At 38.0% G+C, this 72,089-nt stretch overlaps 2 protein-coding genes across 5 annotated transcripts; both read left to right on the top strand.

Annotated features, from left to right (window-relative positions):
* Positions 1 to 4,145: 4,145 nt before the first annotated feature.
* On the top strand, positions 4,146 to 21,749 carry rb1cc1 (RB1-inducible coiled-coil 1). 3 transcript variants are annotated; one of them, XM_005721461.1, is made up of 23 exons: positions 4,146 to 4,530; positions 5,678 to 5,810; positions 5,900 to 6,026; positions 6,113 to 6,283; positions 6,454 to 6,656; positions 7,094 to 7,508; positions 7,608 to 7,778; positions 7,861 to 8,045; positions 8,875 to 9,061; positions 10,112 to 10,193; positions 10,286 to 10,350; positions 10,455 to 10,558; positions 11,634 to 11,760; positions 12,007 to 13,937; positions 14,384 to 14,570; positions 17,226 to 17,334; positions 17,531 to 17,825; positions 19,210 to 19,258; positions 19,355 to 19,402; positions 19,827 to 19,885; positions 20,100 to 20,227; positions 20,538 to 20,608; positions 20,849 to 21,749. In XM_005721461.1, the coding sequence occupies exons 2-23, from the start codon at positions 5,740 to 5,742 to the stop codon at positions 20,924 to 20,926; spliced, it is 4,863 nt and encodes a 1,620-aa protein (XP_005721518.1). In that variant the 5' UTR covers positions 4,146 to 4,530; positions 5,678 to 5,739; the 3' UTR covers positions 20,927 to 21,749. The 3 variants fall into 3 exon arrangements, with proteins under 3 accessions (XP_005721518.1, XP_005721520.1, XP_005721519.1); XM_005721463.1 differs by lacking the exon at positions 4,146 to 4,530 and adding an exon at positions 4,731 to 4,794; XM_005721462.1 differs by lacking the exon at positions 4,146 to 4,530 and adding an exon at positions 5,014 to 5,090.
* A 7,360-nt stretch (positions 21,750 to 29,109) lies between these two features.
* On the top strand, positions 29,110 to 70,214 carry st18 (ST18 C2H2C-type zinc finger transcription factor). 2 transcript variants are annotated; one of them, XM_005721460.1, is made up of 23 exons: positions 29,110 to 29,195; positions 30,214 to 30,388; positions 48,302 to 48,417; positions 51,360 to 51,411; positions 52,268 to 52,298; positions 52,477 to 52,664; positions 56,489 to 57,199; positions 57,887 to 58,021; positions 58,927 to 59,017; positions 59,113 to 59,205; positions 59,738 to 59,946; positions 60,232 to 60,431; positions 62,303 to 62,548; positions 63,595 to 63,704; positions 64,298 to 64,360; positions 64,673 to 64,741; positions 65,009 to 65,071; positions 65,410 to 65,490; positions 66,938 to 67,159; positions 67,313 to 67,401; positions 67,554 to 67,657; positions 67,759 to 67,902; positions 68,041 to 70,214. In XM_005721460.1, exons 1-23 carry the CDS (start codon positions 29,142 to 29,144, stop codon positions 68,179 to 68,181), a joined length of 3,387 nt encoding a protein of 1,128 aa, XP_005721517.1. In that variant the 5' UTR covers positions 29,110 to 29,141; the 3' UTR covers positions 68,182 to 70,214. The 2 variants fall into 2 exon arrangements, with proteins under 2 accessions (XP_005721517.1, XP_005721516.1); XM_005721459.1 differs by having other exon boundaries at positions 63,592 to 63,704; positions 67,756 to 67,902.
* The last annotated feature ends 1,875 nt before the right edge of the window (positions 70,215 to 72,089 follow it).

Genomic DNA, 72,089 nt, shown 5'->3' with positions numbered 1-72,089 from the left:
CATAGTGTTAGGGATGGCTGTGTGGCAGGCAGGGTTGGACCCAAATGTAGGACTCAAAACACATGAATGACCTTTATTGCTAAGCCTCAGGGGAAAAACTTGGAATACGAATACAAACTAAGAAACAATGGAACTTCGCATTGAAATACTAAACTACACTATGGGCAAAGAGAGACCGAGACAGTCTACAGGGAGTGCAGAATTATTAGGCAAGTTGTATTTTTGAGGAATAATTTTATTATTGAACAACAACCATGTTCTCAATGAACCCAAAAAACTCATTAATATCAAAGCTGAATGTTTTTGGAAGTAGTTTTTAGTTTGTTTTTAGTTTTAGCTATTTGGCTATTTTGGAGTAAGACAATGTTAGGAGTTTTCCTACAATGCAACTCAGGTCAGAATAAATGACACTCAGACAGGTTTGCAGGTTTAACGTGCGTGCGTGAGAGCTCAAACGGAGACTCACACTCCGCAGCAGTTGCCACCCTTTATTTATACTCAAGCATGTTTGCGTCACAGACACATGAGTGGAAGAGATAACATACAACAGTAGAGACTTTTTGCTGAGCTTTGCACAGTGTAACTTCTCTAGTATAAAGAGCAAACACATCTAGAGAACCTCAAATGAAATGTACTTCTATACATATACACAATAAAATCTTTCAACAGACAACATGCATGAAGAGGATGCTGTGGACAAAATACTCATTTGCCTAATAATTCTGCACTCCCTGTATACACAGATTGATGAGGGATCATAGACTAAAGAGACAGAGGAAGCAAAACTGAACAAAATGCACAGGACAAGGGACCACCAAAATAAAACAGGAAGGAACAAACACCGAGACCAAGATAAAGACACACAAGCTTCACATAGAGAGAGAAAACAAAACACAGAGAGAAGAAGACCAAGGGAACAGAAAGGGAACACAAACGGAGATAAACAACCTCAAATCAATTGAAGGCACAGAACATAATCATAATTCTATAACACAAAGCCAGGATGTCAACAACACTAAATAGAGAAGTGTAATACAAAAATAATCAAAACTACAAAACCCTTAAACCTCGCCAAAACTCAAAACGACCATGACACATAGAGATGGTTTGACATCACACTGAAATGAATACAAATAACATCACAGACATCATGAATCGTTCACGTGAATTTCTAAGAGAAGAGAGGGAATTTGAATGCACAGCTTAATGAGTTATTAGTATGCACATGAGTTGACATCATTTCATGAGCTAATTGAAGTAATTGCTGGAGAAAGACGTGACTCTCATTTAAGTTTGGACCTTCTTGGGTGCCATCCAAACACATCAGTTTTAACTACCATCTAAGGATGTAACCAGTGGAGCGAAGACATCGTCTGGCCTTGCTGAGCACGTGCCTCGCAGAGATTTAAGATAGTTCAGCTTGGACCAGCACAATGACCTTGCTGGATATTTTGGAGGATTTTTTTTTATTCCAGTGCAAGTTTCTAGTTATAAAAACCATTTCAAACACAGTAATTAACACCAATGAATGAAGGTCATAATTTTAATAGAGTTTATTTACAACAACAAACAAATCCTAACTTGGTATTGAATTGTTATGCCAGTCAGCACATTTGGGCTACAAGAAGAAGCTTTCTAATGAGTATTTCTATAAAAAATATAAATGTATTTAAAATCCTGGTTTCATGTTGCAGCACATAAATCTGTCTGTTTTCTTATAGCATGTGGTGACACCTAATGTAACACACTTTAATTTGAGAAAACGTCAAGATGATTCTGTAATATGTAGGAGCAATAATCTATAAAAGCATGCGGTAGGCACAATGGCAGAATGGTTAGCACTGTTGCCTCGCAGGACGAAGGTCCTGGGTTTGAATCAATCATCTGGCCTGGGCGTTTCTGTGTGGAGTTTTCATGTTCTCCCTATTTTTGTGTGGAATCTCTGTATACTCCCTCTTCCTCTTACAGTACAAAAATGCAGTTAGGTAACTGGTTATTCTAAATGGCCAACAGTTGTGAATAGTTGTCTGTCTCTCTATGCTAGCCCTACAACAGCAACCTGTCCCGGGTGTGCCCTCTCTCTTGCCCTATGGCAGCTGGGATAGGCTCCTGCCACTCTGAACTGGAAGCAGAACAAAATGGATTGATGATTTTATGGTTGTTGTAATGCTTTTAAAAAGTGTTTACTAACAAAATTAATTTCTGTAAATCTGAGAAACTTGTGTGTTTGTACATTACTGTAACCCAAACTTCTGTTTGGCGTTTTATTTAACATCTCAAAAGGCCTGAGATCATGTGCTTTTATCTGTTTTATTTGGACATTGATATTTACCTTAGAATAATAATATAAAACAATGTAAAAATGATGTCTATGCTCATTTTTAATGTTTTTCAATTTTAGCAAATAACCAGACTTGGTTTACATGGGTTAAGTCATTCCCATATAAAAAAAAATTCTCTATTGTCAAAACTTGTAATGTTAAACAGTACAAATAACTGTGTCTCATTTACACTGGAGAAATTCTGCTCACCATTAAAGTGTATAGTCATTATCTGAGGTTATGATGGTCTGCAGGGAGAAAACCTGATTTAAACTGAAGCACTATATGGCAGTGTGAAAGGTGATAACATGTTTTCAACATATTGTTTGGTTGAAAAAAAAGTCCTGTGATATGGCGACCCCTAGTGGGCGTTTGTCTTAAAAACGTCACAGTTTACTCTTCAAAATGAGAATTTATACATTTAAAAAAAATGTAACAGAAATGATGCAGCGCAGTTTGGTTGGAGGTGCCTGTATCAGCTTTTTTTAATGCATACTGTCAACTAATTTCAATAAACCTTTGCTTATATTGTGGATCACTGACTGTTAGCATGAAACAAGGACTACTGTTAGCTGACTAACTCAAATATCTTTGTGAAATGAACAGAAATTGTGTACTTATATAAGGCTTTCATCTCATCATCATTGGAGAGTAAAAATGTTAAACATTGCATAACTAATATGTCTTCTTTTTATTATGGTTGTTTTAAAAATAAAGAAATTGGGTAAAGATAGAAAATGCGATGAATCATCACAGACTGCTGTCCACAGAGTGCGATCAGCAGATACGCAATCAAGGAAAAAACGATTTGACTAAATGTTGGACAAAGTCCGTTCCTTTGCTTTTTCTTTTCCCGCTTCTTAAAGGCGCATAAAAACAAGCTGTGTTTACTGTATTATTTATTGATTTTCTGATTATGTTCAGATGTTATGTAAGACGGTGTTCTATAAAGTCTTATCTTCCATCAGAGTTGGTGATAAACTTAATCCCCAAACTACCTTTTCTTTGCAGCAGTATCATGCACACACTGCAGCCTTAACCACACCCCTTCTCATGTTGCAGCAGATTGGGGTTTTTTTTCTCGTTTTTTCCCAGAATACACCTGGAAAAGTGCAGTGACGAATGCATGCTGATGGAAAATTTAGCAGTAGGTTGAGAGCATACTTTTTAAAACTATTCAGTAAAAATGCACATTTTGGTTTATTCATTCGTTCATTTTATTAATTCCATATAAATATAGAAATATATACCTAACTTGAAATTTTGAGACAATAAATTACATTTTTGACTCGCCTCTGCCTGACAATTATTTATTTATTGAATTATTTATTTATTTAAGTGGTGGAAACAAGTAAAATGTTGCATTAAAAACAGCACAATAAAGTAATTAAATAGTAAAACTGTATTTATAAAACTTATTAAAAAAGTTATAAAACTTTTTTCTTTAAAACTTTTGATAGCATGATTTTACAACAAAAAAGACAGCATGGTAAGCCAAACATAAGTAAATACACAAAAGAAATGAAGCAAAAGTTCCTCATCATTTCAAATTTAAATATAAAAAAATTAAACTTTGAAAATTATAGAAAAAATACACAAGAAGTACTGTGATAAGGCCAGTGAATAAGTTACTTTAAGAAAAAGTTTATCTTTGTGCTGAAAATACTACTGTGGTGATAATAAAATGTTCAGTTTTAGTATAAATTTGTCAAAGGTAATAGTAATAATAATTATTATTATTAATTTATTATTTAAAAAGAGCCAGTCCTCAGTCTGAAACAGGAGTTACTCGGCTTGTGACTGAACTCTGAATGCTTTGAGTCGTAAAGGATGAACGAGTCGTTCGCGGACTTCCCATCCGCAGATGACAACAACAAAACAAGCACAGCTACTAGAGAGGGTGTTAGCGTAGGTAGCCACCTGAGATAAACAACTAGTGGTTTAGTCCGTGTGCTACACCATTACGGCTGGAGTTTGCCAAATTAGAACGTTATTATACTGAAGCATGCTTACTTTGTGGAACTAATTATGACTGTCAGTTATTCTACTCTGGTTTAGTATACCCAACATTAGCTGAGGGGCTTGCTAAGCTAGCTCTATGTATGCCAATCCAAAACGGGTTAGCTAGCTAGCTAGAGTGCTAGCTTTTTAGCTAGCCAGCTCGCCAAGGCGAAGCCAAGAGCGAGAAGAGGGAGATGAGCAAAGTGAGGTAAGACTAAAGACATCGTTTATTTTAAAAATCCGACATGATATCTCATTCTCATAAATTAGAAATCCAAACTAATGATTGTAATTCCTCTGGTTTATGGTTCTAAATTTGTCAAATTTGTCGACGTTAGTGTTGACTATCCTGCGCTAGCTCGTTTTAGCTAATAGCCAGTTAGTCAACGGGTTATTATTGACTAGCTAGCCTGCTAGCAGCTGTTGGTGACCACTTCTTCGGTGTTTATGATGACGGACTGGAGGCCTGGAGGTTATTAACAGCGGTTGAGTGTTTTCAGTAGACATAAAAATGGCAAACATGACCCCGGTACCGGAGTATGCCTAAAGGATTGGAGGCCCCGCAGATATACAAACCGTTAACGTTGTTAAAGACAATTAACAGACAAGCAATTCAGAAAGCAGTGTGGCTTTTAAGTTGTTTATCGTTGTAACGGCTAACATAGCGCTAACTGTTTTGTTCTATCTTTAACTTTAATTAGCGCAGCCCATTTTGCATTATTAATTTCAGAATAAACGCAAACCCGTGTGAAGAATCTACTACTTCAGGTAGTTTCAAAAGACAGATTGTGTCTTTGATTAGAATAATATGTTGGGTCACTATCTGGTTACCAAACAACTAGCTAATAGCCCAGCCTACCGTGTAGTGACTCAGCTACCAGGCTAATTATTCGGTAGGAAACAATGCACGGGCTGTCTTTGGAAAAGTAAAATGTAGTTATATTGCCTTTTTGTTGTTGAGTTAATTTAAATGACTGTAACTGCATAAGCACACTCTATAGACTCTGTAAAGTATATTGTTATAACTACTTATAACATGCGGTGTAACAGTATAATATCAGTATAATATAAATATTACTCAAGTAGTTTTGTGCTCTGAATAAATGGCACCATTACTTGTCTTCAGAATAGAATAGAATAGCCCTTTGTTGTCATTGTACATGCACAACAAAATTATGGGTGCTCCACACCAACTTTGCAGGGATAAAATATTAATGGTAAGACAGCAGGAATAAATAATAAACAGGAGAAATAAATACAATCAAGAGGAATATATAATTCAATTTAATGATTTCAGGGATGTTTTTATTGTCTGTTCTCAACTACATTTTTTGCGTTATTGTGTAATTTTGCAGGGTTGTGGTGAGTGACTAAATGAACAAGACAGGCAAGAGGGAAGAACTCTGGGAGATCAAACATGAAGTTGTATGTGTTCCAGGTCAACAATGGCAGCACACTGACATTTGATACTGACCTTGCTGTCCAAACGTAAGAAGCTGGCATTGTAATATTAATCTGAAACAGTGGTCAGTACGCCTTGCTTAGTGTGACCTAAAAAGTGTTTTCCCTCTTCTCAGTGTACAGGAGCTCAAACATGCCATCCAAGCCAAATATAAAATTGCAATTCCACATCAAGTCCTCGTTGTTAATGGAGGAGAATGTATGGCTGCAGAGAGACGGGTCTGCAGCTACAGTGCTGGCACTGTGAGTTTTTCAGTTTGTTAGGTGTTGATTTTATTTCCTTGAATATATATATATAATGCTCTAAACACTGTTATTTTTATCTATAGGAAACCAACCCTATATTCCTGTTCAACAAAGAGATGATCTTGTCTGACCGGGATCCAACGATCCCCAAAACCACCTTCTCAATTGAGAGTGAGATTCAGGTCAAGGTGGAGGAGTCTCTTTTGATGCCAGCTGTCTTTCACACTGTTGCCTCTCGAACACAACTTGCTCTGGTAGTTAACAACATTTTTTTAAACCTTGGCCTGAAAAAAGTTTTTGAATGTATTTGCCATGAAATGTCTTTCAACTGAATTTCTTTACAAGAAATAATAACTAATCAATCATCTGTAGAATACTTTGAAAATGTTCTAATGTTGAGTTAAATATTTGTTAATCCCTCCAGGAAATGTTTGAAGTTGCCAACAAACTTTGCTCTTTCTGTGAACGTTTGGTTCATGATGAACACCTTCAACACCAAGGCTGGGCTGCTATAATGGCGAATCTGGATGACTGCACCCTATCTTATCAGAAGTTGCTTATAAAATTCAACACAGCTTATACAAATTATCAGCATGATCTGGAGGAAATCAAAGTGAAACTTACAAAGTAAGTGTTACTGTGTAACTGTGTAATGTAAGTAAGTGTTGCTTTGCTGATCTTTTTCAATAAGTTTAAACCTAAAATGCAAAATATTGTGTTTTTATTGGTAAATAAGTCTACAGAGAATATGCTAGAGGAACCATTTTAAATAATGTAGTTATAATGTTATTTTTTTAAAACAAATAAAATAGTAAAGAAATTGAACAAGTCTCAACTCACAAGAAGGTTGATTCTGATCATCTGGATGTAGTGTTTTCAGTCGGAGAAATGTTTCGTCACTCATACAAGTGCCTTCTTCAGTCTCAGCTGACTGCAGGTTTCTCCAACCTTATAAACAGTAAATTTGCACAAAGACTGAAACTAGAATCAACCTTTTGGGATTTACTTACCTGGATGAGCATGCATCAAGACAAGTCTCAACTCACCTTTTGTTATAATTGCAGGTTAGGGACAGCAGTTTCAGTAATGGCCAAGATACCTCTGCTGGAATGTTTAACACGTCAGAGTTACAGAGAGAGCATGGAGAAGTCCAGCTCAACCCCTGCAAAGGATTCAGATGAGACGGAAGAAGAAAAATCGACTGACTCTGTGCTCTGCACAACTGAAACACAGATGCCCTCTAAGTCATCAGCATCCTTCTCCGCTTCAGGGACAGCCACTTGTGAGCCAGCTGAGGACCAGGAATCAAATGAAATGACTGACAGTGGTGGCCTGAGAGCTGCACTATTAGATGATGACACACCAGAGCTCACCAACCCGTCCGTGTTCAATGTTACATTATTAGATTGGATCAACGTCCAGGACAGGCCCAATGATGTGGAATCGGTTGTAAGGAAATGTTTTGACTCCATCAATAGGGTAAGTCATTGATCTATTTTTAAAAAGGTCTTGGTGGATTTTTAAATGTGCTGTGTTAAATTGGAATAAGAGGTTTGACTTTGATTTTGTGTCTTTCAGCTTGACCCGCGGACCATTCAGCCTTTCCTAACAGAATGTCATGACACAATTTCCAAGCTAGATAATCAAAACATGAAATCCATCAAAGGGCTTGAAGACAGGTTGTATGCTCTAGACCAAATGCTTGCAAGCTGCAAGAAGTTGGTGAATGAACAGAAAGAACTTGCTCAGGTATGCAAAGAAAAGCAGTATTAAATAGTTTTCTCTGCTTTTTGTTGTGTTATGAATTGTGCTCACATGTTTTTGCTTCCAGGGATTTTTGGCCAATCAGAAGCGGGCTGAAAACCTGAAGGATACATCTGTTCTGCCTGATTTGTGTATGAGTCACACCAACCAGCTGATGATCATGCTGAACAACCACAGAAAGCTGCTGGAAATTAAAAAGAAGTGCACCACTGCCAAACAAGAGCTAGCAAACAACCTTCAAGTCAGACTTAAGTAAAACCGGAAACCATTTCTTCTTCCATATTAATTGCTGATCCTGACTAGGGCTGTGCGATATGACCAAAATCTCATATAAGACATCTATCGTCTGATAACAACATAAATTACAAAAATTTTACATTTTCTGTAAATTCTGTGAATCTCGGGCAGCTCGACTTCCGTGAAGTGTTTCCAGCTGGGTGTCGCGTACCTGGAGTCAAGTGTTTTAATTTTAGACATAAGTTGTAGCGGCTGCCGTTTTCTTTGTGAGTGTTTATTACACAGCATGCTGCGGGAAAAAGCCTGCTCTAACGTTTGAGTCTAAGGTTTATTTTTTTAGCACCTGATGGCTCTTTTTTTACTTCTCATCTGTGAATACTCTGCATACTCTTTCACGTGATTCAGTTTATTTTGAAAAGTCTCAACAGGAGCTTGAGCTTTATTGTGAAAGGTTGTGGAAAATAAACAAGCGGACACGCGATGGTTTTACTGTTGTTGTTGCTAATGACAGCGCATAAAAACAGGCACTTGTCCGTCTGTAGTGTGGTTATATTAAATATAAGAGAAAGAGAGAACTTTAAGAAATTAATATAGCCACTACAGTGACCATCAAAATAATGAAAAAATATTGCAGTAAACAGTTTATTTTGTGACACCATGAAACAAACGATAGCATAAAATGAAATGATAGACGTTTTAATATCGTCATCCGATATATATTGTTATATCGTACAGCCCTAATCCTATGTTTAATAAATTGTACCTTGCTGTATTTAATATATGTTTAAAAAAATGTGATTATGAGAATTATGTTTTCAAATTCTAATGATTGGAATAATTTTAGATGGTGCTGCTACGTGATGCTTCATGCAGACCAGGATGCAGAGAAGCTTCAGGCTCTACTCAGACTTCTAACCGAGCTAATGGAAAGAGTGAGGGTGGTGGAGGCCCTCAGTACCGTGCCCCAGATGTACTGCTTGGCAGTCGTAGAGGTAGTCAGGAGAAAAATGTTCATGCGCCACTACAGAGAGGTCAGTACTGTTATTAGAAACTAATCATGCATTCAGATGTAGCAATTTAACAAAAACAGTCATCTCAATAAGATTTACAGAAATGACAATGTACAGTATGAAATCATATAATGAAAAATAGTATAAAGTACATAAAACCACATATATAGCCTAAAGAAAGGGTTTCTTTTAAGAAGATTCTGTGTGGGTTCCATCTGGGTATTTACACTTCCTAAAAAGTTATCTCTTTATATTAATTGGTTATTCAAAATTATAAAGATGTGAATGGTGGTCTGTCACTGTGTGTTAGCCCTGCAATGGACTGATGACCCAATCCTGAATTAAATAAGATGAGGGAAATGAATGGATGGATGGTCTTTGGGGGTTTTGTTGTGCGAATTCAGCTCTGTTTCAAGTGTGTAAGAAATAACATTATCAACACAAAGCTGCAACCATTGGGAAGCCTGTGCTAACAGGGGGAATTAAGTTACTGTAATCAGCTATGAAGTGTCTAGATGTGTCCAATTTTCAAACATCTGGCCATTTGTGGTGTGCTGTGTTGGCAGCAGCAGAAAAGAAAATAATGCCTAATTTGTGATATGTTATGACAGCTAAAGATGTGTGACTTGTGTCTAAGCAATGTACGGTCTATGGTAAAGGTGCAAAAAGGGTGCTTAGCTCTGAGAAGGTTTGACTAATAAGACAGATTTTTGATGATTTTGATGAAACTTTCCTTTATTTGAGCTTAATTTTTTGGTCTTTATTATTTCACAGTCACAAGAAAGAATAGAAGTTAACACTTTGTGTTTTGGGAATTGCTTGAAAGATGGCTCCTCTGATTGATGTAGTTTTTGGCAAAAAATGTAACTGCTCGTTTTGACGGACGCTGCATACATATTGGCTTTTTTTGAAGAGTGCCTGCAAGCCTTCCATTAAGTTATGTCTAAATGCTCAAATCTAAATAACATTAAAACAATGTTAAGGAATGTAATCTTCTTGTGAAAATGTTTTTGAAACATAATTATTAATGTATTGCATAATCTTAATTAAATTTTTCTTAAATCTTTTCAGTGGGCCAATGCACTTGTCAAGGATGGAAAACAACTGTATGAGGCAGAGAAATTTAAACGGGAATCCTTTGGGAAACTCTTTCGTAAGTGTTTTTGAGAAACTCTGATTAAATAACACACCAATTCCACGTAAGAACAGAATTTTGACCCAGTTACTGTTTTATTTATTATTTAGGAAAGTCTTTTCTCCGAAATCGATTGTTTAGAGGACTTGATTCATGGCCTCCAACATCATTTTGTGTAAGTTTGATTGAATTATCGTGTGTATCACTTTTTCTTTGTTAGCACTATTGTTTCACACTGTTTGACAGTCTATTGTTTTCATGGTTCTTAATTGGCTATAGACACGAAGGCCAAGAAGGTTTGATGATGAACTTCCAGACATCTCACTTGAGGACCTGCAGTACTTGAAATCTTGTTGTCCTGTTGAGGTGCAGCCTTTCCTCATGTAAGTCACTGTCTTGAATCATTAGTGGTTTTAAATATCATTAAATGGGGTTTTTTTGAGAAAAAATGGAAAAACTATTCATTAACTACCAACAGTTAACATAACTGAATTTATGGTTTGTTATCAAAATAAGCTGTTTAGTGTTCAACCAGTTCCCTGGCATTGTTTGTTGGTTTATTTAAATACATTTATCTTTGGTTTATTTAAATAAATAAAACAATAAAGATATAAAAAGCTTTAGATATGTAAGAAACTGAATAATGAATAAATCATGGGACATGTTGTGGTTGGTCTTACTTTGGGACCAAGTATATCATAGTTGGAGTTGTTTATAGTTCTTTATGATGGAGATTATGTGAATAATCTGAATATAGTCTGAATGTGGTCTTACAACATTTTATGCGGATTGCACTTTGAAATGCAGGCTCTCTAACGCTGTAGAGCAAAATATTTCAGTTTAAACTAGATATTAAAAAGTTAATTTAAAACGTCAGACTATAATTAAGTGCTAATAACCAGAATCATTATAACTTGGTAAGACTAAAGTAAAGGTCCGATATGATCATCTATAAGTAAACGATCTAAAGTATTGTTTGAGCTTTATTTTTATTTTCAGTTGCCGTCAGTTGCATTTGTCACTGCAGTGATGCATAGTTTCATGTATCACATAGTTCACAGTTTTAATTCTACTGAATTAAGGCTTTGCTCTTTATTTACCCATTACTGTGGTGATCATGGTCTCAGAACTCTGTTAATTATGCCTTTTCTTTTTCATTCGCCATGTACTCTCTTAACTAAAAGGGAACATACTTGGAGTTGATCAGCCAAACTTTGTTAACAACTGTTTAATCCTTGATTAAGTTAATCAATTCAAGAAATAAGTTTCAGCTTTAGACTCAGTTTGCTTTCTTGAACAGATTCTTGGTGTGAAAAGTGGCCTAAATTTATTCTGTTATCTCTTAATTGCATCAAATTGAAGACCTTCTAAGCAATCTTTTTAAACTGAAGAAATTCACAACATAGTTTTTACCAATATGTCCGTGTTTGTTTAGTTTAAAAAAATCTTTTTCTGCAGGCTTCCCACAGTGTGCAACTTTGAGCCCTTAAATCACCACATAGAGACACTTCACCAGCTGGTCCAAGCTGCGCAGAGCGTGGACGAGATGTCACAGACGATTACTGACCTGCTAAGTGAACAAAGGGTAATGATTTACCTTGGTTATATTATACATATATGTATTTGCAGTCCTAGTCTGAAATGAACACATAACTTAGAATAACTATCAAAAAGCAAACAATACTGAGGTGTAACTTTAGGTCAAGCATTTTCTAATTTTTTTCTTTCTTTTTTTGTAATACTGTTTAATTTCTCTTTTCGTATTAAGATTAAACTCCAACTTGAAGAATATATTTATTTAGTCTTGGGTGTTTTGTTTTTTTCTCCCTAGGCATCTTGTAGTCAGAGTGCCCACAGATCAACTACATTGTCTCCTCAGTCTGAAATGCCTGCTACCACAACAGCGGTGTCGCCCAAAACTCCTTCCTCTCTCAGCCTTCAGGGCCCCAGCTGCCAACCCCTTCATGTTCCTGTCCCAGCTCCTCTAGAGGACTTATCGCCAGACAGCATTGATGCACAAACATTTGACTTTGAAACCATTGGCCATCCAAACATGGATCCAGTCCTACAGCAGGGATCCCTTGATTTAGATTCTCTGGCAGAAAGCCCTGAATCAGACTTCATGTCTGCTGTAAACGAGTTTGTGATTGAAGAGAACTTGACCTCTCCAAACCCTATCAGTGATCCTACTAGCCCTGAAATGATGGTGGAATCTTTGTATTCTTCAGTCATTAACGCTATTGATAACAAGCGAATGCAAGATACCACAATACTAGAGAGAGAGAACTCAAAGATCGCTGTTCTTCAGCAAGTTATTGAGAGGTATCGAAGTGCTGCAGAGGAGTCCCATTCCAGCTTAAGAAATGTAAAGGATGACCTGTGTCATTTACGAGGTCTAGTATTAAAAGAACAACATGACTTTGGCTTTGTTCTGCGTAGTATGAGCACAGAGGTGCACAATATTGTGGACAGCATCTGTCAGACCCATGAACAAGCGTTGAAGGAGCAGCATCAAAGTGAGCTTCTGGCCATACGGCAGGACTTTGAGAAGGAGGTAAAGACACTAACCAAGGAAAACCAAGTAAACCAGAATATTGTTAGAGATGTTCAGCGTGCAATGCTGGAGCTCGAAGGGCTTATGGAGCGCAAGGAGAAGGAACTGACTCAGCTTGAGAATGAGAGAGAGCGATGGATTCAAATGGATGGTATTCAGACCGATAAGATCACCAACCTGGAGCAGATTATCAGTGATCAAGCTGAAGAAAATAAGAAGCTTGCATCCTCAAGAGACTCTTTGGCCACTCAGCTTGAGAATCTGCACTTTGAGATTGAACGCAGTCAGCAGAAGATCCGACAGGAGCTGGAAGTTGTTGCACAGACCAATTTAAAAGAGTTGGAGGACAGAATGAAGCATGAACACAAGGCAGAAATGGAGACACTGACCAAGGGTAACCACGAGGCTCTGGAAAATCTTGCTGTTGAAAATAGTGTTAAGTTAAGCGAGGCAGCTGATCACCATGCCACTGCTATAAAAGAGAAGGACAGTCAGGTCAAGGACTTGGAGGCTCGGATAGCTGAGCTTGCAGAACTCCGCTGCAAGTTAGAGGTGGAGTTAGCCCTCAAAGAATCAGAGACAGAAGAGTTAAAGCGCTTGTTTGAAGACTCCAGGATACAGCAGGAAGAGGCTGTCAAATCCCAAATAGAGGCTGAGACCAAAGTTCTTGGTGAAGAACTGGCAGTTGTCAAAAAAGAGCTTCAGCTGAAGAATGAAGAGTATGAAGTGGACCTAGCAGAGCTCAGGACTCTCATGAGGATTGAGAAGGACCACTGCATCTCAGAGCTTGTTGACAGACACGAAGAGGAGACTATTTTGTTGAGCAACAAGCTCTCTTTCCTGCAGCAGCAAGCCCAGGAGACTGAGAGGAACCACGCTGAGCAGCATCGGAAACTTAAAGAGGAATTAGATCAGCAACTGGCTGCTGTCTGTGAAGAAAAAGAAAAGCAACTGAATAGTTTCCAAGAACAGGAGCAGGAGTTGAGGACTGTTATCAGCAGTTTGCAGCAAGAAAATGACCTGCTTTTGCAAAAAGTAGAGCAGGACAGACTTGCATTTGAGAAACATTTAGAGAAAGAAAAGGCCACTGAGGCTGCAGCACCAAATGTCTTTAAAGACTTAGAGCAGAAAGAGGAGATGGAGAAGAGACTCTTAGGCAAGATTAGACAACTTGAAAATGAGCTTCATGAGGTCCGGTCCTCAAAAAGGTAAATGTTTAATCCAAAACAAGTTTGCTCTTCATGTTTCTTCACATTATTTTCACAGTTACAGGTTCATCACTTGGCTGATTAATGTTTTTGTTAGAGGTATTATGATTTTGCATTTTCTGTAAGTTGTTTTTAGTTTTAAATTTGGGTTTTCAGTTTAGTTTCCACAGTTTCCTGTGCTTAGGTTAGTTTAACATTCCTTTTAGTATTAACTTTAATATTATTATTATTATTATTATTATTATTATTATTATTACTACATGGGTCGTTTTTTCAGAATTTAAGATGTAATAAGTTAGGAAAAGTACAGAAATAAAGTGTAAAATTGAGGCCAGACATCGTAGCCTCTGAATTTCTATTATCTATTTTTATTTCAGTTAAAGTGTTTTTCATGGTTAGTTTTAAGTAGTTTAAGTTGATAACTTTGTTTGCTATGTGCCTTTCAGTGATGAAGGGTTGTCCCTGCATGCTGACGGACGTGCAGATGCTGGAGCACCTCTGTCTCTAGACTCAGCACTACATGAGCGTCTGCAACAGGAAAGGGCCTCTCTGCAGGCACAGATGGAGCTCATGGAGAAAAAGAAGAATGAGGAGATACAGAACATCAAAACATCACTTATTGCAGAGCAACAGGTTTGTATTTGCTCTTCTTAGCTTATTTTAGGGTTCTGCTTTTGTTGATATTTGTCTACACGGGGGGGGAGTGCAGACCTATGCTAACATACTTGTGTGCAGTCTTCCAAAAACCCAACCGCATGTGACTGAACGTGGATGATGCTGTGCATAGGTTGAATGCCTGCTGGTTGAAAACAAGCTGGAACAGAAAAGAGAGCAACAGCGGAGTTCATAATAAACGGGGGAACTGTGGGGGGAAAAAACCATCAAAGATCATCACGCACCGACAGTCACTGCATTGGACACAGCAGAATTTATGTAACACAATTCAGCTCTCTTGTATTTTCTAACTTTGCTTCTCTCTATGTGGTCTTTAAGTCTGACGTTATTAGGCGTTTCTGGGTCCAAACTCGTCAGTGATTAAAGTCAAACAAACACTGCGGCATCACTAAGAGTTAAAAAACTGTCTAAATTATTTCATCTGTAATAAAATGATTAGTGTGGCTGCTCTACCAGGTATGACAATTAAGTTTAACATCCAGGCATCCATCAAAACAGAATTTCTGAAATTTAATGGAGTTAGAAGTTAGCAGGGAGTTAGCTCGCTAGTTTCCATCTAAATATAATATACCAGGTTCTGACTGAGAGATTTCTGAAACAAATTAAGATGTACAGCTCTGCTATCACTTCTGACATAAATGAAGACAGAAAACTAAACAGCAGTGATGTTTGTAGTGTTACTGAAGTTGAACTAGCTTGTATATAATGATGTGCTACGTGAATGCTAGCAACACAGCTATGTTAGCATAATATAAACACAGTGAATCCAGAAGATGAATGCTAACTTTTTTCCAGTCGATAAAAATTAACGCAATGGTTAGGGACAAATGTGATTGCATGGCAGAATGCTGTCAGGAGAACAACTGAGATAATCCATCCACAATATGAGGTTAGTTAATAATATACTGCTGCATGAGCTGGGCAGTAGTTACATTGTATGATTTTAAAGACTGAGCGTTAAAATGAATAGTGGTAAGAAAACCTGAGAGAGAGGCCGACAGTGATTACTGCCCTTTTTTTAGGGGCTTGTCCAGATTAAATAGAAAAAGATACAAGGAATTAAAACATGTTAAAAACGCAACAGCCTTAATAAACGCAGAGTAGTTTGGACCTAGAAGCAGGGTTCATAGTCGTCACTTAAAGACCAGATAGTTGGCTGAAGACCAACAAGAGCATTACCAAGAGTAGCCCACAGACCGCTTGTTTGTGACACTGCCCCCAGGTGACAGCAAACAGCTATAACATGTAGCAAACGATCTGCAAAACTGTTCATAGACTCTGTGTATGTCGATGAATGGGAATAGTAGTAGTAGCACTAACGTGTTTCCTTGGCCATAGGAGAGTGAATGCAATTAGCAGTGGCCATCTTCATTTAGTCAGTCATAAAGTGTGTTGTAAATGGAAAAAGCTGTTTGTGAAGGGGATAAGACCTAAACTAACTCAGCTGGAAGCAGCATACACACAGGAAGAAACTAGCGGCAATTTGATTACCAGAGACTTGCAGCACTGACAGGCTAAATAACCTTTAGCTGTGCAAAGAGGGGTGGATGCCTATTTAAACTACTGTCAGTTTTGAGGAGGGCAATTATTGCTGCAAACAGTGGGAGCAAAGAGATACTATTGACTGACATGACAGTGCGGGGGATGTATAAGAGGGTTACCAGTGAACCTTAGCCTAAAATGTCCACTATAGTGTCCAGCTGTCAGCTACAAGCGATGCACGGTGACCCAATTTCTTTATATATGCACAACGCTTCTTGTTTGGCAGCAAAGATTTTAGCATGGCAGGCTGCCATGGAGAAATATTAGCAGTAGAAAAAGTGCTTGTCAGTATAGCGTTATGGTAGTGTGAAATATTTTAAATACAGTTCATCCTCCCTATAGACAAAAGCCTTCAACGTGCCATCAAAAGTTTCAGTGTTGACCTTACAACCCTTGAGTACTGAGTATTCAGTACTTAAGGGTCAGATCTCATCCATTTTATAAAACCTACCTTTAGTTTTCTGTCTTTTTTCCCACCTTCCTAAGTAAAAGTAGGGATGGCTAATACATTGGCAACTGGATGAATGACACTGTTTACATATTACAGGTCATAAAATATTTTTCAGGATCACCTAGGGAACCAGAGTCTGGATTTTCCTCTAGGGACCAACTAGCTACAATGCTATGGACGATGAGCAGATCGCTTCATATGTGGACAGACATTTATTTTACTGTGCTATAGATTTTGTATTATTTCATTTACTGTTTACGAAAAAAAAAATTGAGGACATCTCACCTTACTTTGCTACACCTCCCTTTATAGTTGAACCTGATGAGACTTGCAACAAACAGAATTGTTAGGAGCACATACAGTTTGATTTCTTTTGTTATTTATTGTCTGGTGTAATACATGGATGTACGATACAAAAATATCAAAATACTAGGAGTAAAAGCTAACAAAACAACTGTAACTCCCATGGCTGCATGCTGATCTGTGTCCTCAGAAATTGGCAATTAAAAATGAAATAATTAATGCTTTGATATAAATGCTCTGTTCTCACTAAAATGGTTGTTAAGCTTGTTAAAAATTTTAAAATATTAATAATAATAATTATTAATCTTTTTATCCAGACAAATTTCAACACAGTTCTAACACGAGAGAAAATGAAAAAGGAGCAGATCATCAGTGATCTCACGGAGAAGTTGCATAAAGTTACCCAGCAGCAGGAGAAAGATAAAGGTGAGTGTGTACTGTCCACATTGAACGCTGTTTTTCTTACAGTTTTGGAAATGAGACATCATGGTAGCACCTCATGAATATTCATTACTTGTCCTGTTCGCTTGTTCTCACTGCCATAATATTCATTTATAGGCTTTTGTCAAAAATAATGTTATTTTGTGTTTGTCAGTGGTTTTTATTTATACTTTTATTCCAGCTCTGATAGAGAAACTGTCTGAGGACCGGGCTAGTGTGATGCAGGAAAAGAAACATTTGGAAGAGGAGCTCAACCGTTTGCGCAGCACTGCACTGGTGTCCTCTGCCTTCTTCAACCCTAACCCCTCAGCTCAAGATGCCTCAGAAGCCGGAGCAGCAGCAGCTAGAGCTCTGCCCGTTGCTGGGGCTTTTTCTTACGAGCCCCTCACTGAAACTGACAGATTGGCCTCTGTGGCAGCCATTCGAGATGACGAACATGTTGATTCAGCAGTGGAAGCCAGCATGGTGACCGTCCAGTAAGCATCTACTCTAAAATAAACATTGTGTTTAGAGTCTGAAATACGTCCACGTGATTATGTGCCTGACACTATTACTGTTCATGGGGAAAGAAAAATCAGAGCAGCACACATTAGCAGCACGGTTAGGACAGGTATCCTAACCAGTTATCCTATCCTAACCTCACCTGGTTAACAACTATGTGGGCTGCATTTGGACAATGTGTTTATCCTTACTCCACACTTTATATTTCAAACAACATTTGCAAAATATGTAAGAAACCTTCTCACCTGCGCATGATCTTGTAGCCACAGTTTATAGAGAGGGCCATGTAAAAGGAATGCACAGAATTTTGGTTATTCTATACATAATAGTTTTTGTGGAATCTGTGATGCACAATGTAATGTAAGTCCAAAAGTTTGGATAAACCATCACTGGTTAAAATTTTAACAGTATATCCCCTTCAAGGTCATCTCCTGGCGTAGTGATGCATAGCTTGCAGCTCCTGCTTCACTGAGATTGCTCCCTGGATGGCCGTTCTGACCACTTTTATGTGTGCATTTTTTATTTCATCATTGAGCTCACATTTACTTTGAAAGCAGACAGTAACGTCTGCATCAAACTGGCCATACCTCACAAGGCTCATTACTATTAATGACAACCGGGGCTCAAATGACATGACAGATGAATCTGCACTATCTAAACTCAAAAAGTCCATAAAGTCAGGGGAATGACAGTATTCACAAGAATGTACGCAGTAAAATCCTCCCATATTGTCAGGCGCAGTTGATCAGAGTAGCTCCTACAATGAACAATCCCTACAGGTGCAAGAGGGAAGGGAACAATGTAGAGCTTCACAAAAGGACCGTAATGGAACTTGAGGACAGTTTTTGCCTTTTTATAGGTTGGGTAGTGGGATCTCTTTGACTGCACCTTGGATTAAGATTTTAGTTACAGTTTAAGTTGGACAAGGAAACAACGAGAATCTGAGTGTGTTCATTTCTGTGCATTCACAGTGCTGCAGTACGTGGATTTTATTGCGCCAACATGTTAATCTCAAACAAATTCATAGTGAAACCTAAAAAGGTTTCCTTCATAGACAGTAAGTTTTGTTTAGATGCCGTCAAATTGATTGCGAGCCAGAGAAACAGACTTTTGTGTTGTGTTTCGAGTGCCAACTGTATAAACTAGCCAAAAATGGACGAACAGAAGAGACATTTGACAGTCCAAGGAAGGGAGGCTAGGAACCGAGAGTGTAAGTTAAAATAAATAAATAAATTTTTAAATTCTTAATATTAAGAAGCGCCAAGTGGTCACAAGTCAAAAAAATGTTATGATTTATTTATTTAGTTTTACCTTTTGTATACTGCATCTTGTTAATTTTTGTTGTTGTTGTTTTTGTAGTGATACTATGATGTCAGAGGAGAAACAGCGGATAATCTTACTTGAGAGGGTAATTAGACATGCTGCATCTTTATCATTGCATCTGACTGGATAAGAGTTTGTTTGTGTAGGCATGTCTGACTAATTCATTTAATATATGTTGCAGACTTTGCACATGAAGGAAGAAGAAAACAAGCGTCTCAGTCAAAGACTGGTCAGTTTATCATTTTCATTATAGGCTATGAAACAATTTCTCCACCAGGTGGCACTAGCATCAAAGAGTAGAATCCTGACCCAGGAGGCCAGCGAGCTCAGTGAATAAAAACGAGTCTTTAGGAAGAGGATCATTGAAATGTACAAGGGGTGAATTTTAGTGAAGCACAAACTTGTATACTAATACAAATGTCAAAAATTTACTTTTCTGGTGTGAAAAGATTTAGTCAATACTAATATTGCGTAACTCGAAGACTGGTATAGTTTAGATTATGATATAATTCTGTCAGGTGGTAAAAGTATACGAGTTCAAAGCCTATGTCACAGACAAATGATTTAATAATCCCCAGTGGAAGTCAGTTCTTGTTAATATTATTAATTTTGCTTTGATAACGTGAGTAATGTTGCCCTTCTCTTCTGTGTAGATGTCTCAGAGCATGTCGTCTGTGTCATCACGGCATTCAGACAAAATCGCCATCAGAGAGTAAGTGAATTTAAAAAAAAAAAAACACACAGGGCCTTAACATGTCCTTGCTGATGTGTGTGTGGTTTTTCTGTCATTATTGTGTACATTATTATGTATGTAGGTATAATTATACACATATGATTACCGTTAATGTATTTTCTTTTGTGTTTTCATTTTGCAATTCGGTTTCATCATCATTTGGTCTCTTTATTGGTCTTTTTTTATGTTTCAGTTTCCAGGTAGGCGATTTGGTTCTAATCATCTTGGATGAAAGGCATGACAACTACGTGCTCTTCACAGTTGGTCCCACCCTCTACTTCCTCCATTCTGAGTCTCTTACTGCACTGGACCTCAAACCAGGTCAGCTTCATCAAACCCTTTTGAGTTTAGCATTGTGTCATTGAAATTTATTTTGCACATTTCTTTTTTAATAATAAAATAAAAAAGGCACGACTGATTGTTTTCTGATTTTTATATATATATATATATATATATATATATATAGTAATCAAACATGAGAGCTTTGTGTGTTGTGTGTACATGGGTGCTAAAATAAAATGTAGTTTAATCTTTGTTCTTGCTACTGATGCTTGTTGGCTTTATTTTACACATAGAGTTGGTGAACATTTTCTTAAGTTTATTTAACGATGCGATTTGTTTTCTTGTTTAGCATCAGGGACCTCAAGACGGCCGTGGGTGCTTGGAAAGGTGATGGAGAAGGAGTATTGCCAGGCAAAAAAGGTACTTAAGTACTAAAAATACTTTGTTTACATATTCGATTAACATTTAACCCTGTTTTACTTACAGTTTCAACTGTAGGCCTATAAGTGTCTTTTTTTTTTATAGATTTTTTTTTTTAAAATCAGAGTTGGATATTTTTTAAAGTCATGTCAGTAATGTTCTTACAATTAAGTACAAAGTTTGAACCTTCATTGTTTCTTGTAATGATCTCTCTCTCCTCCTCTTCCTCTCCTTTTTCAGGCCCAAAACAGATTCAAGGTTCCTTTAGGAACCAAGTTCTACAGAGTGAAAGCTGTTCCATGGAATAGAAAAGTATAATAGCCAAGTAATGAGCTAAAATGTATATTTATATAGTTTAATTTTTGAACAGAAACATCACATCATAACTCATAACTTGAAAATCGAAAGACCTAAAAAATGGAAAGAATTAAGATCGCCATCATATGGTTTTGCATTTTATTTTAAAATCCCACCTGCTATCACTTTTTTTGTTCTTTTAAACCCAGATTTGTTATTGTGGACCAAATGCTATTAAACTTATTAGGGCAATGCCCTATACACTGTGGCATAATGCCATCTGACCTGTATGTAAAATTAAACGAAATTTGGATGTTCAATATTAGTTCTCATTATCAGCATTTGTCCTTTTGTGGAAAATACTGTCATTATCAGCATAATTAAATGAAAAATATACATTTATTATAAATGTTTATGGAGGAATGTTCATGGCATGCATATTGATATATTTTCTTTGATTTACTTATCCAGATAAATGTTGTAGTTGGAAATGTAGTTAATGCTGTTTGTTACTCACAAAACAGTATGGCCCTGTGTCAATACTGAAATGTACATTATGACTGACTAATGGAAACAGTCGTCTTTGCAATCCTTGAAATGCACTTTCAAAACAATGCTTTTGTTGATTTGAAAAGGGAAGTTAATTGAGCTGTCAGAACTAAGTAAATATATCAGCACAAACTTCTCACTATCATAGAATATTGATATGTAGAAAGGAATACTTTGTGACTGTGTTTCATTATCGGGAGACATTGTATATTACCCATCAAATCACATGTAACAATAAATTACTGTATTGTAAAAGCTAGAGTTTTGAAACAATAAAGGACTGATCCCAAATGGATTCAATAGTTTTTTTTTCTTTCCTTTTCATTCTTTCCTCTGATGCAGAAATGTAACAAATACTTATGTGCACATTAATATTACAGGTGAGATATTTTATGTTTCATTGGGGAGGAGAAAGCCGACAATTATTATTTTTCACTGACACGTCATTCTAACCATTTTGTATAAAACAAAAACAGCAGAAGCTTTTAAGGCATATATAGTAAATGGCACCTATAATGATGATTTTTAAAATTTTCCTGGGGGAAATTCAGGAGTCAATGTGGAATAGCATAGTATAGTGTATTCATTTGATTTAGCATTTTTGCTTTTGTGGAAACATTAATGTTGGCACGGTGCTGCAGGAAACAGACTTCAAAAAGGCTTCAAATCGGGGCCCAAGAACGATGCGGCCCTCATGGAGAAGGAAGCCCACCAACATCACTTTCCCAGTTCACAGCGGGGAGCATAGCAGCTCTCCGCCGAGCACTCTCTACCATGTGGGTCTAGGGGTGTTTTAACAATGTTTAGCTCTATTTTCTCCATTTAGCATAAGCCTGTTGTCACATTTGGATGGCTCCTTCATAAATTGATGGTGTGATTCCTACAATTTCGGGACAGGCCTGAATGACAAAATATGCAACACAACATTCGATACCGAGGTGCCTGGCAAGCACCAACCATGTGCACTGGACAGGCTCTTAGTGTAAATGTTTACAACCCCCCACTGAGCTCAGTGCTGCTGGGAGTCACTCTCATCAGGCTGAATGGGATTTAACACTGCCATGTGTAGTCTCAAGCTAGTCTAGTCTCAAGACTTTTTTTCGTAACATTTTTGAGTTCTTATCTTTAGTAATGAATGTGAAATTTGGCTGCATGCTTAGTAAGTCATAGTGTAGTGTCTGTATTTAAATGGCACCAGTTTAATTTATTTATATCTTTAACACGCACACACATACATAATGAGCTTTAATGAAGTGACAATTAGCAAAAATTATGTAGACTACATCTGATATATATATATATATATATATACATATCACTCTCTATATATATCTATATCAATATATCTATCTATATATATATATATCTCTTTATATATATACGTATATATATACGTATGTGTGTATATATGATCAACCAGGTCATTTAAATTTAATTTGATTAAATATGAAAATCTGATTTCATAATAAAAGGATTTAAATAGAAATTACTGTAGTCTGAGTTAATCAGGTAGTTCCTTCTGCAGTTTGGACAGTTACACTTTAAAAACCAATTTTAATCGAGAGGTATAACAATGAGAAAAAAATTTCTTCCAACTTGCACTTGGTTATTTAAGAAAAATAAAATTGCAAGACTTGATATTTCTTTCACATCTTTGTTAGTAAACACTGAAACTAGGTTTATGTATACGGAACATTGTAAAGAACACTAGGAAAACAGTCCCCTTGCAAAACATTAGGGACAGACTATAGCTTTTCATGCACAGGCTGAAATTGTATTTCATTTATAACTAGCATGAAAAAGTAAAAAACTTGTTAATATGCTGAAGCACTCGGAAGATTCATTACAAATATACTCAGGTAATTGTGTAAGGACAGGTATATTAATGCAGCGCTCTAATGCCATCAGCTAAAAGTCAAAGACACATTATAAATGCCTTTGTTTGCATGTCAACATATGCCAGAGGCACTAAATGAAGGTTTAGATGAGTAAATGTGAAATATCAAAATGATGTCAAAGACGACTCACAAATAATGTCTTACAGTCTGAGATCTTGCGCTTTGTTGCTGATATATTCTGTATTTGAAGATAATACACAAGTTGTATTTGATTTTCCAATATCTCTGACACTATACTAGATAGATGGTGCTGCAAATAAACAAGCATTATTTGTAGAGTAAATATATGCATGAACTTCAAATGATGGATAAATGAAAATAAATAGGAAAGCCTTAACGTAACATTTATATTTTAGAAATCTAAATGGAGCGAGTGTGTTGAAGAAGAGCCAAGAGGCATTAAGGCTGAAACTGCAAACCAAGGAGTAAATCGACTTAATGCCATCACATTTCCACCCTATTCATGCCTAAGAAAAGGGTTAGGGAAAGAGATTAGGTTATATATCTGCTGTCAGGGACTGAAGAGACCAAGTAGAGAACTTCACCTAAACAGAATGATGATCAAACAGACATGCTTTAACAGACATGCTTCATAATCTCATCCGTTATTGTCCTCTCTCTGCCTTGACTACAGGTTCAGTAGAAAATCTTAGACAGGGGCAGATTAAATGTGTGATGAAATGTCTGAGAAATATGTGAGTATGTGAGAATATAAGGATGGTTGATTTTCTACCCACATGACGAACATAATCACTATTAGTAACACATATCTACATAAATATGATAATTCAAAATTTAAACACATTTATTGGGTTCATATTGGAAATCATAACCATCTGATGGCATAGTTTTATGGATAATTACCGTTATAGAGATAATGCAGCATGTGAAAGAAAAGCTTTGAGGCTTCTCCACTCACTGGGAGGAGAGTGCGTAGGTTTAGTTGTGCATCGGAGCTGTACCCAAAAGGCAAATATGTGGAAAGTTTGGTGACAAGCATCCAGGCGTGTGGTTAACAAGATTGCATCTGGTGAGCAGAAAGTGTAGGATATAGCTTAACTATGTATTTAAAAGGCAAATTATTTTCACATTAAGTTCAATGCCATCAGTAATCCTTCCAAATATAGATAGAACTATTTCATTTTCAGTAGAAAATAATTATTCAAATACCCTATAGTGCAAATCCCTTTAATTTAGTGCATGACACAGTTTTTGATTTCCTACCACAGAACAAAAACGGAGAAGAATCCAGTAAACATTAAAATCTGTTGTCTTATTTTGGTAATCTGGCTGCTTACTGACAAGTAAATAATCAATACAAATAGTTCCGAAGTGTCTGAAAATAGACAGGCGATTTAAACTGTAACTAACAGCCATGCATTTTCCAGCTGCAGTGCAGTGTTGAGGAAATGACACCAGCTTTGATGGGCTGTATAGCTTTTGAGATGAGCCTCTTTATGCCGCTTGCAGTTCCATTATGGCTTTGTTCGAAAGCTTGTTTACCTGCTGATAACATACACTGGTGGATTCAGGAGCACCGATCCAAAATCTGCTGCCAAAGTCACTCAAGTCTCATTGTACTGCAGGAGGGGAAGAATGAAATGTTTATGCGGAGGGGAATGCAAATGCTAAATGTGAAATCAAACTATGGGACCAATAAGGGATCAGAATAACTTTGCCAGGTTTTATTTTTAGCCCAGTTGCAATGCTAGCTTTGTGGAACACTCTTCACTTTAGCCTCTGTGCATCTGTGTGCTTAGGTTTTGCTCAGTGCAAAACTGCTGCTCCAATTTTACAAATAAATTAACTGTAAGTTGTTGTTGTTGTTTTTTTTTTAAAAAGGGGAGGTTAATCTGCTTCCATCACACGACACATGACTCTGATTTAACTGAAATATCCTACCTGACTAAAGACAGCCTGAATATGTTGTTGTTTGTCTGTGATAAGGCTTAATATCAAACAGCCAGCAGATCAAAAACGGTTCATCGAATCTCATCGTTGTACATCACTTGAATATTTTTGGATTTCACTGTTAGAAAAGCTACGGTCTTGGGTCAAAGGAATAGCCCCTTGGTTTGCATATTAAAGAGGATTTACTAGACCTCTGTTAGCCATGCATCCCCATGCAGGCCAGTCTCCAGGGGGCCAGCAGGGCCCCACAGACGGGCAACTAGGGGGCCAGGTGACCCTGTCTCTGAGGTTAGCAGGAAACACTAAAGAGGGATGGGCAGGGAGCTGAGGAGCCACTGAGTGCGAGTGTGCAAGGCTGGTGATGGCAGCTGTCAATGGTTTGGAAGGAGAAGCAGACAGATTGTGCGTTCTGTTGGTGCAGCCAGTTCGCCACCTGGCAGGCTTTTCCTTGTTAGAACTTCTTGCTGTTTCTGTTCTCATCAGAGAAATGTTTTTCCTCTTATCCTCTGTGTTCATGGGAAGTTAAATTTGTCAGAATGTTTAAAGATGTTTAATGAAAAGCAATTGTTTAAAGTATGCTCTGTGCATTGTACAGAATGGCTGCCGCTCATGTTTGCGATGAAATGCAGTCAGGAAGCCCGATTTATTAATGTAAACCTTCCATTTTTGTGATAAACTGCATTTTTTTTAAATAAATTAAATTACGGATGAAGAGAATGTATGTATGAACGCAGTATGCCTTCTCGGGGTTGACCTTAGCTGTATTATTTGAGTGTTCTTTAAGAAAAGAAGGTGTAGGATTTGCTTAGAAAAAAATAATCTGTAACTTTCAAATCCCATCATAGCCATAAATACTGCACCATGATGCTCAGTTGTTATGAAAAAAATGCAAGCAGAAACCATGAAAAGCTTAAAAGTACATTTAAAAATCAAATTTGGCAGTGAGTCCTTGTTCCAACAGGATTAAAAAAAAAAGTCTTTCATTTGATATAAATATATGCAAAGAGAGTGGTGTGGTGATCTGGGTGCCAGAGGTGGCGCTTTACTCTGGATATTCTGGCTTGGGCCGGTAAGGGACATAAATTAACATGAATTAACACATGCATGCAATAAGAAAATAATTAATTCAAGTTATCAGTCACCTCTTCCATTCCAGGAATCTGATTGACAAGATAAAGTAATGTGCAAACTGCTTTTCAAAGCTAACAGCCTGGAGCACCCCTCCTATTAGTTAGTCATTCCCTCAGTATCACACCCGGAATCTGTCATTTCACAATTTTCTCCTATAATGCATATGTGCCGCTCTCACCACTCCACTACAGCAACTGCCATCTAACAAGTTGACACAGAGAATGATACAATTCACGTCCAGTATTCAGTTCCATATACAGCAAGCATCTGAGGCAGACGGGTCAAGAATATGGTACATTCTGTTCTCTCTCAAAATTGCTTTTCCAGGACTCTAGAGGAGGTAGATAAAGCTCCCGTGATATCCTCCAGACACCTAAGGGAAGTTTTTAGGGTTAAAAAGTCTCGTCAGGTGTAAAAATAGGTTGTAGCGATGAAATTATGGGATATTTCCTCTTAAAAGACTCGTGCCTGCATAATTTTCATAGAACGTGATTCTTGGTAGGCATTTAAGTGTCTATATACACTCTATAAAAACAGCAAGCCTTCTAAGAATTGTTAACTCAAACTCACAAAGCACATAAAACAATCACACAACAAATCTAAAATGCATACATCCTTTATATATAATTCACAGTAATAGCTTTATGTTTAAAATTATTCAAGAAACATGTTTTGAATGTGGCATTTTAGTGTTTTCAAATACCAGATTATTGCAACACATTTTGCAGAATAAAAAAAAAAGTTTTGTACCAGGGGTCCCGGTGCTACAGCAAGTATAATACCATTTCCAAGAAGTTGAAATTCTGTTTAAAATGTGGATAAAAATACCAAGTCCGGTGTTTATCAAATCATTTAAACCTTTTGTTTTATTAATAATAGTACAAAGACAGCAGAAAGTACACCATAAGAGTACTAGGACAAACCCTTAAAAAAGAGAGCATGAACAGGGGCATGTTTACTGCTGGGTTGCATCATCTCTCCTTTTAACAACACTGTGTTTGGCAAATGAGGAGACCAACTGCTGTAGTCTTTAAAGCAAATGTTTTCCTGTACTTGCAGTATTTCAGCAGCTCAACAGTTCAGGACTTTCAGTGTTATATTTTTCATTTTATAATGTTTCTTTCAGTGAGGGACAGATCTTGAGTGCAGGTGAGCTAGCCTGAATAAATTACCACAGTGTCATGTTTTGTACAGGGTTAGGTGGACATTGTTTTGCTGATATTAGCAAGGCCTTCCCTGAAAAAGACGTACGGCATTAATGGTACCTTCACATGTGCGAGTTAACCCACGTACATGTTGTTTATATGTTTGTTTGTTTTTTTGTAGATGTTGGACTTTCTGACTAACTTGTATTTGTGGATGCGGGGACTAAGTGTGCTTTCTGTTTTCAGTGTTTTTGAGCTCTTGACTGATCTCTACTACAGAATAATGTCCATTTTTAAAGCAGCTATCTCAGGGCTCAAAGATCAGTGACCCTCAAAAATTATTTTTAAATTGAACTATCTGCTGAAATAGCTATAGCTCACCATGTGAAGTACAGAAAAACCCATGCTCTCTAGAATGTGTTTTTTAATACTCCGACATGTTTGTTAATTAACCTAATTAACCCGGGTGCTTTTTGTTTAACTTTTCCAGCGTTGTCCTTATGCCTGCCAGCTTCTAACTTCACTAAAATTGCTGTCTTTGCACTATTTCTAATATTAATAATAATAATACAGGGTGTCAGTGATATGCATACAATTATATTCTACTTTTATTTATAGTTTATACAGCATTCCACAGAACATGTTGGCTACATGTTACAGACACGTTACAGTAGGTTACATGATACAGAAAAGTCCAGGGTTGTTCATCTTTGTGTAGATATAATGCTTTTCTCAGCCCCTCGTCAGAAAAAGCGTATCAGTTTCAGCACAGGCCATTTAAAACATCCGTATCCCTTAACTTGTTGTCTGTTACCTTCCAAACATACTTTGATAGTACATCAGTTACCCAAGCATCTCAGTCTGTGAACGTTGCCTGCTGTGCTGGCTAGTTTAACTTGGTGTTTAAGTGCCCCCTACCTAGTTGCTTTATTCATGCTACCAGCAATTAAAAATGTTTTAAGCCTTGCTTCATTTTTCTCAATTTTTATTCAACCAGTCTAGTTACCCTGGTAAGAGCGCTGCTTAAAAGAGCTCTGGTGAAATTTGTCTGCTCACAAATAGTAAGTCTGAATAAGTCGAATAGCATCAGAATTTCTGTTTACCCACAATTTTCGAGTTTTTAGCTTTGCAACATGTTTTATTTTTTATTGTCAATCATATAGCGTTCTTTAAAGAATATAATCTTAAAATCTAATTTTTCACCAGACAGTTTTTTGCTTTTTAAATTTGTCAGCAGTCTAAGGGGGATGAGGTAGAGCAAGCTATAAACCAAAAAGCCTGGTTGTTCAATTTTGGGTGACAGAAAAAAAAAAGTCTCCAAAGGACGATAGTGTGCACAAAAGTTGTTCTGTTGGCTGTGAGTGTGGTGTCAGCCGGTCCCAGTCCCTGTGGCCCTCACCGTGCACTGTGCAGGCCTGATGGGAAACTGACTGCAGCACAGGACATGGCCTCGTTTGTTCACGGTCCCCCCTCTCTGAAAAGAGTTATGCTGTCTGTTTTGAATGGACAGCGTTTTTCTTTGTGTGCTCGATCAAAACACAGGGCAAAGTTAGTCAGCAAGTTGCATAGCTTCTGCATTCTGATTCTTCAAGCCTCTTTTGTATGAAGTTTAGCACAATGTTTTACACTGTGTTTGACCTGAATGGCATGCTGAAGGTAGGAACATTTTTTAAAAACTATCAAATAGAAAGGAGTAGAAAGTCATTTTCGTATGCAGTTTATTTTCTCACTCATTTCTCTGTGATAGAACAAAGTAAGTAACACGATCATATGGGGTTAAAAAAGCTCTGCTGTAATACAGGAAATGACAGAGTGCAGTGTTGCTGAAATATTTATATGCTTTTATCTGATCTATTTCCTAACCACAAGGTATTTGCCTGTGAATCCCTGGCACTTTTGATATTACCTGAAGGCAAATGGTATATAGATTTATACAAGTTATTTACAACAACAGCCAAGCCATTCCTCTGGAAACTAGGCTGCAGATCAAAGGATTGTTTTGATCTCTACTTAGCATATTTGTTTAACCTAGCCAGTGATTCTGAAAAGTGCACAAGCTTTTCGGTGATATGCAGAGCACCCTTTATCCGTCTTTTTCTTCTGTTAGCTCTGGATTTAAGTACTTTCTGTATTTAGGAGACAACTGGATTTGCCAGCTTTTGAAATTTAGTTGCCCACTGCTAGCAGTCTTGGCACTCAGAAATAGATAACTAGGTATGTTCCACTGCTAATCCTGATCGGCCTTGTAATAGTATTTGTGGACTGTACAGCACTCAATTAGGGCATAATGTGCTATTTTTATTTCCTTTAAGTTGGATTAAATATGAAAACATGTTTGTTTGGTTTTTTTTTTCAGCTTCCATCTACTGTTTACTGTGTGGGTACTTTGCAAAGTATTGTTTTATACTGTTTCAATCAGTACGACTCTCTCCACACAGGATTGCAAAATGTCAGGAGAAAAACAATGTCCAAGCGCTCTCTCTACAAAAGATGCCAGGGCAATCAGGAAATTTTCTGGAATGCTTAAGAGAATGCATATGCACACAATGCCCTAATTCTCTCTTACTTTGGGTTTGGAAAAGATGAGCCCAGGTTTATTGAGAGCCAAAAAAGGGGGCAGATGGCTCACAAGAGGGATAAACCTGGGAAGTCATGCTGTAAATGTGTTTTACAGAAAACAATGAAAGGAGCGGACAAAGCGATTGTGGCAAAGTCCTTTGGAAAATGGAAAAGCAGCTCTCTAAGGTCCAGGACCATGGAGAAGCCGGATGAGCCGTCCGAGGAGAGTAAGGAGAAGAGCCTTTCCAACTGCACCTGTGAAGCCCCCCAACTCGGCAAGAAACCAGTTGGTAAGAGTACACTATTTTCTTATTTCTAGTCTATTCATACTAATGTGTCTATCCACTTGTTTTTCTTGTGGCAATTTTAATTATTACTGCGGTGACTTGGGTTTTTTTGTGTGTGTGTGTGTTTTTTTTCATTTGACTCTCTGGCCTGCCATATCCGGTGAACAAACAAACCACATTGTTGGGCAAGAGAATTCCTTTTGAGGGAAAGTGTGTCTCCGATGATACAGTGTTGCCAGAAAAAGACAAAGCAAAAAATAGCAAACACAAAAACAGTCACAGGTGCATGGGAAAAAGAGAGAACCGAGTGAATGGTCACTGCGGTCCCCAGGAGGTCTTTCAGTGTTAGCCAGTGCGGTGGGTGGACTTCTGACAAGGACGCTGGTTAGCAGCCAGGTGGAGTGTGTAACTGAGAATGCTCCTGTTTATTCTTTTCACATGCTAATGCGGCTCCTGTGTGACTTTAATGCGGCAAAACTTTTTCTTGGAGTTAACATTTTTGTTGTTTCAATACCTGCTCTTGTATCACAGCAGTGGACTGATTCAAAAGCTCCACACTCTTTTATAAAGGATTGGGACTGTGCCAGGGAGAGAGATACATTAAGTATGGGCTACATGGGGGGGGAAAATACACTGGTTGAATATTTTCAATGCAAACAGGTACCGACATTTTACTTTAAAATAGGCAGTCATTATTTGTGTTAAAATTATAAACGTGGACAATATTTTCAAGTTAAAGTGTCTAAATGGACAGCAGAAAGTGGCCATATGGGCTCTTTTGGTTTCGCTTATCTTGATTGCAGCATATTATCTCCCATACACTGAGTGTTTACATGTAGTATTATGGAGTTTCATCTACCCAAAAAATAAAAAATAGATACCAGCTTTCCAAAACTCTGTAATGAAGGACTGCATGAGGACCCACGTTTTGAGCAAATGCACCCCTATGTGGTCAAACTAAGAATTTGAAAGAAACACACAGGCCGTGCAGGCATTACCAAGCTTTTGTAGCCATGATATCTAACGTGCTCTATCAGTATTGCTCTAAATATTCAAAATCACATCTTAAGCTTTTATTAGTGCTTTATTAGTATACAGCCAACACAATATCTAATTGAGGAGCACAAAAAAGCAATATGGCTTCACACTATGGGTCTTTCCATACCTTGTAGTGTACAGTCTGTAAATAGCTTCAAAGGCACTGCATCTGCCATCTGCACTTCTAGGAACTCTTCTGCATAACCATTAAAACAAGCTGTCTCAGAGGACATCATTCGTATTTCAGCCTCAACCCTGAATTACAGTGTGTTCATTATAATTATAAGGGAGGAGTGTTGCCAGGCTAGCCTGCAGAATGCCAGGTGCACACTTCCATAATCTACCATTTTAAACAACTCGGAGCATTAACAACAGTATCTACATGCTATTCAGCCATTAGTTCTCTTTGGCTTTCATGCTCAAACTCACATCATGCATCTGAGCATTTTGTATTCTGCAACAGACATACGAGCAGAAGAAAGTGCAATACTTTGTAGTGTTCCATTTTTCCTAAGCCTGCTTAGGTTATGTGACTGAGCCATGCCGCTGTGTGAAATTTTATCCCGATACTGGCACTGTATCCTTGTGAGGGAGTCTTGTAAAATAGGTTTACTTAGCGCCTTTGCTGGCATTTTCCGAAGATAGCAAATGCACACACACTGTCCGTGATCGGATTAACTCTTCAACAAAATGATGTAACTCTTTGTCTTTCTTGTGTGGCATAGGTTTCTGTGCTTAAGTTTAGTGGTCATCCGGTAGAGAATAGAAACACTTGAAATCCAGTCACAGCATTATAATCCATATATTATATATATAATAGATGACAGCCTTGGTTAATCATTCTTTGTCAGCCAAATGTGATATGTCACTGCCCAGAGTGAGTCATTCACCAAAAAAAGAAGAAGAAAAAAATATCCCTAGATTTTTTTCAGATACTGCCTCAAACCGCACAGCCACAATCCTTAATTAAAAGCACATTCTAATTTGTAAAGCATTTATATTTGAACTTTGCCTGGTGTTCCTCTGTCATGTTGAGGCACAGGATTTAAATTTCATGTGATAAGTGTGAACGATTTTTTAAGCATCCAATACAGTAAAAAGTATGCGATGCCAAGTACACGGAGAACATGAATTTGCACCTGAGGACATATAGCTTTACATCCGGAGTCGCAAGGTGTGTCAAGACAAAATGTTAATTGCACAATTTATGAGAGAAATCAGTTGAAATATCTCCACGGATCCCATTTATTTACATTTTAATTACTACTATTACTTATTCTTATTTTTTGGATGTGACCATAGCAAGCCCAATTCCTCCCCTACACTAGAAAGAAGCAGAATGACTGTTTTCCACTGGAGGTTTAGATGCTTGTTTATCACTTTTAAATACCATCATCTTTGCTGAAATCCCCTCTCAAAAGAACCTTTCACTTGCTGGAATAAATTCAAATTAAAATTTAAATCCCTCTTTGCATTTCTTCAGCCTTTTTTAAAATAGCTGCCTCCTTTTAGAAAGCTGTTTATGTAGTGATCTGTTCATAATCCAGTTTGTTTCTCAACAGCGAAAAACACAGAAATCGTATTATCACTATCTTGGAGAGATGATGCGAGAAATCAGGAAGTATAAATGTCTGGATCTGTGGAAGTTTTCAAAGTTGTAAAGCTGAAGAATATGGCAAAAGCCTTTAAATAAAGTAGTCAGTAACACTCCAATTTGACTTGTAAATATGCTGCAAGTAAATTGTGCCGCAATATCTCAAACATATTTCCCCAACCTTTAGCAAAGCTAATATAAGTGTGCTCATTCAGTGAATACAAAACGTTTTAGCATGTTTCAGACAACAGATGAACAACATTTCTCTTACAACTTAGATAGATTTGATATCAGAAATCTTGATATGTGTTACAAACAGCTACTGAAGAGAGAACTGGGGGATTAACCCCTGGCACTGTAGCTGACAAGTCATGCAGATCTCTGTAAACAGCTCTTTCTAATCTTAGGAAGTGCTCACCTTCCAGTATACCGAGAAAAACAATATCTAATCAAAAATGTAACAAATATAAACAGAAACAGCAGACATTTACATGCAATGCCTTTTGATAACAATCCATTTCAGATGTAAAATGACGCAGAAGAGGCCATAGGGAAATTTAATTTGCTCAAGCTAGATTGGATTTATTGTTTGGAAACAAATTATAATTGTGTCTCCAGAAAGTTAACCAAGATCTAAACAAAAGGAAATCAATGACCCACCCCCATTAATCACTCAAAGCCAGCTACTTGTGCTGTAGAAACTTACTTCATAATCAATTTCTTTGTTTTGCTCAAAGGGCATTTGCATTTTCGTTCATGTCAGCAAGCTTCCTGTATCTGGCGCAATCAAAAATTGCAAGCCATCCACATTAATGGAGTTTTTTTTTCTATTTATTCAAGTGCATATCTCTGAATACTCAAGATGATTTTAGCTTATTATGCAAACAGCCCTGCAAATATTTTGTTGAGTGATAAAGTAAACTTTTCTGATACCTAATTTTTCCAGTGTCATGGAAATTTTTTTTTTATTTTAGTAGCCTACATACATCTGACACATTTTTCCTTTAGTTTTAATGACCAACAATCTCTAATGAATATCTTATCCTTAGGATCTTGCTACGGAGCACCTTTAGGACTTCTGAGACCAGACACAAATGCCTCTTGTTAGTTGTGTCTAGACATACTATTACAGCCACCAAGGTCATTATCAAAGCATGCATTATACACACCTGTTACCATTGTGTAGATGCTCGTTTTTGGCTGAACATCCTAGCTCCTATCTCGCCATTTATAGGCGTGTCTGCTTCATTGTCTGCCTGCCTGAGTGAAAAAGATGGGCACTCATATCTGGACCTAACCTCTCAATGACACAACAAAGTGAGTCTACAGGCCTTTGAAAAAGAAGACATCGACTGACCAATCAAGTGCTGATTTATTAAATGTAACCAATCAGACGCTCTCAGTTTAGGCTGGTAAATGTAAGAACCAGTTGTGATTGTTGTCACTGATACTTATAGATGTAAATATATTTAAACCAAACTCTTATTTTGTTATTATTTTGTTTCTATGACTGCACTTTATAGATGTGAGTATAATGTTTGCTTGATTACCTGCCCCGTTTTGTAAAATCTGATCAACATGGGAAAAAGAGAAAGAGGACAAACAATCGCTGACTAATGAGGCTTTTCACTGAAATTGCTAAATACATTGTATAGATAATTGTGGACTCTTTGTGTTATCACTTTTACATTGTTTGGGCTTAAGCTTACAATGGTAAAACGTCTTGGTAAATAGCAAATTGTGAGCTATGCCATATAAAACATAAAATAAAATGGAATCAATTAGAATTGTGATGCAGTCTTAATAATCACCATGGTTTCTGGATTTTATGATCCCGTGTGCAGCTTTTCTGCCATACAAACCTTAAAGTTTGGCTCTTTGGTTAATTCATCAGTCAGATAAATGCAAAGCTAATAATGAAAGCTCCTTTTCATTTTGAATGTACTGGATGTATGGATGCTAATGCCACTGTAATTATGTTAAACAACATTTCTTCCTATGTAGTTTCAGTAAACATTTGCAAGTGACATACAAGCTCACCTATAACCCTTTTCACCTCAAAAGTTTGGTCACCTGTTTCTTTTTTAAAAAACAGAATTTTGGCCACAGAGTAATTTGTATTAGTTCATTAAAAAGAGTATTTCACACCCTACTAGAGGAGGATTTATCAAGTTTGGAGAAACTTTTTCAAACTCAAATATAACCGTGGCCCTACAGTAGCTCCAAAGGCATTGGTTCAATGAAGAGATAAATAAAACCAACCTACATTTGTTCACAAAACATTCCAAATGTTATTGAAGTCTCTTCAAAGGACACTGAATAAACATATTGTAAGGTTGCCCACGGTCACACATAAATCGCCCAAAAGGGGATTGCTGGGAAGTAATCTAATCATTTCCTTTAACTGAGACACACTGACATGCAGTGTAGATAATGATCCCCATGAAAAATGCACTGTATTTTCAAAAGAATATTCCCTGTCTGTTGACATTAACATAAAGATAGTTCTACATCCTGGAGCCATATCAACAACATGTACTTATGTTTGGTTACCCATATTTGCATATGCAAATAATTTATTTAAAATTTAATTCAGTCCTTTTATGTGACTTTGTGGCGATGAACAAGCGGCATCAAGTGGTTGCACAATGAGGGTTCAGTACCACCAAGAAATACCATTTGTGTCATTTTAGACCGAGCTTGAAGCATTACAGCCGAAATTAACCACAGTTCAATATAGATTTCTACGTGTCTATCACATTCAATGGGACAGTGAATATGCATTGTTGTTTGGCTGTACGGGCTGCCACGCAAAATTAGTCGTGTTGCTTTGTTGAAATTACAGGGCGGGGTGTTGAGTGAGGGGGTTTGTTGAAGTTATACCGCTGACATTTTGATCCTGCAGTACATTAGAAGAATTCAGTTAAACATATTTGTGTAGGTTTCACAGGAGGAAGGTATAGTGCTCAAAACAACAGGGTGCTGTGACACTTCACTTTGCTTACATAATTTGCAGCAGAATGCAAAAAGCTTTTAGACACAGATGTGACCCATTGTAATACCTTTCTAAATGCAATCAAACACTTTCTACAAATATGAGCAGGACTTTTTAAATGTGAACCCTTGTTTGACATGTAATTTTGTCCAACCCACTCCTCTTTCATTTCTCCATCAGCTCTCTCCAGTTATGCCCACATTTTCAGTTGATGAAATAGCTTGACAAAACACTAGTTTATGTTGCATGTTGCCTCTGAATGAGTTCTCTCTTTTTCGAGATCCGAACAGATGTTATGGGCAAAAGAAAATGTTACATTTTCGTAAATGGTGTTGTTGCGCGGTCTTCAATATGCTCTCACAATTTGCCGGGACTGCTTAACACGAGTTGATTGTTTTTGTGTTTTCTTCAAACAAAGCTGATGTCTGGTCGTGGACATGAAATAATCATCCCTTAGAACAAGCTTGCCATGGCCTCACAGTGAGATTGTCTACATCAGGAATGAGAGAACATGCCATGTGATGAGATGCTTACATAGATGATCCTTTACTTTCATATATTTGTACGATTATCAGGTACAAATTGTGGAAAAAAGAGGGTAAAACAGAGCATGTCTGCTCTCTTTGTATGTCTCTTTCACAGTGTACCATGAATTGGCTCTTGAAGACAGTTAGAAATTAGACTTTCAAATGAGGCATTAAACAAGGTGATGATCAACTGCCAAACCTTAAGTAATGATATTCTCCATCCTCAAGTCCCCAGCCTTGCATAACCAAATGCACAAATCACAGGAAAAAGAACTGAAAATTCATTATTATTACATATTGTGTTCACACGTCAGTCCCCGGGGACTGGGGGGACATCACCGTCAGATAAGCGTGTTTGGGTGGCCCCTACCATCAGCTGGGGAAGGGCTAGGCTTGGATCTTGAGGGGGGGCCCCCTCATGGGTATCACTTATTTTAAATCCTGAGCCTCACCAACCCACCCCCCTCTTTTGCCCCCCTCGCCCCAGGCTCCACCCAGAAGTGTGGTTGCCTTTGTCATTGTAATCTGGCCCTGTTTGCTAAACGCTTCCACTGTTTACTCTCTGCTATGGGGGCTTGTATGAACAGGAGTCAGCAGGATGCAGGGTGACATCACTTTGGCTGGGGGGTGGTGGTGGTGGTTTGAAAAGCTGCATTTGTGATTTCTCGGGGCCCCTTTCTTCTTTTATTCTTCCCTGTCTCTATCCAGGCCTGTCGAACGCATGAGCTAACTCAGGAGGCTAACATGGACTACAGGGAGGAATTACACCTAATTACTTGAATAACTGCTAGGCAGCAGCTTTCCGTAGTCACCAAAAATCATTTCCAGGTCTGTGCCTTTTAGTGATAGGCAGACTTCTGATGACAGAAAAACCTCAGACAAAGCTTTTACATTGAAATGGTCCAAGAGAAACGAAACAGGCTGACAGGTACAAACACTAAAAAGGAGGAGAATCAAATTAACAGACAAGGATTTCATATCATCTATTTTTGTTGTTGCCGTAGCGATAAAGTCGCAGACATTGAAACTGGTCTGTTCAGCCATTGTTATCATCCCTGGCCATCTGCTGCTGAGGAGTGACATTCCCTCTCATTTGCATGATGAGTGATGTATGAGGAGCTTGGGAGGGCATATGCCCTGGTCTTATGACAAACCAAGGGAAAGTTTTTTGTTTTTTTAAACATATAAAACGAGGATCAATATATGAATAAGTCTGGATGAAGGAGTTAAAAAAAAGAAGAAGGAATAAATCATCTGTGAGTGCACCGTGAGTGTATATGTGTCCACATGTGTGTTTGCCTGCATGTAGGCTGCATCCTCAGTAAGCGCACACAAATCTGTGGTGCCTGCGTGTGTGTCTGTGTGAGAGTACGCGCGCATGAGTAGAGCCCAGTGCGCGCATCTGCCTTCTTGTGTGCCTGTTTGTGTGTTTTGCGGATGTGGGAGTAGAGCGAGGAGGGGGGTTGGTGGCTGTTGATGTGCAAATGTGCATCATGTTGAAGGGCTGTGAATGGGGAGGTGTGACGTAAAAAGGGACCCGAACGCAGGTGCTTATCTCGAGGCTGTCAAAGGCACAGTATGTCATATTCCTGGGGACTACCTTTCAAAGCCACAGCACCAGCTAAGCTATCAAGAGACTGGGAGAAAATCAAACTTTTTGGATCACAGCACTAGGTTGGTGTCAAAGTTCTTTTTATTTAATATACTGTCAGTTTGGTCAGCATTTGTCATCAGTGATATGCTGTATCGCAAATGTGAACGACAAGGCTTTTAGCTCACGCTGTTAGATGCTGTCCTGTGCGATCCAAAGCAGCAGCTGAAACGCACAAGTGTTAGAAACTTATTTAGATTTACACTTAGATTTTTGAATTTTGATTTTTTTTACTCGGCTGCGGAACTCGCCTCGTCCAGATTTTGCATGACTATGTGAAAAAGAATTGTGCTGGCAGTTGTTTTTAACTGTGTCAGGGAGTGTTTGTTGTAGAAAATGTTGCACAGATGAACATGAACACTGCTTTCCTGATACAAATCAGTGTTCTTAAAATCTTTGCTGGAAAGCGAGCGCAGCTTCTGTCCAGGTTTCAGACAGTTTGAGAGGAGATTAAATGGCTCAAACTGCTTTTTGAGAGGCATGACCTATTTTTGATCATCCAGATAGCATGAGATACTGTCTACCTAGATTAAGTTCACAGCATTTGTGTAGAGTATAAGCTTGTCTTAGGAATAACACATGTTCGTATTGTGTGTAGAGACAAAGCATTGTCAGGTTGCCTGTGGCTTTGACAGTGACAGCTGTACATACAAGACCACTGAGCCTAATGCACTTAAACATTGACTCTGTGTTCCAATAACGTGTTTGAGCAGTCAGTCAAGTATTTTATTGCATCCTGTCCTGGCTTTCTGTAATTTGTATTACAAGTCTGAAAAAGATATGTTAATAGTGATCATAGTTTGACAAAAAAAAAAAATCCACAAATCAGCTTTTGTGTTATTGTCTGAGGACAAATCTCAGATTTAGACAAATTCACAGGGCCGAAGCACTACAGTCTGGTTTGAATTTATGTTATCATTTGCATCATAACTGTGGCAAAGTTACAAAACTATATGCTAATGCCAAATGTAGTGAGACAGTAACACAGTCCACTAGCGAACTTTTGTGGTAGACGTGGGCAAGACTTAGCTTTGACCAAATTGTAAGGGGTCAAAGCACTCAACAGTCTCCAGAGCAACTATTGATTTAAGAGGATGGATGCTGGTTGGAAAAGTTCATCATTTACTAGTAAGTTGGAGCACACTAATGCCTCAGAATCTGCTTGTATGACCCATCTTCAAGCTGATCCCTGTTTTTTTATTTTATTTTATTTTTTTTTAATTTAAGGAGCATTTTCTTTTAAATGAGAGTCAAGAGTAGATTAGTGTATGAATTATTAAAACGTGAATATTATTTCTCTTTTTTTCAGCAAAAAAAAATCTAAATGATATAAGCTAAATACTTCAGTATTTCTATACAACTTCTATAAATGTAAACTAAATCTCTTATATTTGCCAGTGATTTTTATTTTTGTGAGGGAAATGATTCTTTCTGTCATTGTTACATTAGAAGAATTCCCACTGATATGACTCAGTGGTAAAATATATTAAATGCCACTTGTCATTGTGCCTGTTTGTCTCCATTTGATCATAAGTTTTGTCATCATCTCATGACAGTCAGCACTCATCTCTTAATAAACATGAAAAAGACATCAGATGATACAGTATTGTGTAACACATCTGAGTAATCCTTTGAAAAGTTTGCCCTGTTATACAGAGATTAAAACATATGAGGAAAGCGAAGTTACAAAGTTGCACCTCCACACTTTGTTTTAATTATAAAAGCAGCAGAGTCTGTGGTAGGGCTGTGTGCTAAAGCAGTGATAAGTAAGAGGCATTATTCCTCTCTGCTCCACACCCTCCTCTTCAAAGCACAGGGAAGTTAGTTGCTACACAACACATTAACGTAACCTCTGTTTGCCTCCAGGAACTGTCCATGGTACCTGCTGCTCAACAAAACTGGATTCACAAACCCATTCACATAGCTGAAATACACTTTAAATGACCGTGATGGCAAATTAGGTTTGTACCTATTTTCATGTATTTAGCACACAACTAAATGAATGTTATTTAACTTCTGGCCTCCTTTAAAAAAAACACGAAGAGCTTGTCTTAATTATAAACAAATTGCCGTCGGGTCTTCACATTGTCAAGTATAAAATGCATTTCAGACGAATACACAATGTGTTACCTGTTTTTCCACTGCTCAAACTTTCAGTTAGTTAATCCAGGAAAATGAATTATGTGGATTTAATTCAACAAGGTCTCAGAAATGATCCATCTGCTGTTGAGCAGCTGGTGAAAGGATAAATGTAATTAATTACTTAACTTTTGAAGAGTATTCCAGAAAAAAACAGTGATGTTTGTTTGTCCTGCTGGAGAAAAATGTAAAGCAACAGTGTTAACAGTACCTTTCAATATTATTATTTATTTCTCTGAACATTTGAATATAATTTGCCTGCAGTCTGAAAGTATTGTTTAAATATGCTCTTTTATAAATGTAAAAAGCCACAGTTTGTCACAGTGGAAATATGTCCCTTAAATTAAAAGAGGTGATATTGCATTGATTCAAATTGAGCCAGTAATAAAGTCAATATTATAATATTTAATGAGTTGTGCATAATTACTGATAAAGGCAATTTATGTTATATAAATTAAAACAGGTTTGAGCTGTATTTTTACTGATTGGTGCTTTAAAAGTGGAATGATTCTAACCAAAGCACTGTAACTGGGCATTTATTCCAAATCTTAATAAAATATTTGGAGCTGCTTATAATGTCACACATGTTTTTAAGCTTGTTGGTAGCATACAATAAAATGATCTGAAAACGTTAATGTTGAATCAGGTGGGATTTTCCTGAAAAGACAATAAAAGACAAGAGAAAAAAAAGGAGGTTTAAGTGAATACATATATTTGCCTGACAGGGGCAAGACTATGAAATGTTCCCAATTATTACTACATGGGATTTTTTTTAAATGCCTTTCTTTCCTTCTTTTTTTTTTCCCCTTCTAAATATATTTCAGAATTTACCTTGATTGTAATGTACCTCATTGGCTGTGGTTTTGTTTGTTGGCCTAACTATAAAGGATCTGCTTATACCCTTGTGGGTTGGGAAGAATTAGGATTTATGAATTTATTTCCTCTGTTGTATTGTTTAAACAGCTTTGGTTTAGTTTTGATCCCTTCCTCTTGCCTTTGAGGCTGTTCCACGGTGTCAGCTGTTGACTGATAGTAAGAGAACTGCCTCACAGTGTGAATGAAAGAAAACTAGCGGTTGGTAAACACTGATAAGGGATAAATAGAAAGCGGTCAGGCAGAGATAGTTCTGTGGGAGCCCAGATTGTGTGCGGTCTGTTAAAATGAGATTCTGAGCCTGTCCTTTTTATTCTTCCTCCCCTCCCCTCCCCTCCCCTGTGCGGCGTTTGTCTGGAAAATCTCCAGTGACCCGGCTCGGCAGTCCCAGGCTGCAGTATTCTCTTTTTTGTATTTGTTTTGTTTTCTAACAAGGGTCAAGTTGGCCAATAGACATGTCCCTGATGCTTATAGACAGCTGTCATGACTTCAAGTACTTACAATAGTTACATTTTACATGCATTCAGGGTTCGGCAACAACACACCAGCAAGCGAAGTGTTAAATAACTAAAGCTGTACCCAGTTTTAAGACATCTATTTCTTTTTTATTCAACTATGGTCGTATAATTAATCTCGACAGTCCTCTTAAGTTTTTTCCCCCCTTTAAGTTGGAGCACAAATTCTAATGCATACTGTATGTATACCGTCAAGTATCATCATTCACTTTTGTTACAGTAAAACCACTCTAAATGACTCTTGCGTTTAATTATTTCAGTTTATTTTTATTATCCATTTTTTCCCCATTTTATTAATTATTTTATATATTTTTGTATTTATTTATTTATTTATTGATGGGCTATCTACCTTTCTTTGGTTTAGAAAAAGACCTTCAGAGGTCTTACCTTGAAGATCACCATGTGGTGTATTTATACAGAAAATAATTCAGACCATTGTAGCCCAGCAGCTAATGAGATTGGTTGTTAAGTGAATGACACAAAGGCTACAAAAAAAAAGAGGGGGAAAAAAAGCTTAGCGTTTCGGGTGAATATCACAGTGTCCCTGCACACACGCACGCACACACAACGCACACACATACACACACACAAACCCCAACCAAACACACTCTCCTCAGCAGCGAGACTCTGGACTACCCTGTACCCCACCTCGGTATCCTTCTGCTCCGTCTACCTCCCCGATGTCCCCGAGAGATGCAAAACAAAGGCTAAAGGGGGCATGGTAAGTCGAGCTCGCGATTCTGCCCTGTCGGACATGTTAACACGAGTGCATTTAGATGCAGAAGACAAGTGATTGTGGCTGTGTGAGGATGCGATGTGCTGTGTAAGCCTCGGGCTCAGATAAGTAGATTCATGGCCGGGTCAATAACAGTGATGCTGTTTTATGTGGCTCAGAGTAAGATCACCACATTTCACTTCACCATTCTTAACTTCTCAATTCCTGCTCAAACTTTTTTTTCGTCTTTTTCCATTCGCCACAAGGCTGCTTGAACTTTATGTTAGTTTACATCGGAGCTATGACTTGGTTGTTATTCACGAAAAAATAGAGATGTTTATATCTGTGAAGGTTCTCAGTCATCAGAGATGTTTATACATATAATGGTTCATTTATTTTTGCGATGGTCAGATATCTTAATGTTGTTGTTTTGCTCGGTTTTGCCTAAAATGCATTGAATGTTTAACGTAAAAAAGAGGCAGGACAGCACGAGAGAGGCTCGGTTGGTATCGACTGCTTTACTGCTTAGCTCGTTCAAAGTGAACGGACGTTTCAGTGCAAACACGCACATCTGAGCGCCGTGCAGATATCGTTTACCTTTCCTCCGACTCCTTATTTTGATCTTCACAATAGTAGCAGGCAGCGTCAGTAGTGGCTGCTGTAATACGAAATTTGAAGTGCATTAGCTTATCGTGCTCTTCTGTCAGGCTGGGAAGTGGGTGAAAGTCCATCTTGTATATTAAACCCTGGACTTAAGTCAAATTTACATTTTGTTAAAGATTACTCCTTTTATTGATGCATATAATCATATTCATGGACCATCTGCTGATTTGGCAAGCGTGGATCAAACTCACAAAACAGCCCTGCTAACCTTTTAAGTACAAAATAGTCTGGCTTAACTCTGCTATCCCAGAAGTCTGTGTGTGTGTGTGAGTGCGAGAGATTGTATGGATATTGGATAATACTTAATTTAGATCCTCCAGGCTGCTCATGCCATATTTTATTTTATCATGATCGCTTTGGTAGCAGACCAGGACTTGTGTTTGAACAACTGAGCAAATAATGTTTGCCTGACAATAAGCAAAGCAAAAGCTTGGAGTGAGGAATCTGATTAAACTCTTGACCACAGTGTACAGCTCTGAGTTTATATCTCTCACCATGGTTATGTGGATTTCACAGTGCAGCACTGCACACTTCCACCTGGATGCGAGCGGCCATACAGGTCTCACCTTTTGACCGTACTAAAGCACTGCTTCAGGCTTTTCTAGTTGTTCTGATGACTGATTTAGTCCTGAACTGTGTCCCAGTGTGTGTTTCACAGAAATAGGAATTCACCACTGGGCATCCTTACTGCATGAAATACTTATGTTCGACTCATTCCAAACAAAGCTTACGCAGATTGAGAATTCATATGCCAGAGGTAAATCCGAGTTAACACGGATTTATACTGGCATGAGTTAAAGGACTAGAGTTTGTAATCCAGGTGGCCGAGGGATTTTACCATACAGTGGCAAAAATCACTTAAAACTCCCCCAACATCCTGAGCCACTGAGCCCAGTGAGTAGACAGATTGTTCAGAATTGATGACAGCACAACTATTACAGAGCTGGACTCTGTCTCTGTGTGTGCATGTATGTGTATCCGCATGTTTCTGTGTATGTACGTATGCTCGTGTTTGTGTGTGCGCATATGTGACCATGTTTGCTTCCTATATGTGCTCAATTAATACTAAAGGGTCTGTTTAGAATAAGACCTTGACAGATTGGTCTTATTTTTCCTCAGCAGGGTAGGGGAGGTGTGTTGGGACTACTGCCTTCTATCTGCATAAACATCCATAGCATAAATAAAAATACAGCAACCTCCATTTCTGTGGCCACGACTGACTTGCAGTTCGACCAAAGTCACTTTAATATCTAAATAATGTTTTAACACTCTTTGATCACCGTACACAATGCATTAAATATAATGGGTAAGAAAAACAAAGGGGCATGTCTGTGTGCGTGTGGCGCAGTGTCAGTGTGTGCGTGACCGTGCACACCCGTGTGCACTTGTGCACATGTGTGAGGAGGACAGAGGAGCAGAGATAGAGTGGAGTTGTTTAATGACAGGAACAGCTGACTCATTTAGAGAGAGCAGTGAAAGGTAATTAACCCTGGGAAAACTACAGCTGCCATGCGAGCTGTTCACTTGAGCGCAATCTGATTAGGAATCACTGCTCGAGTCCTGACTCCTTTCAGACACTATGTGTTCAAGGTAAACTTTTCCCTCTGCCCCGGAGAGGCCCAGAGCGCCGGAGACCTGCCTTTTGTGACGGGGGATTAGCTGGAACGGTTACTACGTTTCTCCAAATTGCAGACCACCTGGTAGCATTCATGCAACCTCCTTCATGAAAGGGGCTCCTTGGGCAGGAACAATAAGCAGGATTACTCTGCTCATTGTTACACCGGGGCTGGAACTTCTCTCTCCCCAAACACCTGTCCCCAAATTAGACAGGTTTGAAAAACCATGTACATGACAGAATTCAAAGATTCAAACTAACATGAGAGCGGTTTGGCAGGCTGGAGACTTGCCAATGGATGAATTGTTTGCCGCTCCATTTATTATCCTATTGATGGATAGTGCAGTGAAAGGAGATACTAATTTTATTTGTCTCAATATTTTGGTGTCCGTAATTGGATTGAAATTCACAAATAAAATAGCATATCATCTAGCCTTTCATACGATAAGGGAACTAAAAGCAGCAGAAATTTGGTCAAAAACAGAAATTGGCTCTTTGATGTCAGAAGAAACAATCTGGACTTGGTGCCTCTGTGTGGTCCGGCTCCAGATGAACTCAATTTAGAGGGAAGGCTTTGGGATGACTTTGGAAAGCGATTACAAGATTCATAAATCACCTCGGCAAAGGTGTCACCATCTGACTCTTTTATGGGACTCTTGCTAACTCTGTCCAATAACAAGTTTCCCCTGTAGTTATGCCATCATAACAAATCATTGAAGCGTTAGTGGCTAGCCAGGCTCCTAATTGTCTGTTAAGAATTCTGTGAGCTGTGTTCTTTTATTGAAGCATCTCTGTCTTGGAGAAGTGATAAGATGCCAATACGCTTCTCTATAAAAGTACTCTTTGGCAAAAGGCACAAACACTTTGCTTGGCCGTCAGGGTAGCTGTGAGGCTGTTATATCTGAAATCGCAGTTGACTTCAAGATTTTGACTGTGTCTGCATGAATCCAGAAACCTCCATTACACAGAGGAATGCTCATAAATTGCTGGCAGATTCTTTCTTTTTTAAGATACAGTATTTTTTTGCACATACATACTGCACATGTAAAAAAGCCTAATACTTTTCTTTTTCTGAGCTCTTAAAGTAGAGTTGTGCAAAATATTTTTTTGTTAATATAAGGGGAAATGCAAGACTGTTCATCCTCTTTTGTCCCTAGATTCAGGTGAAAATATGTAATAATATTATGAACAGAGCAAATCTGCCAGCGCCGTGAAGTGTTGATAAACTGTCAATTTTACCATGAAGGTAACTGACAATTACACATTGTGAAATGTTAAAAAAAAAAACTATAAATTGCACTTCTAAAAATTATGATCACTTCACCTTCTAAATTACATATTTTTTCTTGTGTTCATGGAAATCTCTCAAAAAGACATAAAAAGTCGCTTTGAACAGAAGTTTATCCATTTTCCATCTGACATATTCAAAAAACAACAACAACAAAATCTGTCATTTTAGCTGTGCATACAGTTTTACCTGCTTCTACAGAGATGATGGGATCACTTTCCAAGCAGGTAGCTCACCCTTTAGCTTCAGCTAGGCAGGCTGTATGTCTGGCTGGTTCTCAAACCTCCTATAGGGTCAGTATGAACTGAGATCAGTTCACAATTTCCTCGCAGAAATTCATTACAAGAAAATATGAAAGTAAAAGGTGCTATCGCCTGCCGTTCACTCTTTATTATACACAAACAGAAAACACTTAGCATGTAAAATTAATGTGAAAATTATTCCCGGGGTAAACTATAAACACAGAAGTTACCCCGCACATTTACCCTTTTTTTCTCCTTCCCCTAGATCAGAGTGTAATTGCCAGTAATCAGGTCTGTTTGCTGCTGATAAAACCACTCTGAATGCGAGGAACCCTCTTTGTGTGATGACTCAATTATGCCAGAAGTGGCTCATCAAACCTGGCCCATCAGCTGCTTTAATAAATAAGGAGGAAAACTTGCTGCAGGCGCATTATAATTCCATTCATTCCATAATTAAATCCATTCCAGTTTTAACCCTTCACTCAGTGTGCTTCTGGAAGAGGAAACAAAAACAGGGAGCGATGGGAGGAGGGGGGGGAGTACACACCAGACAGTGACCTTGCACAGAGCACCCATCCGTTCCCTATAATTCAAAATGATACTGTTGAAGAAAGGTTAAGAGAAAAAGACTCGCGGAGAAAAGGATGGGAATCAGTTAAGACGCTGCTCCTGTGTTTTATGTATGCATTGTTTCCACACACGCACAGCCTTAGACAGTAATTATATTAAAAGAGTAATCTAATCATAACAGTTGGTTGGTTGAGTGTGCAGCACTGACATTTTGAAATCTTATTTTGTGTAATCTCATTTGCCTCTATCATCTCGCCTGTACCCCCCTATCTAAAGGAAATGTAAATAATGTAATTAATTTTATGGTCTCCAGAATCTTACTTTGCTACTCTGGCCCGCTTTATTGGTTTCAAGATGAGGTATCTGCTCAGAGTTTTTTTTTTTTTTTTAACTCCATCACAATAATGTCTGCGTTAATTACACGAGAGCGTCCCAAGTGCACGGATAAGCTGGGAACAAGGGGACACAAAGACTCAAGGTCAGTGATGAATATCCACAGCAGCTGCACAGTATTAATAAGGCATTATTTGAAAATAATAATAATAGCATCACTTACAACAAAATGCGAGAGTGCGGTTTGAGTAACGTCAGGAGCGTTGGGGTGTTTTACAGACATTTGCTCTCCACCATCTCAGCTTGGATCCAGCCTCTCTGATAATGGTGCGAGGCAATGGTTATTCATGATTGCTGGACTGGGAAGGTCTCTCTCTTTTTCTATCCCTAGTCGCAGCCCATTCTCTCCTCTGTGGTGGGAATGCTAGCAGATGGGGTTAGGGGGGAATGGGCTGGGCTCAAGGACAGCTAGCAGCCAGATTAACACATAGAAAATCTCATGGACCCTCAGCATCAGGCTGCCTCCTTTCCCCCTGAGAAATCTGCCCTAGACGCAGGGAAACCATCCTCTGAGAAGCATTATTTATGTTGGACTTGGGGTGTGTGTGTGTGTGTGTGTATGTGTGTGTGTGTGCGGGGGGCATAAATATGATTCAGCAGATGACGAACAAGCCCGAATAGTAGTGAGTCTTTTTCATATGCTAATGAAACTGAGTGAATAACCCCCACCCCCCTACTTTTTCCCCCAGTTTTGTTTTTCCGGGGAAACGCTCTGTGAGCTATAATTAAGAAGATGTTTTTTTTCTTTTTTTCAAAGCTAACAGAAATAAATAATTCCATAATAAGATCTGTGAAGTGAAGAGGCTTAATGTACTCATTGTGTTCATCCTTGTTTTCCCTCTTGGATGTTTTGTATTAATTAGAAGCAAGCAATTTGATCCCTGTCAAGCAATCAATTTGCATCGTGTTCCTTATTCCATGTGAGATGTTAATATGCTCTTTCCACCTGTTTTCTGAATACATGTTCATGTTCACACAACAATTTAAACATTTATGAATACAAACCCTCCAAAAGTTGGTTTTGGGATATGTGAAAAAGTTACAGATTGTGGGGTAAGATTTTAAACTTGTACTTATGTCTTTATTTTTTCTTCATAGATAATGAATTACATGATCATTTCCTGAAAGATAACAAGCGTGAAATCATCAACCAGGGTGAACAGTGTGGATCTGGCATCTTAGTCTACAGAGCGCTTGGGAAACTACAATCAAAGGTAAATAATCTGTCACAGACGTGGCACAGACAGAGTGTAAACACAAAGTAAAAAATAAGTTTTGTTAGGGACAGAAAGGGATAAATGCTTGTGTAACAGTGTTTTGGATAAGTAGCATGCTAAGTGGTGGAGTGCCACTGCCCCTTTGACCACAGTGATCATAAAGTGAGATTGGTTTTTACTTATGCAGGGCTGTGGGTGGCTGGCAGATACTATACTCTTTACAGGCTATTGCTGAATCCGCTTTTTGTTAAGTGATGATTGCCTTTTATATGTCAGGTTGTCTCAACTGGATTTGTAGTCTAGTAGAAAGTTTAGAGAGAGATTTACTCAGCACTATTTCAGTGCAAGGACTTTAAAGACACACTAGTGTTTCACCAACATTAAAGTATGCAAAATGTTGATCACTTGCTCTTTTCCTTTTTGTGCTGCTTTTTAGTGTGTAGGTGTGGAACTCACAAATATATCAGTAAAGATAAATCAGTGACTTCATATAGACAAAATATAAATACAGTAAAAGCTTATTAAGCTTTAAAATTTATTGTTGTCGTTATTCTTTCCTATATTCTGTTCTAATCTGAGTGCATTTACAGCAATCCCATTTATTCCTCTATATTGTGTGCACAGTTGGAAGAAATTAAAAAAAGAAAGAAAAAAAATATGTGTGTGTGTGTGTGTGTGTGTGTGTGTGTGTGTGTGTGATATAACTCTCTATATATTTATCTTTCTTTATAGATTTTTATTTTTAGATTTAGATCAGCGATCTAAACTTTTTCTGACTTGCACACCATGAAAATCTGAAAAAAGTCTCACCACCTACTTTACAATTTTTACAAAGTGGATTTTTTCATGAATTTAAGATCAGCAGAATAACTTAAACAAATTATATTTATTTAACTTGGTTCGACTGAATATCACTGGCCAATTCATTTGATTTTTAGCAGATAATTACGGTGGTTAATATGTTAGAATTAGAATATTATACAGTAAAAATATGCATATTTTAAATTCCAACGGTAAAATTTTATATTAACCTGTCCCTTTAACATTTTTAAGGACAGTCTATGTTTGCTAACACAAGTTGTTTGTGAACAATTGTGACTTTTCCTCTCAGTGTAGACAAGACATTATTACACCTGCCTGTCTTTGTGAGTGTAGAGGGTTTGGGGCTGTACTTCCTGATAAATATAAATGATAAATTACATAAATGTGCAAAATGTTGTTTATAAATGCCATATGTGGAGGTTTGATATAGATTATTATTATTACCCTGTACACCATCACAAGTCACCCTGTAAAATGTATAATCCACTAACGAGAAGAACTGTCATAGGAGAAAAAAAAATGAAAAGGTAACTTACATAATGATTTTATCCAGATTGTTTAGGGGATGTCAATAAAAGCTCCCATTTGACCCTGATTGTATCTATTTGTTCTGCTTTTGTAAACACTCCACATCACATGTTTACCCATGTTGTTGCCATGCCAGGAATACCTGTTAGGAAACCACAGATACCTAACAAGGCCTTCCTTGTTTTATTGTTACGTGTCACTCCTTGTTATATGGATTTGATACAAACTGTACTGTGTCACGACGACTGCTAACAGTGCGTCAGAAATGCCTGTGTGTCTCCATTTCGGAGCAGCGCTCACAAACAGACTCAGACTTCTATACGTGAAACTGATTGATTGAAAAAGAAGCTCTAGTTAAATATACAAAACAGCCACTAAAACTATTTATATCAAAATTGTTTTTACTGGTTAGGCTCACAATACTTACCATCTATTATTCTTATTATTCCTATTAATATAATCATTAATGTCATGAAGCTTGCTTACTTCACGTACATAACACACAATACTCTTGACTGATCAGAGAAAATGTAGATACTATAAAATAATATAAGAAAGTTATGTAAATATTTACATAAGATAGGCACATCTAAAATGTCACATAAAGAAAGGGGGGGAGAAACACCCTGGTAACATTATGAGTCAGCTGTGATATTTCAGTGCACTGATAACATCATTTGAACTTTGATTAATGTCCATGTTATAATCTCAGGTTGCATGATGCAAGACCAACATTTTGCCTTCAGAGCAACACATTTATACAAAATGTTAAAGCATGTCTGTGTGGGAAAGTGTTACAAACTAATGAGGTACATTCATTTTTACAGAATGTAATCTATAGTGTTTGGGAGTTGTTTGTCTCAATAGGCTCTAGTAATCAAAAGTAATGAACCTATTATGAGCAGGACCTCTGAGGGCCCGGCGTGGCATTAAGAGTGTGGCACATAAAAGGTTTATTAAAGGAAATTAAGGTCCATCACTGCCACACCTGCTCCCCTATTATAAATGTATGACAGGTCAGTGCCTTCAATCACAACAGCAAACGAGAGAGAGGAGTCATGTTTCCCATTACCAGGGAAAAGTAACAGCATATCCTATGACTCACAGATTTCACTGGCCTGTGACCACTATACGCCACCATCAGCCTGGAATAATTATGTTTAATAGGTTTTATTTGGGACCCACAAGCAACAGCCAGCGAGAGTGGATGGATTTTAGCAACTATTTTTGTCTAAACACACTCTCTGAGGTGCTGTCCGTACTTTAATGTCATTATTTAGTGTCATTACATTTTTACTCACCTTTGAAACTTTTTTTCCTGGCATTATACTTTATGTGTTTGCATATTACTGGTGTTTTTAGAGCTCTTTGTGATGTTGCCCCCCCGCAAAAAAAAAAAAAAAAAAGATTTTGAGGCTCAGTGGCTCTGGTTACCCTGCTTACCTGCCAAACAAGGCAAAAAAAAAATGCACATTAATCTATTAAGTATTTAAGCCTTTTGTCATTTAAGAGAATTTAATTAATACACATTAAATGGATTAAAAAGGCTCTTTTAGTTGCTCATCTGTACATTTAATGGTTTATTGCAGATGGATTCTGAAGGTGAGGAGCAAACCTTGAAAACATGTGACAGTAACACAGGTGAGTGCAGCTTTCAGGTTTAGTTTGCTTTTAAATACGTGCACACACACACACATACACAGATATGCACGCACACACACACACGCATTCCACTTATCACCATGGGCTAGGGGTATCAGTTCAACAATCCAACTTTATAACTGTCAATTTTATGTATTATCTTACCGGTCTGAAGAGCACTGCACCGCCATTTCATTATTCAGAGGGGAATAACTTCATTAAATTGGAACACTGGCTCAAATTAGTTAAGGAGTGTGTGTATATATTGTGTGATTGAAAACCTCTAGACTGGATATGTCATTATGCAAGTGTTCAGGGCCTCTGAGGCCTTCCTGCTCACGCTGGAGCTATTACTACAACTGGGAAAATTCATGAAAAGTGTTATTATTGGTCGTGCTTCATGGGAGTAGGGGTAGAACTTGTGAATGAGATTTATGCAGGCCTCTGGGAAAATTGATTTACCCTTTTAGATCATGTTGTCAACACTGTCAAAAGATGAGCTACTGTTGGTTTCCCAGAGAATGAGCAGACTGAATGAAAAGCTTTTCAGATCAATGAAGAGACCACTTCTACATCCTTATGCTGATTATACCCGATGGCATTGTAAAAGGGAGTAAAAAATCTATGCTAAAAGCTTGGATAAAGTGCGGGTAGCCCATGTGGTATCATCCCTAAAACGTTATCTACAAAACAAATATTTACAGTATGTTGTAAAATTTCGTGACTAATAGCCCAAAAGTAGTCAGTTGCCTTAAACCCTTAGATGAAAAACATGTTGACAGATGCTGTGCTGCTGCAGTGGAAATGTAAACACAACTTTTTTTATCTGTTATTTCTTGGCCTTTATTTTTCACAGGGCTGGCTGACTCCATCACTGAGACTCACAGGTAAGCATTTTATGAAGTGCGCGCACATTTTCGCCTTTAAGCCAGAAAGGAATCACGTTCTTCCCAAATCTTAGATGTGATTGCTAAAAAAAAACTGTAGTCTGAAGTTTAAAATAGGCCAACTGAGGCCTCCGCTGACCCTGCTGGGTTTTTCCTCTATTCCCTTGTTCCCCTCCAGCCCATATGGGTCCATGGCGAGGAAGAGGAGTGCTCAGGAAGGGGTGCAGGGTGCCCCCATCAACAAGAGAAAGTCCCTGCTGATGAAGCCCCGCCACTACAGCCCCAGCGAGGCATGTGAAGAGGAGAGTGAGGACCTGGCACCGCCACAGGACAAAGAAGAGCTGAGGAACATTGACACTCCAGCAGGTAAACAGATGTCCTGTTGTTTTGTCTGTTTTGATGAACAATTGACGCTGAATTTTAAAATCCCATCTGTTGCATTCATATTTCCCTCCCTCTACCATCAGCCAGCAGCCGCAGTCATTGTGCAGTGGAAGTGAAAGACTACACTGCTGGGTCCACATTAGTTGTGTCTCACATCCACAAATTGAAGTTTTGACAGCTGATCTGCCATGATATTTTTGGCGTGGCTTTACCCTCTTTTGATGAGGCCAAATTTCAGACCCCTCATCTGTCCTTTTTCAATAGCCAGTCCAAATCAATTGAATCCATAGAATGAGAAACTGAATGGAGGCGTGCACCAGTTCACTTTGATTTAAATTAAACTTCCTCCATTCTTTTCTACAAAATTTTTATTGAAGTTGCCTCTTGTGAAAAACAAATGAGCTGTCACCGCTGCTTGGCTGGCGTTCCGCTGTTTTACTCTCTTTTTTTTTGTTTTATTTCTTTTTCTTTTACTTGTTTTTTTTTTTTACTTACCCGCAGGGACACTTCATCTGCAGCAGTTAAAAATTGTTGATTTTCACTTATGCCGCCGTCCTTCTCACAAGCAAAAATGTTTTCTTTTTTCCTAATAAATTGAATTTTGTGCATTTTGGCAACAATGCTCGTGGTGTACATGTGCATTCTCGCCCACTATAATCTGCACTGATTTGGTATATTTTTAACGATGTAACTAAGCAACAAACGTAATTGTCCCTTTCAAAAGCTTTTGTTAGGCCCTCTAACACAGTCTAATACATAATTAGGCATAATGTCTACAGCTCATTATAGTACACATGTGTGTAGTTAAATGGACCAGGAGAGTAGCTCACTAAATTGTGTGGATTCATTGGAAATGGAATTTATTTGTTTCCTGGGTTCATATTACATTACAATTATCTAAGTTATTCACTGTGCATCACCAGTGTTTCCTTTTGTTGTTGTGTATTCCAGATACTTTTTCTATTTATCATTGATTGACTGCTTTATATATTTTTTCCCCCTTATTTGAACCTGATATTCACTAAAACAAAACAAAATCAAGCCAGAATTTTTTTAAAAACTAAAAAAAATCTGAATGTGTCAAAAGAACACGAATATTGATAAACATATTCAGAACATATTTTGCTGTGATTGTCAGATGTGGGGGCTATTTTCCTGTGGTAAAAACAAAAATTGGAAAAGTGGACTGGAGGCAGTAAGAATTTTTGCAGAAGGGAGCTGGTCATATCTGCATTTTAACAAAAAGGGAGAAAAATAAGCCTCTCGTTTGGTTGAGCCACACTGTGTTCAACTCCAGCCAACTGCAGCCCTGCTGCAGAGTGCTGGTAATGGCTATTCTGGAGTACAAACTGTTCACCTGTTCCAACACACAAACCACCGGAGGGATCCAAGTTTTTTTCCTCCGTGTCTTTCCTTTTTTCATTGCACTGCTGTGTATGTGTGTGTGTGTGCATATATATACGTGTGTTTGTGTGTGTGGATGTCTGTGTGCTTGTCTGACTGTATGCGGCTGTGTCAGGCCTGGGAGTCCATCTGGATGAAAAACAAAACTCTTGTTGCTTGCCTCATAAATGTAAATATGTGTAACTGGCTTTAATTTTTCATTCAACAGGGTTTGTCTTTAGACGCCTCTTTCGAAATATTTTTCACAGCAGGGAACAGATAGTAACACACCGTAATGTCGCCTGAGCAAAAATGCATGTAAAAGCACAGACATGTCAAACCAGACATGTGCACTTAACAATGCAGGAAATCGTATATTTAGCTTTTTTTTTTCATTAGTGCCACATAATTTCTGTCGTTTTTTAAAGCTGTTTTGGCAAGGATTAGGTTTTTGTGTCGCTCCCATTAATGAGTCGCAGCTGTCTGATAATGCCTGTATCTGTACCGTCCTCTGCACTGTGTGATCTGATTCTCACAATCCATCTCTATCTATCTTCTCAATCTATTGAATCCTACTTTTTGGTTTGGCCTCTAATGTGTGGCTACTTAAGAGGATATAGACTTCCCGTGCAGCCTACTGAAAGTAAAACCCCTCACAGTCCAAAGAGCTTTAATAGCGCATAAGTTTGTATGATTTTCGAGGATCAAGAGAGATTTTGTTGAATCAATCCAGATGATAGCTTTCCATTGTTAATCACTGACCATGACTTAATATGATCAGTGGCGTTAATAAAACGTTGTCTCAGATGCATTTTGAGGGATAACCCTAACCCTCTTTGTCTGTTCCACTGATCAGACTTTCAGTGCATAAGGTTTCACACAATCTTGTGGCTTTCTGTGCGTATGACTGGGATTTTTGGATTTATTCAAAAAGATGGGAGGCCAAAGGTCGGTGCAAATTGAATTATTTAGAGCACTCAGCAAAATAAGCCGGAAAAAAGAGATTATATATAAGAAGACATGCGTGCATATTTTATTCATCTGCACTCGAAACATTATATGTGGTTTCTTTAACACCCACATAGGATACAGAATGCCAAAAGCTAAACACTGAGTAATTTGCTTGATTTAATAAAAATCTGAATTTGTTGAAGAGCTTTTATTCGTTAAAACTTTTTCGTAATGAATCTACCTCCTACTGCAGTATCCCGCCTTTGATTTTAATCTCAAATAATATTATATGTGGTTCAGCTTCCCAGTAAGCAGCAAATATGTCGAGGCAAAAAAAAAAAAATAAAGATCTTAATAAGCTCATTATATTACATGCACAAATTCAGGCAGCAAATAGCATGTAGAACATAGGAAAGGCTCGTATCAGCAGCTATTCTGTGCTCCGCATACAGTACACAATCACACATTGGACATGTAATTTCAATATTTCACAAACACCTGTTTTAATTTAACAGTTTCAGTCAAATTTACTTGTAAAAGCTTGATAATTTTTATTTTCAGTTCAGCTTTTGACACTTTGACAACCATTAATTTTCCATGTAAATGCCCTGAAAATTATTATTTTTTAAAGCGCTGTAATGGCTCTTTTTTTTTTAATCTAATCAAATTAAGCCAAAGATTTCACATTTTCAGCAAGTTTGGGTCAAGTTCACTAAGTCTCTCATTTTTGTGGGCAAAGCGGGCTCCCGTTTGTACCCAACAAATATTATCATCAGTTTTGTGAGTGCGGTGTATGGCTGGCTTTTCCTAAATCAGGTTCTGCCACACACACAGCACCATCTTACAGAGATTTGTCTCTTTTATCTATTTTCTCTATTCTCTGTTTGCAGGAATCCTCTTCACTTTTCTTGCTCTTATCCCTCGAAACAAGATGTACATTATGTTTTTCAAATCGGTTTTTCGGATGACAACATGTTGCTGCTTGGCTTGCACTTTAAAATACACATAACTAATTATAAACTGATGTTTTCCACCCAACACTGTGTAAATCCTTTCATAATCTTGTCCTAAATCTATATTGGGTTGTTGCTCCAATTGGAAACAACAACAAAGTGAAAAAACAATTGTCTTCCTCATGTCTGGGTTTCATGTTGAACTAGCAGAATGAAGGTTTATGTATGTTATCTAAAATATGCTTGAGGAATTGCTTGGAAATCTGACAACCTTGTGATTATCTTTCCAGTGCATCATGTACTCTTTTAAATCCCATAAATGGTTATAAAAACATGTTTTTCGCAAGATATTTTTCATAGAAAAGTAACACAAAATCTAAAACCTTAAAAGGATTTACAGAAGATTACCATGGGCGCACAATTCTTATCATGCTATGTGACTAAAGGGTCACAAATGAGCAAGTTCAGCATGCAAAGACTTGAACGTGTAGAATAATCAGTGTTGTCTTATTGTTTTAGATGGAAACTTAAACACAGTCAATGGAGTGACTAACAAAAATGGCTGCCATGATGTGGCAGCAAAGTCCAGCAGTTCCCTTGGCTGGTCTGAAGTTACGTCTGTTGGCTCGCCACAGTGTGAGCCGGACACATCTGAACCTCTGATGGATGAAGATGACGAGGAGTTTCTTAATAATGAAGAAGACCAAAGTCACGACAGGATGAGCAGTACGTCCTCGCCACAGAGTCAATATGGAGACATGAGGGAAGCCGAGTGGGAGCCTCTGGCTCTGTGTGCCAAGGTGAACAGCTCAGACTGCAGTCCTTCCAGACTCTCTGAAGATGTTACAGGCAGGAATGGGCACGTGAAAGAAGAGCCTCACTTAGAATTAGGTGGTCCACTGGGCAGAGCGAACATTTTTCAGGCTGAAGCTTTACGATACAGGCTGCTCCCCACGGAGGCGGACAGTGAAGGGGAAGCAGAGGCAGATAGGCCGCCTCGGCTAGACGCCTGGGCTCTGGGCCTCCACGAGAGAGGCCTTGAAATGAGCCGAGGGAGGGTAAACCTGAGCCTGTTGGAGCAGGCCATAGCTCTGCAGACAGAGCAAAGGCAGGTCCTGCACCATGCCTACAGAGAGATGGACCGGTTCCTCATGGAGCAGATGACCACCGAGAGGAGGCACCACAGAATGATGGAGATGGACGGCAGACTCACCTATCATGGAGGAAAAGGTAATAAGAAATAAAAAGGTTGATCTAAAGAAAAATCCAGTTTCATCCAGTTTAAATCAGATGGACCACTTGTGATTTGGATGATTGGGCGCTCAGAAAACATTAAAAGGAATAAAAGAAGCATTTTCTTTTAGGGGGGTGGGGTAATCAGAGGGAGGAAATCCTCTTAAAGACTAAAAACATTTTGGCAACAAGTGAAGTAATAAATAAACAGTCTAAAATAAAAAAAGAACAAAATTTTCTGATGGAATTGCGTCTACTCAGAATATTGGATTTTGATAGGAATCAACTGGATATTTAACCATGACCATAAGTCTTAAATCCTCCTAAAGTACCTCTCATGTTTCCCTCTGATTCTTCAAATGACTGCAGCTAAATGTGTAATCCTAGATGTAATCTTTCGATGGGTGGGCATTAAGAAGTGAATGCTCTCCGTTAAACTGCAGCCATAACTAAAATGACAGATTAATAGATGGTATTGTGAAAAAAAGAGAGGCTGACTTTGCATGATATTTCAGTTTCTTGACCTTTGTGTAATATGCATTCAGAACAATATATACAATATAATATGACACTCATATTTCTTTAGTTCTACTCTTAAAGACAGCGTAGCTGCATTCCTTTTGCCATCACTTAGTGGTTATGGTGTTTTCTTTATTGTAAAATCTTTCTTTATTGACTCTACAGATTCTCCACGGGCAGATAAAAAGGATATAAAGTGTCCAACTCCTGGCTGTGATGGCACTGGTCACGCCACCGGCCTGTACCCTCATCACAGGAGTCTGTCTGGGTGTCCTCATAAAGTCCGAGTCCCCCCAGAGAGTAAGTCACTAAGCGGTTCTGTGTGTGCAAACAGTGTAATGGATGGTTTACACTCACAAAAACGACCAGTTTTACATTTTACAATCAGCCGACGGTAATTGAAATCCTCTTAGCACGAGCCCAAAACAAGAAAGGCCTGCTTATACATTTAGCTGAATTCAAAGACGTGCACAAAACTTTTCAAATAAACTTAAAGGATTTTCTCTCTCCCCCTCCCTCTTTTTCTCGTAATGTGTTGTAATGTGTGAATATTGAATTCTTTTTTTTTTTTTCCCCCGCATTGGCGATTGTTAAGTCATTTCAATGTAACTCAACAAACATTCAACATTAAACAGTAATGTTACAAAAGGAACAGAAAAAGTAATTAACTTTTTCAAAAAAGCACATGCTCTTAGACTGGAGGCCGTATTTGCAAATCAAAGGGCTAGCTAACGCAGTATTCAAAAATAAATAGACAACTCCAACAAACTAATTGGAGGATATGTACAGAAAAGAAGTTTCTAAGGATACAGAGCGGACCTTTAACGACGTGTTTGTTTTGAAGAATATAATCAGCTGTCTTGTTACGCTCTCTCTTTGCACTAAGCTATTTACATTTCAGCCACATTACAGCATTCCTCACAATGAGAAAAGCCGTTTGTGTGTGCGTGTGTGTTTTTTCTTCTTCTTCTGTCTCTGTAGGATCTTTGCTGTGTAGGCTCTAATGTGCCGGTTATATAAATCTTCACTTAATGCAGGAAAATGTATTTGTTTTATTTCCAAAATGCTCGGCATATATATACGTTGTGTGTTTACCATCCTAATCTTTAAGCTTGATTATGTCTCGCATGTTGCTAATTTAGAAATGTTTATCTTTGCTTATCTGAGCTTATGTCATGTCTGTCTGTTCTTTGTCATCCCCTCAGTCCTGGCGATGCACGAGAACGTCCTCAAATGTCCTACGCCTGGGTGCACAGGAAGAGGCCATGTCAACAGCAACCGTAGCACCCACCGGAGGTACATCCACAGGAGAAATCCATTAGAAACTCTGCACCCTGTTTATACATGAGTTACAGTATTAGGCTAATGTGTTTGATTTCCTCCCCAACCAGTCTCTCAGGCTGCCCCATCGCTGCTGCAGTGAAAGTCTCCAAACCTCAGGATGAGAGCCTGAAATGCAGACAAACACCTGACCGCTCACCGAGGTATTATGCCACATGACGTTTTCAGTGCTCTCAGTGTGGTCACATGCAGGAAAATAATTACAGCGAGCTCTGTAGTGGACTGAAGTTCTACAGACATAACTGAGGTTATGCAAAAAAGTGATAAACACTATTACTGTTAAGGGCGGTGTAGAATATTTTTATTCAGCAATCCCAGCAGAACATGCCTATTTTGAGCTTTCCAAGCAGACATAAGCAATGGTTGCTGGTCCCTGTGAGTTCCTCTCTATTAGAGATGATAAAAGAGCAGAACTCTTTGTTCCCTGTGGATATATCATGGGCAGGATGCCCACTCCTACTATATTAATTAGTCTGGCAACCTGGCTGTGGATCTACAACACACATCAGATCCCAGACTCTGAGTGTACAAAAGCACTGGCATCCCTCAATGGTTAAAAACAATGTCTGCTCTTTACTGCTTTATATTAACTTTCTAAGCACCTTTCTCACAAGTTCCTAGGCGATTCTTTACCACGGTAAAGCATTTTATTGTCATCTGTTTTCCTCCTCGTAGAGCCCTCGGCCTAATAAAGAAATTCGAGATGAACCAGCTGAACTATAGGCTCTCTCACCCGGTAGCAGCCTTACAAACTAGCCTCACAAAAGACATGGACAAGTACAGCAGAATTCGCTTTGATTACGCCAGCTTTGATGCACAAGTCTTCGGCAAGCAGCCTCTGATGGGGACCAACCAGGACCCAGAAATGATGCATTACCCTGATTGTAAGTTTCACACATTTTTTGAAAAAAACAAACAAAAAAACACTTGTAAATAAGGATGTTGGATAAATGTGGATGCTTTTTTTTAGCCACTAATTACAACCTCTATCTACATACGACACAGATCTACATTGTATATATTTGCAAAGACTGGCCTTTATTTAAATATCTGTGATTGATGCTAAAACAACAACAAAAAATCTCCTCTTTTTTCTGGGTACTTTTAAGTTTGGGTTGAACACCTGGTGTCTCAATATCTAAATGATTTGCTAATTATTTGTCTTTTAGCCCCTCAGCAGTATCCTGGCTTCCTTGGTGCTCCAGGTGGCCGCCTGCCCACCTCTGGTCAACACAGCCCGCCGAGTCAATTCAAAAAAGAAGACGGTCTCCAAGCCGCAGCAGCGACAGCCGCCATCCTTAACCTCTCCACCCGCTACCGGAAGAACATGGAGGCTGTCGCCGACCGGCCCTTGGCAACCTCCACAAAGGTAATCAAATTAGACCACTTGGAAAGGTATTTAATGTGGTCATTTTTAAAGGAACTCTGATTTGTGTATAAAAAGGGAAGACATCAAAAGACTGGATTTGGCAAAGAGAGCCTGGCACTCTGGTGGCACAAAAACAAGGAGGTTTCCACTCTATAAAGCTTTAATGTACACAAATGAAAATTTGTGTAATCACATCAAAAGAAGAAGTACAATCAGCCTTCTTTCTCAATTACAACTACTCGCCTTTTTTTTTAATAAAACATGTGGTATTGTATTTTGTTTCGACATCAGCTGGCATGTAAAAACCTTGAACTGTTGTCTGAGAATGCATCTTGCCCGCTGCAGATGGCAGAGGATATTTTGCTTAGTTATATGATCCAGCATAGGCTGTGTGTCTACACCAGATAGTCTTTAAAAGCATTTGAGTGGATTAAGCCCATCAGATAAAGGAGTTAACATAGCAAAAGTTTAATTCACACAAAATCCAAACTCTTTTTGGAGAAGAGCATAGATCCAAAATCTCTTCTGCTGTCATTATCTGTAATATGGCATTGTAGTCAACTTTTTTTCCAAGTCACTTCATGATTAATATTGATCGCATTCTGTGGGTTACATACATGCACACTGTACTGTAGATGATTCAAGGTTTCCACACCTACACAGCACAGATCCTTGTCTCCCAGCTTGTTGAGCTGAGAATGTGGCCCTGTACCAGGTACCAGCCCACTGAATGAATAAAACAGTGTTAGCAAGTTAATCATCTGTTCTCGTTTACAGCTTAGTTGTCTTGGAGAGACGTACAAAATAAAGAACAGCTTTCAAGTCTGAAAAAAAGGGGGCCATATTTAGAGTGTGATATGTCGTCTGGTGCTTTAACTTATACGCTTTGAAATATCAAATGCAGAAAAACGCTCGCTGAAAACGGAATAATTTTGCACGTTTAAAGGCCGTATTTACATGTCAGTTATATGGAAAAAAACACATATAGATTTAGAGTCTTTGTTTTTAGCTCCAGCTGACGTTAGAGGGAAAATAAATCACAAAAACTCTGCGCATCCTTTAGTTTTACAGTGATGTTATTTTGATTAGGTACACACACCATCAAATGGCTGGATAATTAAACTGGACGGCCTCATCCAGTGTTCATGAAAATTATCCCCTTTAATTAATTTGAAAGATCTCACACACACACACTTCTCTTTGTTACAAAAAATAATGATGTATAGGGTCTAATGAAACATATGGATTGAATAATTGGTTCCATTTATGGGAAAGGATTTTAACATCTAATGAGGTACAACTTTTAATGCCATAAAACAGCCATAAGTCATCATGCTATTGCGTTTCAGCACAAAAACGACAAACACATCTGTCAGCGGGGAAACTTATGCCACATTAAGCTTTTTAATTTTTGCTATAATAATGATGACCTAAAACCAGCAGCCACCCCCCAGCTGCCATCTTGGTTGTGTGTCCCAGAAAACAGATGACACAGCTGTCACTGAAAAACTACACACCAGTGATTATATTTTTTTTTGTGTTCAGCAGAATTAACGCTGGCTTAGTTTGGTACTTTGTCTGGCGTGAGATAACCACCGTATGTATTATTTAAATACACTGTTTGTTTGCGCTGCTTTTCAAGTCAGTTTTCGTGTTTACAGAGAAATGTTACTGGGGTTCAAGTCTGCCATATTGCCTCATTGTCATATTAATGAGGTATTGTGCTGTCTTATTTACATTCCTGAGGCTGTAATTAGAGAATGCCTTTTAATTTTATCCTCTGGCTTATTTGTTTTCATAAGCCACATCCGATTTATTGTACTCTTCTGTAGCACATCAGATTTTGTGCATTTCACCTTTGTTGTCTTTAGGACATGCTCATAGAGGTGGATGAAAACGGTACCCTGGACCTGAGCATGAAGAAGTGCAAGGAAAACGTAAAAGCCCAGAGCAGGACGCCTCCCGACGACCCGCTGTCTCCCCCTGAGTCCGCTGTGGCCAAAGGTGGGAGTGTGCTCATCAGCCCCGCCTTCTACCAGCCGCTGTGTGAGAGAGACAGCTGGGAGAGCCCCATCCCTGTCAACTTCAGCAAAGCTCGCGTTTTACAGGACAAAGAGGTAAAAAAAAGAAGTAAATTAAACAAGATTTGGATTATCCAAATCAGAAATGTTCGGGTCAAATGATGAATTTATATGCGAGACAAAATATAAATAAGAAAATAAACCAAATAAGTTAATGCCTGAACTCCCTCCAGGACTAATTAGGTTCTTTTTTTGTGTGTGTTTTATTCATGTATTTAGCTATTAAATATACCATCTGCAGTCATTTCCCAAAATCTACCCGCTGAATTCTTAATTCTTCAGTTTCTCTGTCATTGTCACCAGATTACACAGATCTTGTAAGGAAACTGGGGGGAAAAATGAATTTTCAGGAATTTAGTATCCTGATATGTGTTACCATTTCATTTTCACCTTGATTGTTGTTTCATAGCATTTCCTTACCGACAGGAATTAAAACAAACAAAAAATGTATCAGTGCTGCCAGATTTACTCAGTTTTACTCAATAGTTTGACTAAAAATAAACTTAAACCTACCTAAAAAAATTTAAAAAAAAATCCAAGTGTAGACCTCGCCCCCAGGCTGAATGACATGCAGTGTTTCTAAGAGCATTTATGGAGACATGTTCTAAGGCCAAGCAGAAGCTCGAGCCAAATCTGTTAATCTATAAGATGTATGAATTATATTTACACTGAGGACGTGCTTATCTATTGCCCGAGGGTCTGAATGAGTCTAATCTGGGCTCTAAAGGTTTCGTTTCTTTTGATCTCACAGGTGGTATTCATTTGTACCACGTATTAAGAGTTGTCAAATTTGCCCTGCTTTTACATCACACACAACATCTGGTGATGGCACAGAAAAGAAGGCCCATACGTCGAGTTTGTACATCACAAACAACACGTGGATTAAATATGACTTTAAATGGGTGTGTGGTTTACTACCGCAAGTGTAATCTCGTCTGCGTCGTGCACCGCAACCCCCAGGACTTGTTTTAAGAGTATTATTCAGGGATTTTGTTAATTATTCACTTTCAGGTCATTGCAGAGTGATGTCTGATACTTCGGACAGTTAAGGTCATGCTGTTATTTTATTTCTGCCTCAGCAGGAGGATTATGATCAGGTCTCCTTGGAAGACCAACACTACCAGGGAGATAGCAGCATGTTAAGCTCCAAGGCCAAGCTGCCATTACGGGATTCGAAGAAAGAGCTTCTGAGGTATGTGGGATTAAACAGCGAAACATCTCGCAGCAGCTTTATCGAGCCAGACACGTGTGATGTGATCATTCCTTTTAGCTGGCAGATGGTCAGTATTAATAAGAAAAAGTGTCACTCCAAACCATACATTTGTTCCAATAGTGGGTCAAAACACTGGAATGAAACTCACTGTTACATATGATTGTAACTGGTATGTCTGCAGGTTCATGTGGAGAAGAAATGTATCTATTTAAAAAGTGAGTTTTCTCCCCGTATGTCCGACCTAAGCTTAACACAACTCTTGACTCTTTGTAGTTAGAGTGCATGCTCTGCTGGGTCTCCTCACGAGAAACGTAGGATCCTCTAGTTTCCGCAGCACAGCACCCCCCCCCCCACCAGATCCCCTCCCCTGTGACATTCAGAGTCATTATTAAACTGAATGTTGAGCAATGTAATGAAAAATTTCTACTAAACTTTCCGCTGTACTAACTCTTTTTTTCTCTCTAATGAACATAAAAAGGTTCCCCCTGTATAAGAAAGATTCAGTTCAAGCTTGGGAAAGTCTGTGGGAAGTGGAGTAATCTGCGTATTAAATGCTTTGTGTTCTCATGCAGCTGTCCGACCCCAGGCTGTGACGGCAGTGGCCATGTGACGGGGAATTATGCATCACATCGGAGGTACTGTAATTAATTACACTCTCATTAGTACCAGCTAGCAGATATATAGACAAGGGAAACAATGCTTATTGTTTAATTATGTTGATTATTACAAGTGAAAACTTGTCACTTGTAGCTCGTAGGGTTTTTTGCAGCATATGTCATGTGCTAAAAATGTGATGACACAAAAAAGCTTTCTCGTGACGAACAAGCAGAATTGTGTTTTTTTAAAGTAATTTTGTATAAATATGCAGTGCATTGTATTAAGATTATTTAATTCAGTCGTGATCAAAGAGTGAATTAAAATGACTGTTAGCTCTTTATCCTCTCTAGTGTGTCTGGATGTCCCCTCGCTGACAAAACACTCAAATCACTGATGGCAGCCAACTCTCAGGAACTAAAGTATGTGTTCTGAAAACTGTTATTGTTGCTAAAGGATTTTTCACATTAAACTAGGCAGCTTGTTTTTGCTTCAGCTTGGGTCATCTTGTTTTCCTTCCTTTCCTTTTCCTTTCCCTTTTCACTTCACATTATGCATGATTTCCATTTACTCAACATGAAGTTGTTTTCTATTTGTGCTACTTTTCTGCATATTAGCATGAATCCCCAGCTCTGCTCCCAGTCTTTTGCTGTAAAAAGCACCTGGTCTCTGTGTCTCTCAACCTGCAGGTGCCCAACACCTGGTTGTGATGGATCTGGACATGTGACTGGGAACTATGCTTCGCACAGAAGGTAGCTGAGAGAAATCATCACAACTGAGCATGAAATACATTTGTCAGATGCATGGCATTCAAACAGATGGTGAAAGTCTCACTTTAAAAACACGCTGCACTTTTTGATTTCTTGTTTTTCTCGATTCATTTGACTGCCTTTTTATCTGTCTATCCATCTATAGGCACATTTCAGCTACATATGTGCTAATGCAGTAAAACTTATCTTTTTTTTTTTTTTTTAAAACATGAAAAAATTGCAACTTCCTAAACCTCACGGCTGCCTGTACAATTCCAGCCTTTATTGTACCTCATGAATAGATTCTTTCAAGTTAACTCACTGTCTCCAACCATTTTCAGCTTGTCAGGATGTCCACGTGCCAGAAAAGGAGGTTTGAAGCTCACACCAAACAAGGATGACAAAGATGAGCAAGAGCTTAAGTATGATTTTTTTCTTTCTTTTTTCTTTTTTGCTCATCCTATGCTGTCATGTTTGTTTGTTTTTTGTTTGCTTTTTTTTCTGTTTTAAAAATAAAACAACAGAAAACATTGGGAAAATGCGTCATGCTTTTGTGCCCTGGGGTATAGTACCTGGAGGCCATTAAGTTAAACAAAGAAAATAATACTTCTCTTGTCCTAACATTAGTGAATTATTTTCAAAGGATTAGTAACATGTTTTTTTTTCTGCAGGATTTCACCAGGGTTTTTGTATTTTTTTTCTATTTTCTGAATGGGATATCTGGCTTATCACTCTTCACAGAGTGCTTTCTTTATAATTATAGTATATTAAGAAAATGTTGAATTGCCGGCTGTGATGGCATTGCACTCATTTGGAGCTTAATCACTGTTGTCTGTTAAAGTGTTATTGGAAAAAAAATATAATGGAATTGATTTGCAGCTTAAATCCAAAGTCTGATATATGAGCCCTTGTTTACTTATACATCTGGACACTGATTTTTTTTTTTTTTTTTTTTTTTAATTACTAATGCAAGGGCACGAGCTTAGGAATTAAACTGGAATAGATCTCATACACATTAAGAGAGAAAGGAAGAGAAAGGGGGAGGGTAGCAAATGTCCCTAGATTATTGTAAATAGTGGGCCATATGGCATGCCTCCATTGTCCGGGTGCCTTGCATCAAGCTACCTACCTGTGGTAGATGTAAGTAATGGGACCGGTGTTGTTTTGTCCTCTAAGTGCTGCTTTGCTGTTGAGTAACAAAATGCTGAAACAGGCTTTTTGCAGCAGCACTCCACAGCATGTGTGCCATTTGTATCATCTCAGGTGACCTTTCACCTTTATCAATAAGGGAAAGGGTTAGCCACCTCCAAATTACATTCTTTCGCATGAGGGGATACATGACAATTATCTGTAATTCATGTCACTCCATTACTGACCTGCAGAAAACAGGCCTGAAAATGCAACTGACAAACTCTTAATGATATTCAATGTGAGTTGTGCTTATGTTTTCAAACACAAATACCATCCACCTGGAAATGTATACAGTGAACAGAGGGCCCATTCAAACTCAAGTTTAGAGGATTAGTTACTTACAGTTAATGTGATTTTTCATAGCCCATCTCTAGTTTTTGGCGACTTCATTTTTTAATCAGCATTTAGATGGATTAATCAACTTAATGGTTAACAAATCTTCCGGTCTAGTTATTGAAAGAGATTTTTTTTTATTTTAATGGTCCCAGAGATTTTTTTTATTATTTTTTTTGCAGTGTGACAATAAAGCAGTTGCTGTTGTTTTTGCGCAGCTGGATGGATTTTGTTCAGTGGGTAGCACAAAAAATAACAAATGTTATTAAATGCAAGCTAGTTAGATTTTTCCGTAGTGTATGCATGTTTTCAGCGCCTCATCCTCTTTGTTTGTCACTACGGTAGGTGTCCGGTAATTGGATGTGACGGACAGGGCCATATATCGGGAAAATACACATCCCACCGCAGTGCAGGCAGTTGTCCACTCGCTGCCAAAAGACAGAAGGAGTCGTCCATCAATGGGATGCCCTTTGCCTGGAAGTCCAATAAACAGGAACTGCCCCATTGTCCCTTGCCTGGCTGCAATGGCCTTGGACATGCCAATAATGTGTTTGCCACTCACAGAAGGTGAGGCCGCCTGTCCTCCATTTTATCTCTAAACAATACCGCTAGTCGACATGTTGCAGTCTTACTCTATCCACAGTCTTGAAGATGTTAAAGTTTAGTAGTTTTGGTGATTTTCTCCTGTCTAAAATTGTCATTTATGGCCTGCTGAACTAGTTTGTCCGGTTGCCCGCTGAACGCACAAAATATCAAGAAAAAGTACTCCGAGGAAGAGATGATGACTATCAAATTTAAAGCCAGCAGTGGTAAGCTACTCTGACATTTTGTGTGGCATGGCAAGTTTTTTTTCTATTAGTGAGACATATACTGGTACAAAAAAACCCAGTGAATGAATAAAATAAAAAAATCTGTGATCTCGGCTGGAACATGATAAATTAGACTATCTCCTCTAACCCAGGTGTTGAAAACAAAGATGATATTCAACATCTGGATCATGAAATAAAAGAACTGAACGAATCCAACATGAAAATAGAAGCAGACATGATGCAGCTCCAAACCCAGGTAAGTATTTACTCTCACAAAAATCATTGGCTAAAATAAAGGCGCGAGATCTTTGCCCGCTCAATTTGATGAGATCCCTGTTGTTTTGTACCCGAAAGCAGATCTCCTCTATGGAATGTAACCTGAAGACAATTGAAGAGGAAAACAAGATGATCGAACAGCACAACGATAGCCTACTGAAGGAGCTGGCTCACCTAAGCCAAGCTCTTATTAACAGTCTAACAGACATTCAGCTGCCTCAAATGGTACAGTAACCTTGACCACAGTATCCACTCCAGCTCACAGTGTTTAACCTGTCCAGAAAAAAATAAATAATCATTTTCCTGAAATTGTCATTTCTGCTGTGCTGTTTTCACTAATAGTCAAACATGTTTTTGTTGCAGGGGCCCATCAGTGAGCATAATTTTGAAGCCTATGTGAACACATTAACTGATATGTACAACAACTCGGAGCATGAATACTCTCCAGAGTGCAAGGCCCTCTTGGATAATATCAAACAGGCTATTAAGGGCATCCATGTTTAAGCTGTGGAGCTACCAAGAGGTTTCTTTGACTTGGGATAATGACACTAGATAGCTCTATTTTACTGAAGAGTGCTGGCTTGGCTGCATGTATAAGACAAGGCTTTCGGAAATGTGTTTGGCATTTTCCGGTAAATACACTGCACTGAGAAAATTACCAGCCAGATTTGTAATGCTTCTACTGTTTCTGCATTCACTCGATATGTTTATCCTGGTGAGATTTGTTTTTTTAACCCCTCTTGCACTTAATTATTTTGTATGGTTTGCTTGATTTTAATCTGTATGTGTTCATGTCACTCTTATATTATTGCTATTTATTACTATATTTGTTCATCAGTGTATTTATTTCCTCGATTTTTATTTATTTCTAAAAACTGTAAATGCGTAATATTTGAGAAATCAGTTTGACTTTCTGCACATTGTAAATTACATAGAAGCACATTCCAATTTCATGGCATACTTTCGCCACCTAGTGTTGAAAAACCTATATTATTGTTAGTATTATTATTATTATCATTATTATTATTATTATTAGAACATAAGTTGAATCTCCCTTCAAAGTGAAAACCTACCAAAACTACTAAGCATCAATGTTTTTAAGCATTGCTTTCTTTCCTTATTGGAGACTGAATGTATGGTAAGACAAAGTGAACACCAAGATTTAAAAGAAAAAAAAAAGAAATTGCAATGCAAATGTACTGTACCTTTTTCTACTCAACCAATAACAGCTGAATGCAATGAGGAGGTGACACTGAGCAAAAATGCAACATCATTCTGTGAACTGAATGTCGGATACTGCTTTGCATAGTGTGACCACAAAAAGAGTGCAACAAAAATCAAAACGATCACTTTGTCAAGATGTCTTTCTTTTTTTTAAAAAACAAAACAAAAAAATATAGATATTAAACTGCCTTCTGTGCACACTTTTAGTGTGCATATAGTATGTGCCTAAATGTATATGAATCCATAAAAATATACAAGTACTATGTTTTGTGGTAGGACAGTATTATGTGAATGGTGTCTGATTTAATATACAGTACAATTATTTTCATAGGCGGAAACGTTCCTGATGACTGTTTGAAAGCCGTTGTCTCAGTAGCTGTAATCTCAGAGTCAGGTTTTGAAATATCATGACTGAGATTGAAAGTCTGGTGTTAATTTGTTTTGTTTTGTTTTCTTTGATAGCGCAGAGAGGGGGCAAATAAGAAGGAGTGGATATCTCTTATCTGCTTAAAGGCCTTAACATTTCAGCCAGTCTTACAGTTTGAACATCCTTGGGCAGATTTGAATAGTAGCTATTTCAAAACCGAGCTGACGACCACTGCAACCTGCATTTTAGTTTCAATCATTACAAGCAAAAAAATAAAAAAATATAGAAAAATGATAGTTGTTGGCTAATCAGTTGTTTGTTTGCATCAATTGCACTTTTGTATATGAGTTCTTTTGTGTTTTTAGTTGCCCATACTGACCTTTGATAAAAGAAAAGGACCGGCTGGTTAATCCCCAGATAATAAAAAAAAAAAGAGCTATCCATTTCAGCAATACATTTCTTTTAATTTCTGCAAAAAGACATCAACAACATGTAGCCTAGGACATTTTGAAGATGAAAATGTAACAGCAGAAGAGCCAAATTACAGAAAAACAAGACCCTGTTTTATCCAAATACTCGACACATTTTAAACTATTTTAATCTTTTAAAAACTGAATCACAGTCTTTAAATCTAACGATCTTTTTCTTTGTAACTTCTTATATGTAATTCCTATACCACACATTGTTTGCTCAGGAAGTTTTGTGAATAATATTTATTTTTTTCCCTGTTAGTATTTGATGTTTTGTAATGTGAAATGCTTTTTTGTGGAACGATATTAGTATGATATGAAATTGTACTGTATTTTTCTTTTCTTTTACATTAAAATGTAATGCTTTTTTCAGTTAAGGTAGTTTGTAAATTTAAACTTCCTATTACTTTTAATATTTCATAATAAAGATATGCGCTGTGTTGTACAGTTTGTGTATGGTAGAAATAAACTTTTCAAATGGTTGTGTGGTTTCTCAAACGTTTTGAGTCCACCGTGAATTGACTGCAACCCGTTTTCCTCCCCAATAAGTCAGCAGGCGTCAGCTTTCACGATGCATTAGCATCACCTAGTGGTGAAAAACAGGGACTGGATCAGCAGACGCTGGCAGTTCTCTGTGTGCAGTTTTTGTGCCATTTGGGGCTAAAATGAAAATAAAGGGATATCATGGCTTTAGAGCTTTTAGCTGTTGACTGCCACAGGTTCAAGTACAGATATGTATCTTTGCTACATGCCAATCCTACCAATGAAAAACACTGTAGACCTCAATAATGTCCCATATGTTCAGCTTAGAGATGCAACTAGTGATCATTATTGAAGAAACGCCCCCAATATTCAATTATTTGTTTAGTATAGTGTATAAAATGTAAAAACAAAAACAGGTGAAAAATGCATTTCCTTTAACCAAATGTGACATCATCCATTGCTTTTATTGTCTGACCAACAATCCAAAGCACAAAAACACACATCTTCACACTTCATAACTTACATTAATTCAGTTTTACTTTAAAAACAACATAAAAGGCCAATCAATTATCAAAATAGCCAGCTACACAAAAAAAAGGAAAATATCAAGGTTATCCATCTGGACCAAGAGTCAGCCTTTTATTAAACAGAGATGTAATTATTTTAATAGAGTTGTGTCATTGCTGTGACAGCCCTCCTGTTGTCTCAATGAAAGTCCTGGCCTGTTTATAATGGTGAGTGGCTGGCATAAGGGAGACCTCAGCTAACGCAACCCGCCTGGGCTTTCCAGGTTATAACACCTGGATCAGAAAAACTGGTCAATCTCGCTCTTCCACTGCACTTGGCATCCACCCCATTTGATGTTTTATGTCTTGGTTAGCTTATGTTTGAACAATTATCTATTGTTCAAGTAAACCTTTTGTGTGGATCCCCATTTTGTCACATAAATGCGACATTATGAAAGTTGTTATGGTCCACTGAAACAGTGTAAAATGTTTTGTGGACTTCAGGAAGAATACCTGCTGGATTGCTGTAATTAAAAGGCTATCATAGGGTGAGAGGCTGGGTACATCTTGGACACGTTGCCAGTCTGTCACAGGTCCAACATAGACAGACAGACAACCCTTCATGCTTACATTCACACAGTATCCCCGTTTAGCCTAACATGCATGTCTTTAGACTGTGGGAAAACCCAGAGACAACATCAGCTTTCTTTGAACACAAGATTTTCTTACAGTGAGGTGACAGTGCTAACCAGTGCACCGTCGTGCCACCCTAAACAGAAAACTCTTCAATTAAAAAATAATAATAATAATGATAACAAAACAAAAACAAAAACAAAATGCAACTTTAATGAAATAATGTACATTTAAGAATGTCACTTTTTTGATTACTAAAAACAAGACAAAGAGGAAGGCCTTGACACCGAAATAGGACCTGATCATTCCTAAAAACTTTAATCATTCAACAGAAAAATAAAAATATAAGTAAGTAAAACGTAAAATAGGCAAGTAAAAAAAAAAAAATTAAAATGACAAAATCACTGTCACTATTTTTCAACTTCAGTGTCAATATTATTGGACTTTACATTTAAATTTTACCCAAACCATCATCATCACTATTATTATTTTATTTTCTATTGCTAAAGTAAAGTTAATGCCTAAATGGCACAGGAGACAAAGCGGGTTGTCTACCGTCAGAAGGTCAATGGTTCGATTCCCAGCTACTCTAGTCTGTCCCTGTAGTGTTGTTCTGCAAGATACTGAACCCCAAGCTGCTCCTTATGCATCCATTGCAGTGTAAGCGGGTAAGAAGGTGCTTAGGTAGAGAAAAAAGTCCTTGTATGAAAGTGTGGGTGAGGCTTGTAG

This window comes from Pundamilia nyererei, unplaced genomic scaffold, assembly GCF_000239375.1.
Source record: "Pundamilia nyererei isolate P.nyererei 1_Seehausen unplaced genomic scaffold, PunNye1.0 scaffold00004, whole genome shotgun sequence".
Classification (NCBI taxonomy): Eukaryota; Metazoa; Chordata; class Actinopteri; order Cichliformes; family Cichlidae; genus Pundamilia; species Pundamilia nyererei.
Note: the sequence above shows the minus strand (reverse complement) of the source record. Positions and strands in the feature narration are given on the sequence as shown.

What these genes read in the sequence shown, in the direction of transcription:
- st18 (XM_005721459.1), top strand. Translation starts at nt 29,142, where the DNA reads ATGAAGTTTAGCACAATGTTTTACACTGTGTTTGACCTGAATGGCATG. An exon ending in TCCATCACTGAGACTCACAG is followed by an intron (nt 52,299 to 52,476) that starts GTAAGCATTTTA and finishes GTTCCCCTCCAG; the next exon opens with CCCATATGGGTCCATGGCGA. An exon ending in AACCGTAGCACCCACCGGAG is followed by an intron (nt 59,018 to 59,112) that starts GTACATCCACAG and finishes CTCCCCAACCAG; the next exon opens with TCTCTCAGGCTGCCCCATCG.
- rb1cc1 (XM_005721461.1), top strand. Translation starts at nt 5,740, where the DNA reads ATGAAGTTGTATGTGTTCCAGGTCAACAATGGCAGCACACTGACATTT. An exon ending in GAGGTCCGGTCCTCAAAAAG is followed by an intron (nt 13,938 to 14,383) that starts GTAAATGTTTAA and finishes TGTGCCTTTCAG; the next exon opens with TGATGAAGGGTTGTCCCTGC. An exon ending in TGCACTGGACCTCAAACCAG is followed by an intron (nt 20,228 to 20,537) that starts GTCAGCTTCATC and finishes TTTCTTGTTTAG; the next exon opens with CATCAGGGACCTCAAGACGG.